Below are 64,346 nucleotides of genomic sequence, written 5' to 3'. Positions count from 1 at the left end.
GGATTTTAATTTTTGTATGGATTCCGCCATGGACAGTACGTCCCGTGCAAGGGGGACGAATGAGAGGACCCTGAAAATATTGAAACATCGCCTGAAACAACATCAAATGGTGGACGCTTGGCGGACACAACATGAGAAAACGAAGGACTTCTCTTTCTATTCCCCAGTGCACGGGACGTATTCCAGATTGGATTACATATTGGTGGACCATAGGCTGTTAGAGGACGTCGTAGAGACAGGGATAGGAATAGCCTCCCTCTCTGATCACTCTCCTGTGACAATGAAGTTGAGGATACCAGGGCTATACAGACAACCCTTTACTTGGCGATTAAATGAAAATCTTGTTCAGGACAACGATACCATCGAGATAATCCGGAAAGAATTAGAATTCTACTTCTCGACGAACGATACAGGGGATATCTCGGGTGCCTCCCTATGGGAAGGACATAAAGCATATATTAGGGGTATCCTCATCTCCATTGGCACAAATAAAAAAAAAGCTAAAATTCAGAGAAGGGAGTACCTGATTAAAGAAGTCCATAGATTAGAACAAGAGCACAAAAAACAAAAGGCCCAACAGCCGGAATTTCTTCACCTTTTGATTAATAAAAGGGAGGAACTTAAAGACCTTTTGGATCAGGAAGCAAGGAGGTCACTTGAAGGGAGAATTAGAGAGAGACACTATGGGAAAAATAAAACTGGCAAATACTTAGCGAGACAACTAAAAGGGAGGAGGGAGACCAATTTTATTGATAAAATCCAGGATAAGAACGGGAAGATGGTTCATACCACTAAGGAAATCGCGGAGGTATTTAGACAATACTACAGTGCCCTATATAATGTTGGCCAAAAAGGGAGGTGTGGTAAAGGGGATAAGGAAATTACTAAAGAATTTTTGCATGATACTAACTTACCCCAATTACATGAGAGTGAAAGAAACAGTATAGACAGACCTATTACTGAGGAGGAAATCTATAGAGCATTAAAGGAGACGGAATTGGGCAAAAGTCCCGGGCCTGACGGGTTCACGATTATTTACTATAAAAAATTTAAGGAAATTTTAGTCCCAAGATTATGTCACTATATGAACGGGCTCGGTACACAATACGACATGAACACTGAAGCTTTACGGGCCTCAATTACGGTAATTCCGAAGGAAGGGAAGGATCACTTACTTTGCTCAAGCTATAGGCCAATAGCATTATTGAATGCGGACACAAAATTATTCGCCAAAATACTGGCAGCCAGGCTGAAGAACAAGATGAGTGATCTAGTGCACCCAGATCAGGTCGGATTTATTCCCGAGAGAGAAGGAAGGGACAATGGGGTGAGGGCTTTACTCCTCCTCCAGGCCCTAAAAAACAGTGGGTCCCCAGCTCTATTCCTGTCTATAGATGCAGAAAAAGCATTTGACAGGGTAGACTGGGGACTTATGATAGAAACGTTAGAAGTTATGGGTATAGGCCCGAGAATGATCCAATGGATCCAGGTCCTCTATAACCACCCGCAGGCCTCTGTCAAAATTAATGGAGAATCCTCCTCTCAATTTCAAATGAGTAACGGCACCAGACAGGGGTGCCCACTGTCTCCACTCCTATTTGCATTATCTCTGGAGCCGTTATTGACCTTTATCCGAAAAAATCAGGATATAACGGGGATCAAGTTGGGAGGGGATGAACACAAATTAGCCGCTTATGCGGATGACGTGTTATTCTTCATTACTAAACCTAGGATCACGATTCCGAACTTGCTGAGGGTGTTGGAAAAATTCGGCAAAATATCGAATTTGAAAATAAACCTCAGCAAGTCCGAAGTTATGAATGTTAACATCAGTACCCAGGAAGAGGAGAACCTTCGGACAGAATTCCGTTTCCCATGGCGCAAGGAGATCAAATACTTGGGAATCTATCTGTCGAACACCATTAGGAAAATATTCACGAAGAATTATATCCCCTTACTCGATGAAATCAAAAGAGAAATAAAAAAAATTTCAACATGCTCCCTCTCTTGGTTAGGGCGTATCAATGCAGTTAAAATGATACTAATCCCGAAGATTATATACAAGTTTCAAATGCTTCCCATTCCGCTCTCTTTGGCTTATTTTAGATTAATGAAAAATTTAATTTCGAAGTATATTTGGCAACATAAAAAACCGAGAATTGCCATGGGGGTGTTATGCAGGGGAAAAAGGCAAGGGGGACTGTCTGTCCCGGATCTAAAAAGATACTACAATGCAGTGGTTCTGTCTCGAGTAGTTGAATGGGCGAAAGAGGCAAATAAAAAGAGGTGGGTGAGTGTAGAGAACACAATGTGTCAAGCACTTTTAGGTCGCACGATATGGAACCCTCCACAGTTCAGGTCCATTGGACCTCACGCTCACGAGATAACACGATTAGCTTTAAAGATTTGGGACCGAACACATTCACAAAACAAGTGGGGGTACAATTCACCCTTGATTTTTCTTAAAGATAATGATTTTTTCACACCGGGCAAACAGGAGGTGGGGGGTAACTGGATTAGGAAAGACACCGCACAATTAAAAGATATATTAGTCAATGGTAAAATAGCTTCATTCCAAGCACTTAGTTTGGACACAGACCTCATGAAAATGGACGGGTGGCGGTTCCTCCAACTTAGCCACTTCATTTCAAATTTACCTCAGCCAATCCGTAGTGAAGAGGAACTGAGACCCCTGGAGCGTCTATGTCTGAGAGAAAAATCAAAAAAAAATATAACGCTTTTATATAAGATTCTTTCGGAGGGGGACGAATTGGAGGACCCGCCATACTTCCAAAAGTGGGAATTAGAGCTGGGGTCACAATGTAGCACACAAACTCGTAATAAGATTTTTAAACTTATTCACTCGGGGATAGTAGATAATAAATTGATAGAAACGAACTACAAGTGCCTTGCAAGGTGGTATGCGACACCCGATAAAATGGCCAAAATGGGACTAGAGCAATCTGCGGATTGCTGGCGTGGGTGTAAAAAAACTGGGACTATGGCCCACATTTGGTGGGACTGCCCCATTATTAAAACTTACTGGAGAAAAATCTTAGAGATAATCAAAGTTGTAACAAAAAAGGAAATAAGAGAAGATCCGTGGATTGTTCTATTTCATGGGACAGACGAACCCATAAAGCAATATAAAACCTCATTAATTCCAATCCTGTTAGACACCGCCAAAAATTTAATCCCCAAAAAATGGAGAGAAAATGAGAGCCCTAAAATATCGGATTGGATTTTCCGTATAAATGAAATACAAAAAATTGAAAATTATAACGAAGGGGATGTTGACTTAATAGCAGAAGAGGGAGGCTCAAACAAATGGGCATCGTGGGAAGAATTTAAATTGTCCTGGAGATATGTGGAGGAAATTACACAATAAACTTCAGAAGAAAATATTACCCGGTTAGAAATAACGGTCACAAAGAGGTAACCCACTAGCGATTCTACAAGGTAAGGGCGGGGTGGGCAGGGGGGGGGGGGGGGTGTGAGGGGGAGAGTAGAGAGGTATTCTAAGTTTACAATGGAGTAGGTTTAAACTAATAATCTCTTTTTTCTTTGGTGTTGTATATATTGTATTTGTATGAATATGTTCCCTCTCCTTTTCATACATGTATCTATTTTGTTATGAAAAAAATTGGATATAAATAAAGAATAAAAAAAAAAAAAAAGAAAAGTAGCTTTTCCTCTCCTTATCTTCACCGCACAGACCCTTTAACTCCCGCCGTCCATCAGCTATTTGTTTACATGAGGCCAGGATATGCCTGTGTACAAATCCAAATAATTTTGCCGTATCCCCTCGTATAGACCAATCCTCACATGCAAGTTCACAGACAGATATAGGGCAAGAAGGCGGAGGGAGGGCAGAAGTAGGGAGAAAGGGGGGAGGGCCGACCTCCACTCAGGTCTGTATCTCCTGTGCTATTGTAGCTTTAATTACGTTAGCTCCAGCAAGTATGCAAGCCAGCTTAGTTGGCAGGGAGCTTTATTTAATAGTTTCTGCTGTTGGGGGAGCAACTATCTCTTTATTAACATATATCAGTTGCAGTCACCATCTGCCATGTCACCTCTACCTAAGGCTCTGGCTATCTGCTCCCTTCAATATTCAGGTTCCCCTGATGTTCCACACAATATCACCATGTCAGATCATATCAGGCAGCAGAACAGATATATATATACCTTCCCTGCTATTTTTGCCAATACAGCTCCTGTCGCTTTCATTTAATCGGCATCCATCCATCCATGAGGAATAAAAGAGATACAAGGGCATGCAAACAACAGCTATTATATCCACTTCTCAATGTAAGTTACCACCCCAGCATGGGGAAGAGCCTCCGCTGTGTTGCAAGTTCAGCTCCCCACTGGCGTTCCGGTCCGCTTTGCTCACAGCGGGGGGGGGGGGGGGGGGAGAGGAGGGTCTATGCCGGTCCACCGCTCCTTCCCCTCCGCTGGTATGTCCGATGTCCCGATCCACTTACTCACAGGAGGGGGGGAGGGGTCTGCGCCGGTCCACAGCTCCGCTCATACCTTCCCGGTCTAAGCCTGTCCGCTACGTTGCTCCGACCCGAATCTCATCCCTCTGGGGGCATTCGTTCGGCTCATGCAGGCGGACAGGTAGCGTAGGCGGGCCTCACCTCACATGCCGACGGCTCCTCCCATCCTCGTCATGCTTTCTGACAGTGTATGTGTGTACGTGAGTATTGTGTGTACCTGAGTATGGGGAGTACCTGAGTAGTAGGAGTACCTGAGTAGTAGGATTACCTGAGTAGTGGAGGTGCCGGAGTATTGGGAGTACCTGAGTATTGTGTGTACCTGTGAATTGTGAGTACCTGGGTAGTGTGAGTGCATGTGGGTCTGCGAGTGCACGTGGGTCTGCGAGTGCACGTGGGTCCTCGAGTGCACGTTGGTCAGAGGATGCACGTGGTTCTGCAAGTACCTGTGCATTGTCTTGTTGAGTACCTGTGTAGTGTATTGTTGAGTATCAGTATCAGGAAGCTAGTTGTTAGGTAATTTGGACAGGGTATAATCCCCACTCCTCATTAAATTGGTAGGTACGATGCCAGGCGGGTGTGGAGCTGCAACTTGGTGTAGGGGGAAGTGCCAGGGAGGTCGATCCAGGGCTGGAGCATCCCAATAAGTACACTCCATTGAGTGACATTGGTGAAACCAGTCAGGGACCAGCACTGCTGGAGCTGAGGGATTCTCCTAGCTGGCAGGGGAAGAACTCTTCCAGTGAGAGTGGGGGTAAGTGAATGGAAAGGAGGAGGATTTGGATTTTGTGGGAATTTCAGAGACCTGGTTCAACAGCTCTCATGATTGGCTGACAACCATTCAAGAGTATTCCCTTTATCGCAGGGATAGAGAGGGTAAAAAAGGGGGAGGGGTATGTCTATATATCAAGATATATGTCTATATATCAAGTGAATGTAAGAGATGGCATCACTAAAGGAGCTAGGGAGGAGGTGGAATCCTTATGGGTAGAGCTCCAAATGGATGAAGCTAAGGGGAAAATAATACTGGGAGTATGCTATAGGCCAGTGATGGCGAACCTATGGCACGCGTGCCACAGCTGGCACGCAGAGCCATCTCTGTGGGCACTCGAGAGGGGCCTGGTTCACGGTGGGGAGAACATGGCAGCAAACAGCGGCGAGGTGCAGGAAATTAACTGCACAAGTGAGTGGGTGGGTGGCTCCGCAGCCTCCGCGCGGAAGGCTACAGACCTGAGAGCACGCGAGGGAGAGAAGCAAGCAGCCGCGAGGTGCGGGAAACTGTCTGCATGAGTGAGTGGGCGGCCCCACATTCTCCGCGTGGTAGGCTACAGGCCTGACAGCACGCATGGGAGGGAGAGAAGAGCTTCACTGCTTCATTGTATGGCTGAAGAGGGGAGCAGCATCCCTGGCGCCTTCCGGAGCTTGGACTCCTCAAACCTCCTTCAACAGTGAGGCCCGGAGAACAGACTGACCATGGGCCCAGAAGACAAGGACAGGCGAGAGGCGCAGGCTGTGAGGGAGCCGCTGGATGGAACAGGGATGGAGACAGGTACCGGGCACAATTATACACTGAATACCTGCAGACAAAGACTGGGGCAGGGAGGCAGAGCAGGGATTGCAGATAAGGACAGAGCTAGAGGTCTCCCTTTCTCTCAGCTCTCCTCTTTTTCAGCCCCCGTGTCTCCCTCTTTCTGCTCCCCCTCTCTGTGCCCCCCTCTCTCTGTGTCCCCCCTCTCTCTGTGTCCCCTCTTTCTCTCTGTGTCCCCCCTCTCTCTCTTTCCCCCCTCTCCCTGTCCCCCCCCTCTCTCTCTGTCCTCCCCTCTCTCTCTGTGTCCTCCCCTCTCTCTCTCTGTCCCCCCCGCTCTCTCTCTCTCTCTCTGTGTCCCCCCTGTCTCTCTGTGCCCCCTCTCTCTCTCTCTGTCCCCTCTCTCTCTCTTTCTCTGTGCCCTCCCCTCTCTCTCTGTCCCCTCTCTCTCTTTGTGCCCTCCCCTTTATCTCTGTCCCATATCTCTCTCTCTCTGCCCCCCCTCTCTCTCTCAGCATCTCTCACACTCCTCCCCCTCTGTGTTCCCCCCATCTCTCTGTCCCCCCTCTCTCTCTGCCCCCCTGTGTGTCCCCTATCTTTATCTATCTGTCCCCCCCCTCACTCTGTCACCTCTCTCTCTCTCTGTCCCCTCTCTCTCTGTCACTGTGCCCTCCCTTTATCTGTCCCATATCTCTCTCTCTGTCCCATCTCTCTCTCTCTGTCCCATCTCTCTCTCTCTCTGTCCCATCGCTCTCAGCATCTCACACCCCTCCCCCTCTGTCCCCCCTCCCCCTCTCTGTGCCCCCATCTCTCTGTCCCCCCTCTCTCTCTGCCCCCCGTGTGTCCCCCCTCTCTGTGTGTGTCCCCTATCTCTATCTGTCCCCGCCCACTCTCTGTCACCTTTCTCTATGTGTCCTCTCTCTCTCTCACACCCCCCTTTCTCTCTCTCTCTCACAACCCCCCTCTCTCTTACACACACCCCCATCTCTCTCACACACCCCCTCTCTTTTGCTCAGCACCCCTTTCTCGCGAATTGCCGTGTTGGCACTTTACAACACAAAACCAACTTATTTATTTCAGTTTGGGCACTCAGACTCAAAGAGGTTCGCCATCACTGGTTTAGGCCAATGTGTTTTCTTCTACATATTTTTGGTAATAAAAATAGCAAAAAGCGGAATTTATTGGTTTGCGCAAAAGTTATAGCGTCTACGAAATAGGGGATAGATTTATGGCATTTTTATTATTATTTTCTTTTTACTAGTAATGGCGGTGACTTGTGATTTTTATAGAGACTACGACATTATGGCGGACACATCGGACATTTTTGACACATTTTTGGGTCGATTGAAAATTATACAGCAATCAGTGTTATAAAAGTGCACTAATTACTGTATAAATGTCACTGGCAGGGAAGGGGTTAACACTAGGGGTTAACTGTGTTCCCTATGTGTGTGTGTGTTCTAACTGTGGGGGATGGGACTGACTATAGGAGATGAGAGATCGTGTTTCCCAGCTCACAATCTCTCTCTCCTCAGCTCACAGAACAGGGATTTGTGTGTTTACACACACACACACACACACACACACACACACACACACACACACACTACCCTGTTTTGCTCATAGCCGGCAGTCATCGCGACTGGTCATGAGCATCGGCACCCCTAAACATTATACTTTTTTTTTCTAACATCCTAGAGAATAAAATGCCAGGCATTACAATACTTTCTGTCACACCGTATTTGCGCAGCGGTCTTACAAGCGCACTTTTATTTGAATAAATACACGTTTTTGAATTAAAAAATAAGACAACAGTAAAGTTAGCCCAATTTTTTTATTATATTGTGAAAGATAATGTTACACAGAGTAAATTGATACCCAACACGTCATGCTTCAAAATTTCGCCCGTTCGTGGAATGGCGACAAACTTTTACCCTTAAAAATCTCCATAGGTGACATTAAAAAAATTCTACGGTTGCATGTTTTGCGCTACAGAGAAGGTCTAGGGCAAGAATTATTGCTCTCGCTCTACCAATCGCGGTGATGAGTGAGTGAGTGAGTGGCTTGTATAGAGCTACCTATGTGAACTGAATCGCCTCAGGGCGCTTTCTTGCCACCAGAGTCCATCTGTGGCTTTGCGTGGTCCTTTACCCCGTAAGGTCCTGACACAAACACATACAACATATTACATGTCAACACATACCCATATTAAGGCCAATTTTTTTTTTTTTAGACAAGGTCTAATTAACCTACCAGCATGTCTTTGGATACCTCACATGTGTGGTTTGAACACTATTCATATGCGGGCGCTACTCACGTATGCTTTTGGTTCTGCATGCGAGCTCGGCAGGGCGGGGAGTGTTTAAATTTTTTTTCTTATTTAGTTAACTTTTTATTTTTACACTTTTTTTTTTTAAACTGTCACTTTTATTCCTATTACAAGATGTAAACATCCCTTGTAATAGAAAAAAAAAAAAGCATGACAGGACCGCTTAAATATGAGATCTGGGGTCAAAAAGACCTTACACTAAAATGCAATAAAAAAAAATTAAAATGCCCCTTTAAGAGCTATGGGTGGAAGTGACGTTATGACGTCGCTTCCGCCCTGCAGTGTCATGGAGATGGGTGGGGCCATCTTCCCCTCACTCGTCTCCATGTGTCAGCCCAAGGGACAGATGCGACAGAGGAGGTTAGCGGTGGGGGGGCCCCTCTCCCGCCATAAAAAAGCTAGCTGCTGCTATAACAATGAGATCTGTCCCCAAAGTAGGGACGGAAATCAGCGTGCGGTGGTCCGGAAGTGGTTAATAAATCACTGGGAGCGGATGGCTTGCACCCGAGGGTACTTCGGGAACTCAGTCAAGTAATTGCCAGACCATTGTTCCTAATTTTTACTGACAGTCTACTGACTGGAATGGTACCAGCGGATTGGAGAAAAGCCGATGTAGCACCAATATTTAAAAACGGCCCAAAATACACCCCTGGGAATTATAGACCAGTTAGCCTAACATCAATAGTATGCAAGCTCTTGGAGGGGATGATAAGGGACCATATACAAGATTTTAGAATGAAAATGGTATCATTAGCAGTAATCAGCATGGATTCATGAAGAATCGTTCTTGCCAAACCAATCTATTAACCTTCTATGAGGAAGTGAGTTGCCATCTAGATAAAGGAATGTCCGTAGGCGTGGTATATCTGGACTTTGCAAAAGCATTTGGCACAGTTCCCCATAAACATTTACCGTACAAAATAAAGTCCGCTGGAATGGACATTAGGGTGAGTACATGGATTGAAAACTGGCTACACGGCGAGTTCAGAGGGTGGCGATAAATGGGGAATACTCGGAATGGTCAGGGGTGAGTAGTGGGGTCCCACAGGGCTCTGTGCTGGGACCCATCCTATTTAATTTATTCATAAACGACCTGGAGGAGGGGGTAAACAGTTCAATCTCTGTATTTGCAGACGATACTAAGCTAAGCAGGGCAGTAACTTCTCCACAGGATGTGGAAACCTTGCAAGAAGATCTGAACAAATTAATGGGGATGGCAACTACATGGCAAATGAGGTTTAATGTAGAAAAATTTAAAATAATGCATTTGGGTGTCAAAAATATGAAGGCAATCTATACACTAGGGGGAGAACCTCTGGCAGAATCTAGGATGGAAAGGAACCTAGGGGTCCTAGTAGATGATAGGCTCAGCAATGGCATGCAATGACAAGCTGCTGCTAGTAAAGAAAACAGAATATTGGCATGCATGAAAAAAGGGATTAACTCCAGGGATAAAGCGATATTTCTCCCGCTCTACAAGACTCTGGTCCGGCCGCACCTAGAGTTTGCTGTCCAGTTCTGGGCACCAGTCCTCAGGAAGGATGTACTGGAAATGGAGCAGGTACAAAGAAGGGCAAAGCTAATAAAGGGTCTGGAGGATATTAGTTATGTGGAAAGGTTGCAAGCACTGAACTTGTTCTCTCTGGAGAAGACTCTTGAGAAGGGATATCATTTCAATTTACAAATACCGTACTGGTGACCACACAATAGGGATAAAACTTTTTTGCGGAAGGGAGTTTAACAAGACTCGTCACCACTCAATAAAATTAGAAGAAAAGAGGTTTAACCATAAACTACGCAGAGGGTTCTTTAGTGTAAGAGCAGCTAGGATTTGGAATTCCCTTCCACAGGCGGTGGTCTCAGCGGGGGGTATTGATAGTTTATAAAAACTATTAGATAAGCACCTCAATGACCACAACATACAGGGATACATAATGTAATACTGACCTATAATCACACATATGTTGGACTTGATGGACTTGTGTCTTTTTTTCAACCTCACCTACTATGTACAGTGCCTTGCGAAAGTATTCGGCCCCCTTGAACTTTTCAACCTTTTGCCACATTTCAGGCTTCAAACATAAAGATATAACATTTTTATTTTTTGTGAAGAATCACCCACAAGTGGGACACAATTGTGAAGTGGAACGTGAGGAGGAAGCACCTTAGCTGACTTTTTACAGAACACATCCCGGGTCTGATTAGATTCTTGGGTCTCGAGTCCTATGGACTATGCCCTGCAGCTGATCATCGGCAGGTAGCGGCACATCAGCCAGGTCCATGGCTGTGCAAACTGTCAGGTCACCTAAGACCAGGTGACAGATGCACCCCGTTGCGGTCAGGAGTGCACTGCTAAGGTAGTGGACCCTAAGGCTGACTGCTGCGGATGGAACTCGGGGTGGATCAGGAAGGCAGGTCCCCTGGAGCACCAACACAGATCCCACAGGGAGCTAGAGCATAAGATTTGCCAGGGTGCATAGTCTAAGAGCCAGCAGGTGTTCACCAGAGCCTCTAGTGGTGAGGATGGACTGGGCTGCAACTGGCTCCAGGTCACAGCCCCCAGGGTCTCCCAGCTCTTGCTTACAATAGGCTACAGGGGGATGGAGAGGAAGCAGCAGCCCAGGAAAACAAGGGATAAGGAGATAGCCAAATGTCGGGGCAACTAGCAGACAAAGATAACAGAGAACAGGCCAAAGGTCAAGGTCTCGAGCAAACAGGGATAGTCGAGAACACGACAAAAGGTCAGGGTCACAAGCAGACAGGGATAGTCAGGAACATGTCATGATCGGTAACAGAGACAAACGTAGAGCACACGGCAAGCAGGAAACAGGAAGCCAAACACACAATATGACCTGGAACCAGCCATCTGGAACCACCCAAATTTGGACAGAGTAGAGATAACTTGCTCCCTGTGTATCAACAGATGCTCCTTGTCCTGGGACAGTAACAGGAGGTCATCAAGATAGTGGTACAAGCGTATACCTTTTGTTCTGATGAGGGCCACCACACCCAGAAGAACTTTCAGCCCTAAAGGGAGGCAGAGGAACTGTAGATGTTCTTGCCCAACTCTGAATCAGAGGTATTTGTGGAATTCTTTCGCCACAGGCACATGAAAATAGTCATCTTTCAAATCGATTGAGATTAGCTAATCGCCTGGCTGCACTGCTTGTTGGATGGTAGACAAAATCTCCACTTTGAATCTTTCAGATATTATAAACTTGTTTAGGCAAGTTAAGTCTATCATCGGGCGCCATGAACCATTTTTCTTCTGCACAAGAAAGAGAGGGGAGTATACCCCTGAAACTCTTTGTCTTTTGGAACAGGCACTGCGGCTTCCTGTACTAGCAGTGAATCCATATAGGACAGTAACATCTGCTTCTTTTCTTATGAACATGGTAGCAGGGTGGAAATAAATCTGGGGGGAGGAGTACTGACAAAGGACCATGTGTGGCCTGTGGAGACCGTCCTCATGGTCTAATAATCCGAGATTGAAGCCTAGATGGGCCCAATCTCAAAATGACTTTTGAGACGAGTTGGCTCTCGTGCACTAGATGCCTGGCTCTTAGCAGATTTTTTTGAAGGAAGTCTGCCCTCTGCTCCAATTCCTTCTAAAATCCCAGCCAGGCCTGTAGGATCATGCTTCCCTTGTACACTCAGTACTGCGACTTCTGCGCTGGGGCTTCTTCTGACCAAACAATGCCTATCCTGGGGTTGGAAGCCAGATTTCCCACCCATGGCACAGGCTATAGCGCTATCCAGCCTGTTGTCAGCTTCCATTCCTGAACTGCTAAACCTTTGGCCAGTTCTTCTGAGACACCTCTGAGTACAAAGTCCACATTCTCTGTCCAGACTTCCATAGCCTTGGACATGGCTGTGAGGCCCAAGGCGGGTTTGCAAGCCATTCCAGCTAACCCATAAATTATTTTGAGATCTTGGTCTATTCTCCTCTCAAGCCCGTTCTTGAAAGATACAGCAAGGGAAGAATGACGTGTTTAGCCAGTTGCATTAGTGCTGCATCTATGAGGGGAGTGTTTTCCAGATGTTTCACTTCTGCCTTGAAGAGATATAATCTGGAAGTTTTGCTTGACATAGAAGTCTTCTTATATACCTTGCTCCACTTTTCATGAATAATATCCTTCAATTCAGAAAGGAGCAGAAGATTGAAGCGTTCTTTTCCCAGATGTTTAAAGAACTTCCTCTGCTTAGCCGGAAAAGAGTGGAAGGATCTTCCCAGTTGAGGACCTCTTTGAACGCCTTAATTAGTGGAGAAACCAGGGTGAAGTCAAAGGCACCAACAAATTCATCTCCCTCCAATTCGCTGTCTGAAGAGCCGAGGGAGGCATTATAATGCTGGAATGGTCCGGATCCTACTGGGCCTTGTCAGGAACCAGATAGAGTGGTGGACTGGCTACGCGTGCGGGTTGTACTCCATTCCTTTAGTGATTGCTGCACCACACACTTAACAAGAGACTCCATCTGTTGGTTCTCCATCTCTTTTTCCCCCACCGCCTGGGCATAACATGGATCACAGAGTGACTTGCATCCCCAGCAGGCTCTGCGATCAGAGTGGCTGTCATGGCGGTGGGTGTGGTGTCTGGAGGAGGAATGGGAACATCTCCTCTGCTGATGGGTCCTAGACGGAGAATCACATCTGGACCTAGATGAGGAAGGTTGATGTTGCGGCCTGGCAAGGTCCCTGTTGTCTTGGACAATAAACTGGTGATCTGACCTGGAAGGGCTAAAAAGGAGAAGGGCAGAAAACACTTCACATTATAGGATACAACCATCCAATCCACGTACCTAGAGCGTGAGGGCTGGCTGCACGGACTTGTCCATGGCACCCTGGCGGATGATAGGTGACGATCCTGCAATTTGTAGCAACACACAAACGTCCTGGGAGAAGGAGAGCAAATAGCATGTAGCTTGCCCATTAAGAGCCATCTCCACCCCCCCCCCCACCCTGCACCATAAACCCCCAGGCCGACTTACCTTAGCCTTGGAACCCTGGTGCATGGAGGATTTGTCGCAAGGTGCCCACAGTAATCCCCAGTGTGACAATGACACACAGGGACAGGGATTTAAATAACCCACTGTAATGATGGCACCGCCATTATCTGCACGACTGCCGAGACCCGGCCGTACTGCGCATGCACAAAGCCAAGCCTCGGTTTCGTCCGAGGATCGCGCAGAAGCAGAAGCATGCCGGAGCCGCGACCCAGAAGAGGGAGCCACATCCTGGAATACAGGTGCATTCCAGGCACCAAAGAGGATAGAGTTGGGAAGAGAGGGAAGGCACACAGGAAAAATGTACAAACACAAACTAGCTGCCATGGAGAAAGAAATCTTCAGACCTTCCAGCCGATCCGCGACTGGGCATAGAGAAGCCATCCCCACCACCAGACAGAGAGGACTGAAGCCACGCACCTACCCATGGCTGGGCCCTGGGCTATCTTGACACCATTAAAGGTATGCCCGGCATCAACCTCGATCGATTGGACTTCCATGAATGTAAGTGCACTGATTGTAGGTCCAAATGAGGATGAAAAAGGAAAGCAGTCTCTAGTGGTAAGCTAAAATTCATGTGAGTGGGGTCCTATAGCATTGGAGAGGAGGCGGGGTTAACCCACATGTCTGTCAGGAAATGAAATACTAATTTCAAACATCACTTTTCTGATGTAAGTAAGGGTGGTGTTGCTCTCAAATTCCAGGAAAATATGCACTTCTGCATTTTTTGGGTTGTTTTAGGGCATTTACACCACAATTCCTACATTCAGTGTGTTCATGCTACGCAATGCATTTTTAGTGTTTTTGGATTTTTTTTCTATTTTTTTAACAAATTGCATTCACAATTGCCATGCAATTACATGTTTTGAGGTGTGTACACATGCATTTGCAAGGTGTTCTCTAGTGAGAAAAAATTTAGCATGCTGAACATTTTTTTTTACATGCACATGAAAGCACTGCAATGGTGTAAATTAAGCTCATTGAAATACATAAATTTTTCTTGCATATGCATTTGTACTGCCATAATACTGCATTTAAAAATGCACCCGACTGCATCTGGTGTAAGATGTGGTTCATGGTAAGGCGTTTTGAGTTTTGCAGAAACGCACTACAGTCCATCTAACATGGTTTCTTACACGTTCACAGTGTTTTCTGCCTGTGCATTTTTTGGAAAGGGTCGGGGACTTTTTTTCCCACAGCAGGTAGAGTTCCATAGACGTCAATGGAAATGCAGCAGCAACGCATAAAAAATGCAGTGCTTGTGGTTTAAATGCGCTTTGTGATGGTTTTTGCTAGTTTCTTCTGCAAGACAATAGACACCCCCCAAATAACGCAAAATATATCAAAAACGCATTATGGCTTATGCGTTTTATTGTGCTTTATGCAGAAATGCACTACAGTCCATTTCCTATGGGACATTTTCACATCTATGCTTTTTGCAGCCACTGCATTTTTGTAAAGGGTCAGGGACATTTCTGAATGCAACACAGTGTATTTTTGGTTCAGTAGATTTCATTGGAGATGTTGCAGAAAAGCATGTAGTGCATTTTTGACAATATTGGCCAAACAACAAATTGGCCAACAAAAAGCATAACAAATGCAAATTGTATTAAAAAAAGATTAAAGCAGGTTAAAAAAAAGCATGTTCAAAAATGCAAAACACCCCACACAAAGCACTGTGAAAACGTTTGAAAAGCTAACTGCATTGGTGTGAACCGACCTAAAATGTGTGTGAAAAAACACTGTGTAAGGCACGGCTCGCAGCAGGGATCCAGTGCGTCCCAGTTTATTGTTTCAGGTCCATATTAGGTCTGAATTTCTGGCTGAATTCGAACCTGAAACAGAGCCAAAGACTTTTTCTGCAGTGCGCCCCGAAGATGTGTGAACCGACTCCATTGAGAGCCGATTTCACTCTCCTGTCATGCAAATTGGATGTGGTGAAACCTTGCATAAGTGTGAACCCAGCCTAAAAGCACTGCAGAAACACATCAAATGCAAAGTGCATTGGTGTAAACCAGGTCTAAAAATGCATCAAATATGTGTGTGAAAAAAACACACCTGGAAAACGCATCAACCACAAACTGCATATGTGGGATTCAGGCCTAAGGCCTCTGTCACACAGGGCGTACATGACCATGTTTTGACTGAGATCTGTGCATCCCTGTGCAGACAGTCACGTTGCTGTTGATATGGACACAGCGGCTGCACAGACACAGCTCCCAATGTAGCATAACAAGGAAGACGTGAACTTCCTAATATATCGTAGGGGGTGAAAATTATGTTCCATACCCTAAAAAGTGGGATCCTCATTGGATCAATGGCCACAGACAACTAGCTAGGAGTGAAATCTAGTAAGGTGAATTTCTACATAGAGCTAATGACTGGATATATTTTGCAGATTATGTACTCAACTGCACAAATAGCAAAGCAATGTAACACTGGTAAAAAAAAATTATATATACTTTTTTGTTTTTGCTATGTAAAGTTCAAAGTATGTTAAAATGAAAAAAACATGTAGCTTTACGTTTTTAAAACATTGAACTGAACATAAAGGTTTTCACTGACTCCAGACCTAAATGGGTTAAAGAACCTGTCAAGGATGTCTTGCTTTGTAGACATCCACACCTTATTGATATGTGTAGAAATAATTATATAAAATCATTTGCATGATTTCGGGGGTCACTATGTAGTACATGTATATTATTTACCGTGTTTATTGTCCGTATGTAACTTATTTACAAGTGATAGTTTATCTTTTTTTTTTTTTTTTATCAACATCAAGCTCTTCCCCTCCCCCATAAATTGTGAATCAGGTGGCTCCTCAGGTATAAGAGGATTCACTGAGCAGTAGAACTGATCTCTTTGGATGTGACAAGTTGAAAAAAAAGAAAATAAAAAAGAAAAATATTGATTAAAAAGAAAAAAAAAAAAAAAAGAAAAGGCTAAACAATACCTAGGATTACTAGCAGGCTAAAAAATGCAGTGTGCTCGAAATGTTCCTCCACCAAAACCATTTAAACAGAGAAAATCCTTTGGTAAATGGTGAATTATTTAGTAAAGAAATTATAGTTTTTTTACATCGTTTTTTTGATTCTTCTAACTTTTTTTTTTCTTTTTTTTTTTTTTTTTTAACAGAAATCCGAAAATCAGAAGTCATTGGAATAAGGGCCAAGTTTCCAAATAAAATCCCGGTAAAATGTGTTTTTTTTTTTTTTTGGCCTTGCTATATTTATGTATGGTGTACTTTTGTTTTCTTAACTGTTGTATAGTCTGTAATATTTCTTCTTGACCAGTCTATTTTTGAAAGGGTGTGTGGGTTTTTGTGTTTTTTTTTGCTAAAAAATCCTTCCATGCAGTATTAAAATAATAACCTTTTTCAGGTCATTGTGGAGAGGTACGCTAAAGAAAAATATCTGCCCTTCCTAGACAAAACGAAATTTCTAGTTCCAAGGGAAGTCCCCATGTCTCACTTTATAAACATTCTCAGGTAAGTGTCTGAATTCTGTATGCTTGTTTTTTATCATAGAAAAGTGTGCAATGAATGTACATTAAGAATGCCTAATCTCTGGCTGAATTCCTTTTGTTTTATGAATTTATGTATGGGTTTGTATCATTTAAACATTGTTTACATGGCTAAAGCATACAGGTGGGTTTGAAACAATCGGGAGGGAGATTTATTAGGTGAGACTAATTGGTGATTGGCACACATATTATAAACCAGGCTGCCTTTTTTTTTTTTTTTTTTTTTATTATTATTTTGAAAGGAATTGTATCTTATGGCATTAAAAAAAAAAAAAAAAAAAAAAATACTACTCTCCTAGCAGCCTTTCCTCTTGGCAACAAAGTTTTGGCAGAAAAAACACCAGACACTTGTAAGTGTCTAAAGCTTTTTGGTGCATTGCTGGGTGTCAAGAATTTGGGCGTTCATTTAATTGGCCAGAATACAAATTTATTCTGGCCATTGAAATGGATTAACGCTCAAGCGCTAGTCACGTGTTTAGCAGCATCAAGCATTTTTGTTCCTTTTTTTTTTTTTTCCTGATGAAACTCTGCTGCCCCTTTATGCACTGGCAATGCTTTTTTCTGCCTTTAGGCTTCATGTACACTGCTGCTGATAAACTGATGTTTGAGATAAGGTGACCAGTTTTTTAAAATAAAATTCAGGGACTTTTTTTTTTTTTTTTTTTTTTTATTGGCAAATGGTAAACTATTTGCTAAGCATATTTTCCTCAAATTATATATGCAGTGTATGATGTGTTTATGAAATGTTTGTGTGTATGTATGTATGTGTATATGTGTATATATATATATATATATATATATATATATATATATATATATATATATATATATATATATATATATATATATATGTGTATATGTGTGTGTGTGTGTGATGGATCAGAACACAATAGTCTAAGTTGGTGAAGTAAAATTAGAAATATATATACATAAAACTATTTTTCAGAAATAAAACTGATAATTGGCATGTGCGTATGTATTCACCCCCTATGAAGCCCATAAAAAGCTCTGGTGCAACCAATTACCTTCAGAAGTCACATAATTAGTGAACTGATGTCCACTTGTGTGCAATCTAAGTGTCACATGATCTGTCATTACATATACACCCCTTTTTTGAAAGGCCCCAGAGGCTGCAGCACCGAAGCAAGAGCCACCACTAACCAACAACTGCCATGAAGACCAAAGAACTCTCCAAACAAGTCAGGGACAATGTTGTTGAAGTACAAGTCAGGGTTAGGTTATAAAAAAAAAAAATCCAAATCTTTGATCCCTAGGAGCACCATCAAGTCTATCATAACCAAATGGAGAGAACATTGCACAGCAGCAAACCTGCCAAGAGGCAGCCGCACACCAAAATTTGCAGATCGGGCAAGGGGGGCATTAATCAGAGGCAGCAGAGATACCCAAGGTAACCCTGGAGGAGCTGCAGAGTTCCACAGCAGAGACTGGAGTATCTGTACATAGGATGACAATAAGCCGTACGCTCCATAGAGTTGGGCTTTATGGCAGAGTGGCCAGAAGAAAGCCATTACTTTCAGCAAAGAACAAAATGGCAGGTTTAGAGTTTGCAAAAAGGCATGTGGGAGACTCCCAAAATGTATGGAGGAAGGGGCTCTGGTCTGATGGAACTAACATTTTACTTTTTGGCCATCAAAGAAAACGCTATGTCTGGCGCAAACCCAACACATCACATCACCCAAAGAACACCATCCCATCAGCAGTCGGGACTGGGAAACTGGTCAGAGTTGAGGGAAATATGGATGGTGCTAAATAAAGGGATATTCTTGAGCAAAACTTGTACCACTCTGTGACTTGAGGCTAGGACGGAGGTTCATCTTCCAGCAGGACAATGACCCCAAACACTCTGCTAAAGCAACATTTGAGTGGTTTAAGGGGAAACATGTAAATGTGTTGGAATGGCCTAGTCAAAGCCAGACCTCAATAGAAAATCTGTGGTCAGACTTAAAGATTGTTGTTCACAAGTGCAAACCATCCAACTTGAAGGAGCTGGAGCAGTTTTGCAAGGAGGAATGGGCAAAAATCCCAGTACTAAGGTGTGGCAAGCTCAGAGACTTAACCAAAGTGACTTGGAGCTGTGATAGCCGCAAAAGGTGGCTCTACAAAGTATTGACTTTAGGGGGTGAATAGTTATACACATTGACTTTTTCTGTTATTTTGTCCTATTTGTTTGCTTCACAATAATGATATAAAAAATCTTCAAAGTTGTGGGCACGATCAGTAAATTAAATGATGCAAATGCTCAAACAATCCATGTTAATTCCAGGTTGTGAGACAACAAAACACAAAAAAATGCCAAGGGGGGTGAATACTTTTGCAGTGTGTGTGTATGTGATACTACTTAGACTTTATTGGGATCTGACTACCAAATGTTAAGACGATAAGATGGAGAAAAACCTTGGAGGGATGAGGTGGCAGCACATGCTGTATAAACGATGCCTATTTGTCAATGCACGGGCTGCCTGACAGAGGGGGCGAAGCTCCGTTTATCGGCCCTGATGTGTCAGAGCTAATTTTGACAGCTCAACTCGCTGTCACTGCGGGAGAAGCTCCTGGCTTGTTCACCAGTCCCTAGCTGTGCTGGATGGATATTGACACTGCTGCTTGTCCTACTAGGCCAGTGATGGCGAACCTTGGCACTCCAGATGTTTTGGAACCACATTTCCCATGATGCTCATGCACTCTGCAGTGTAGTTGAGCATCATGGGAAATGTAGTTCCAAAACATCTGGGGTGCCAAGGTTCGCCATCACTGTACTAGGCTGTCAGCAATAAGTATGGGCACCCCCCTGAATCTGGAAACGGATTCGGGTCAGACGTGGTCCGGGGACTGTCCCCGGAGCACAGGGACATCTAGTCACCCTAGTTCAGGAGCAGTTGGGTGTTTTTTTTGTTTTTTTTTTCAGCTGCCCCCAAACTCTCCTGTTATCTTATCAGTACATGTACACAAGGTCGTTTAGAAGCATTTTTGGAAAGCAAAAAAATGCGTTCAGGACGGTTGTTCAGAGGCATTTGAAATACCAAATTCCTGTAAATACATGTAAACGCGGTAACTCGCGTTTAGCCGCGTTTCATTTACAGGCGTTTTTTTAATGGAGATACATTTTTGACTGTATAGCGAGGTCCCAGGCCTCCTTTAGTCTAATGAAAACCTCCAGAGACAGCTGACATCCTTCTGTATAGAGCGGGTTACAAGGTATGGTGGGTGTAGTGCAAGATGGATTCATGGGCATCAGACACCTCTTGAATGCAGAGATTTATTTTCTCTTTAACAGAACTGTGGGAGAGGAGGGTTTAGGGCCAGGACACCCTTGGGTAGTTGCAATGTTAATTGGCAGACTCTGACTTCTGCAGGCAGACAACCATGCAGGGAAAGGCATCCAGCAAGACCCACATCTGCATGTGTAGGAGCGCTGTCTCCTATGGCAACAGTCTTAACAGTTACTAACACAAGTTGTAACAATCTCCTTCACTATTCCTGCATTTACCTCTTGTAGATTCTTAGCCCACTGCACTCTCTCTCACTAGACTTGCTGATTCACTGCCACTGAATCCCGTGAGCTCTTCCAATCTTCTTACACAGTATCTTCCTCAAGAGTCACACCCACTTCCCTGCTGGGTCCCTGGCTTGGTACTCCTCAGCTTGTCACCTGCTTAAGTTTCCCAATTGTTTACTGTCCCCGGTTGGGGAGAATACTGCTCCGGTACTTGCTTCAGCTACTCGCTGTGCTCCTTGGTAAAAAGGTGGTTGGTCGGACAGCTTCCCCTCTACTTCCGTCCATGACAGGTTCTCCAGCCGGCAAAACTGTCACTTCTGGTTGGGACTGCAAGCCGCAGTCCAAACCCTAAGCTGCTCTCTTGCTTCTGGATAGGCCCTCAGACAGCCTAGCAGCCAGATGTGCCCAGGATGGGCCCAAACTCTGGTCTAGCAGCCGGGGCAGCCAACACGTCTACCCAGACAGCTGTTCAGGTGGCACAGAACCCTGATCCCCTGACTCCACCCAAATATATAGGTTCTCCCAGCAGGCTAAGGGGCCCATGCTTTGCGCTGCACTGGAGAAAATTGTGCATGCATGACTTGGTCTGTTGTGGTGTTAAATGTAAATGTGTAATTTAATGTGTATGTGCTTAATGCACCACAATGAACCTAAATGGTACAAATGATCTTTAAAATCAAAATTCATATAGTTTTGAAATGTTTCGGGCTAGTTCCATTGTAGCCCATTTTTCAATTAGCTTTTCATTGTTCACCTAAGCAGCCATGGTCAGATGATCCTGCTGCCTCCTGAATGTCAGTTTTTTATTTTTTGGGCTCCCCCCCCCCCTTTTTTTTTTTTTTTTAGGTGGGTTGCTGGGGGACAGTAAAACCATGGTTTAACCATCTGTTTTTCATGTGGAAGAGGCCTTCTATAGTTCAATATTTTAGTCTTCTTTAAATGTATAAGTTGTGCTATAACACATTCCAGTCTCTATAGTTCAGTTATAATGTACTACTGTTTTTTTTTTTTTTTTTTTTTATTTACTTTATATAGGAACAGAATGAATTTGTCACCCACACAAGCCTTCTACATTCTAGTCAATGACAAGACCCTTGCTAGCATGTCCCGTACTATGACAGAATTGTACAGGGAAAATAAGGATGAAGATGGCTTTATGTATATGACCTATGCCTCCCAGGAAATGTTTGGTGAAGTATCCGCTGATGTGTAACTTGTGCCTGACATAGCAAGTACTGCCAACTTGTTAATAACCTGACAAGTGCATTTTCATAACGACAACCACTGATTTTATCTTTTTCAGAATTATTTTTAATGATTTTTCTTTAAATTACATTTTAATAGAAAAAATATAGTTTTCTTCTAACTGCAACTTTCAGTTGAATTCATGTAATAAAGACTAAATTGGTTATTCAGATTAAATTGGATTTTAAGACTTGTTATTAATAAAATATTTAAAATGAAATTTCAAGGGGTATGAATACTTATTTAAGGCACTGTATATAGGTGATTTTAAAGTTTGTTTTTGTTTTTCACTTTGCACGTTTTAAAATTTGAATATAGGTGCTTCTTTATGGCAGGATAGCCTGTTTTGGCCCTATGAACTTCTATTGGAGCACCTGAAAACCACACGCAACGTGTTTTTTGCAGATTCTCCTTTTTAAATTCAACGGTACCAATAGTAGCTCATGTACCTTTCAAGCTTCAAATGTTCTGCTATACAAGCACCTGAATGCTCAAATGTGAAGAGGAACAATTTGAAAAGCAATTGTTTTGGCGTTTCAAGCTACAAAACCAGGGCCATCTTTAATTGATTGGACACTGGGCAGAAATTTTCTTGGGGGGGGGGGTTTGAGCCACCCATGCAATTTCACTCTCCATCTGCTCTGAGACATACAGTAAACTGATAGTCTAGATGCTATTTGTTGTATCAGATCAGGCAGCAATTGGTTGCCAGCGGTTACAGCATATCATTTCTGCTTACTGACTGGTTGTTAGAGGTTATCGCACACATTACGGTTCGCTGATTAGTTGCAGCAAATTATTTCTGCTTGTTAATTGGTTGCTAGAGGTTACAGCACATCCTCTCCTCACTGCAGACGGGCATGATCTATATGAATGTAGCCTTTATTTACATATCAATACCGCTGGCCACAGCTATTTGCTTATGAATGGTGGTTATTTTACATGTAAACATAGGGTCTGCAGGTGATTCATCTGTACACAACAATAAGGCAGAGCTGGGCAGCTTTAGTACCAGCACTTCACACTGAGATATTGGGACGCAGCACCGGACTAAAACTTCAAAGGACAAGGGAATTTAAACTGGGATAGTTGGCAAGGAATGAGGCAGCTGCTTTGGGCCCCACAACAATCACAGGACCCAGGGCAGCTGCCCCTTTTGCCCTGCCTTAACCACTTCGCGCCTGCCCTATAGCCGAAAGGCGGCTACAGAGCAGACACTAACTGCTGGGAGGCCATCCCTGGACATCCTCCTGTTTACTTCCCTTCGGCGCGCCGCTGCGGGCGCGCATCGGAAGTTCTGTGCTGGCTGTGCTCCCCGGACACAGCCAGTCACAGATCGCTGTAAACGGCCAATCACAGCGGCCGTTTACAGCGCGATCGGCGTGCCCAATGAGAGATTATCTCATATGTAAACATATGAGATCATCTCATCGCCACTCTCCCTCACACAGACAGTGTGTGAGGCGGGAGAGATGAACCGCTGTGCGATCTCACAGCGGTTACTGAAAAAAAATAAAATAAAAAATAAAAGGAAAATAAAATGCCCACCTGTGCCACGTATTAGTGGCATGTGTCACGTGTCATCAGCGCCACGTATTAGTGGCATCTGTCATGTATCAGTGCCATCTGTGCCACGTATTAGTGGCATCTGTCATATGTATCAGTGCCATCTGTCGTCAGTGCCACGGCGGTGTCATGTGTCATTGTCCTGGTGCTCCAGGGCCTTCAAAAGTGTAATAGGTAGTCAACAAGTTAGATGTGTAATTTATGCTCCTAGAACACGTGACGGTGCTCCCTGCATGTTGGGCCTCTCTATGTGGTCAGGCTGTGGAACACGTGGTATCGTAATACTCAGGAGTAGCAGAATTTATTTTGGGGCATTATTTGTGGTATACACATGCCATGTGAGAGAAATAACCTATTACAGTAACAATTTTGTGGAAAAAATTAAAATAAAATAAAAAATCTTAATTTTGCAAAGAATTGTGGGAAAAAATGACATCAAAAAGCTCACCATGCCTCTTACTAAATACCTTGGAATGTCTACTTTCAAAAAAAGGGGTCATTTGGGGGGTATTTTTACTTTCCTGGCTTGTTCGGGTCACAAGAAATGAGAGAGACCACCAGTACATCAGATGTGATCAATTTTGTGCGATTCGTGGACTCTCTAACGTTCACAAAGACAAAATAACATCCACTCATTTGGGTTATTTTTACCAAAGATATGTAGCAGTATAAATTGTGGCCAAAATTTATGAAGAAAAATTAATAATTTGAAATATTTTATCACAGAAACAAAAATTAGTTTTTTTTCAAAATTTTCGGTCTTTTTTTCATGGCGCAAAAATAAAAAACAGAGGTGATCAAATACCACCAAAAGAAAGCTCTATTTGTGGGGAAAAAGACAAAAATTTCATTTGGGTACAGTGTTGCATGACTGAGTAATTGTCATTCAAAATGTGAGGGCACCGAAAGCTGAAAATTGGTCTGGGCAGGAGGGGTGTTTAAGTGCCCAGTAGGCAAGTGGTTAAAGATGGCCCTGTACAAAACCCTCAGGTGTGAATGGTGGCTAAGAGCAAATGCTGTGCACAAGGTAAAACTACCTCACTAACAATTTACCAACTGCTAAAACAAACACTCCATACTACATTTCCCTTGGCCTCAGAGATTCTGCCCGGACCATTTTGTAGCTAAAGGACCAGGCCCCGTTTTACGATTCTGCACTGCGTCACTTTAACTGACAATTGTGCGATGTGGCTCCCAAAGCAAATTGGCGTCCTTTTTTTAATTTTTTTTTCCCACAAATAGAGCTTTCTTTTGGTGGTATTTGATCACCTCTGCGGTTTTTATTTTTTGCGCTATAAAAAAAATAGAGCGACAATTTTGAAAAAAATGCAATATTTACTTTTTGCTATAATATCCCCAGAAAAGATATCAAATATTTTTTTCCTCAGGTTAGGCCGATATGTATTCTTCTACATATTTTTGGTAAAATCGCAATAAGCGATTGGTTTGCGCAAAAGTTATAGCAAAATAGGGGATAGTTTTATGGCATTTTTATTAATAATTTTTTTTTTTTTACTAGTAATGGCGGCGATCAGCAAATTTTATTGTGACTGCGACATTATGGTGGACACGTCGGACAATTTTGACACATTTTTGGGACCATTGGCATTAATACAGCGATCAGTGCGCATTGATTACTGTAAAAATGTCACTGGCAGTGAAGGGGTTAACACTAGGGGGCGGTGTAGGGGTTAAGTGTGACCTAATGTGTGTGTGTGTGTGTGTGTGTGTGTGTGTTTGTTTTTTTTTTTTTTTTTACTGTAGGGGGCTTGGCGTGTGACGTCACTGATCGTCTTTCCTTTTGACAGGGAACAGATGATCAGTGACAGGCTCACTAGGAAGCATGGGGAGAGGTTTGTTTACACTTATCTCTCCCCGTTCTTCAGCTCTGTGACCCAATCGCGGGACGCCGGTGGCGATCGGGTTCGCGGGTCCCACGGTCATGGAGCTCAGGACCGGGTTGTGAGTGTGCCGCGCGCGCGTACATGCTTGTGCCATTCTGCTGACGTATATGGGCGTGAGGCGGTCCTTAAGTGGTTAAACTAAAACTGAGCTATTGATATCCCCCGCCCACCCGCGCCCCCCTCCATGACTTTTACATCAAAATCAACAACTATCAGTCCCTCCCCTCACGCCAGGGTACTAGGTGTAATCCTAGACTCTGACTTGTCATTTCAGCCTCAAATCCAATTGTTGTCAAAAAGTTTGTAGAATTTGCCTTCGTAACATCTCTAAAATGGGCGTGTGTGTGTGTGTGTGTGTGTATATATATATTCACACCCACCCACCACCTTCCTTCCTTCGTCATCACTGACTGCAGGTATACATCATCTGTCCTGTATACAGCTATATACACAGTAACAGAACAGAGGATGTATATCTGCACTGATGGGGGAAGGTCACCATATACGGTCAGGAAGAAAGATGTGTGTATAAATGTGTTTGACTACTGGAAAGGAAGGATCATACCATCTCTCTCTCTGCTCCTCTAATTGCGTGATCACGCCCGGGCCTTGGCTGCTCTGGTGGGGAGAGAAGCGCGGATGTGACTGTATATGTGACTGACTGTACACCTGCCAGTGCTGATAAAATCATTAATAATCCATCCATCCATTATTAATCAATCCATGTCCAGCTGAGGCCCGCAGGTGGCACTGAGACCATCGGACGGTCAGGTGCTCCTACTTAACTGTCCAGTCCATCAGGCCCTGCTCTCCAAGTGGTGGGAAACTGATGGTTCCCTGGAAAGCCCCACCTACCATGCTCCAGACCCACCAATCAGAAAAAAGCAACAGGGTGGAATGACATGAATGAATCAATGTAGAGAGTGGGACTGGGAGTGTTCAGGATGCATTGCCTGCGTCCTGTTTACACTCCAAAGACCGCCCAATGAAGCTTTTTAGTGGCAATCACCTGATTGCAACAGTCAAGCTTCTAATGAACAGCTCAGTGCCTGGCGTATGGACTCTTTTAAAGGACGACTTTCTTTCATGTCCAGTTTTCAGCAACTGAGCGCCCCCTATTGACAGGCTGCCACTAATAAACATCCATCCAATCCATATATCACCCGCTATTCATCAGACTCCCAATAGCTCAGGTGCTGGTGATCTTTTCTCTGCATATAAAGCTCACACCATGGAGCCCACACAGAAAAACAAATACATAGTGTATTATTTTATGAAAATATGACAATACATAAAATAAGCAATCCACGTGGAAAGTTTATATAAAAAAAAAAAAATCAATAAACTCACTCCACTGATTCAGTTTGTGAACTCGGCAGCATTATATAGAATTTTTGAGCGCTGCTCTGTTACGTTTTATTCTCATCTATGCATGTAGCAACACACGTGAACTGTGTTGGTGTGATGTGGTGCAATTTATTCTGAATGGCACTTCGCCTTAATGGACATTGCAATAGAATATCTTGCAGGGTGCTGCTGTAACATGGTGCAAATGTTCACCAGCATGGTGCGTCGGAGTGCATTCCAAATGTATACAGTATGTTCTTGAATCAATGTGGTGTGAACAGGCCTGGCCTATTTTAACTACAGTATGGCATTCACAGTATTTTGAATGCCACCCTAACATACTAAGGCAACACATGGCTGCACACCATAGTATGCTACATCACAAATTTTGTAGCATTTTGGCAGCCCATTGATTTTATTGGGCTGCCGTAACACAACACACATTTATGAACCCCAAAAATATAAATGGCCCTTGTGTATAAGGCATTAGGTGCAATATATGAGATTTTGTTGAAAGAAAATGTCGTCAAAAAACAAAATGAAATGTATCCACAAGGAGGCACTCTATCATTACAGTTCAACAACAGAAAACGGGCCATAGATGAATATGCTGCAGTAAGCTATAGATAACCATCTAAATATTGATCATTGAAACTGATTGAGTGCACATACTCGGGGGGTAACTTGTACTCCGAGAATAATGGGAGCTGCCCTTGCTGGCCTCCTCCTGAAAATATTAGTTGCCTGGCCGTCACTAACTTTAATACTTTGCAACCCTGACCTGGAACAACTGTTCAAACAACAAAAGGTGGAGGGAAAGGTGAGAATAGTAGTTCCCTGGCTGCCATGTTGCTGCTTTAGCTTTACCATTAACTGGGCTGCTGACCCAGAACAAGTAAGGCAAGCTGATGTTTTTCTGACATTTATTTAAAACATTGCTCAGGTCTGTGATTAAAGAGTATCTGTCATACAGCCAGGGAACTAGCATTTTCAAAAGGAGGCCAGCAATGGAAGCCCCCATAACTGTTTCATGACAGATTCACTTGAAGTCTTAATTGCATGCATACTTGATGAAGGTCAGTGAACTAGAGGGTAGAGAGCTCATGAATTAAAAAACAAAACAAAACAACAAATCACAAAATGTTCTGCATAATGTGAAAGATGATGCTACGCCTTATAAATAGATACCTTACATGTCACGCTTTAAAATTGCCGTGAAATGGCTGCAAACTACGGTGCTTAAAATTCTCCTGGGTTCTCCAAGGTCTGGTGCTAGAAATATTGCTTTTGCTCTGACATTTGCAACAATAACTCACATATGTAGTGTGATCACCGTTTACATATGCGTGCAGGAGTTTGCATTTACACGTAAGCACAGTGGGACAGCGCGATTTAAAAAAATTATTTCATACGCTTTTTTTTTTTTTTTTACTTCATTAATGACAATATAGGCATTAATACAGAGTGGGTACAGAAAATAATCCCCCCCCCCCCCCAGCTGCATTTACTCAGTATAACTTATAACATCCAAGTGAAAGATATAACACCAACATGTCCGAAAAAGAAATGAAAACAGAATTCCCGAGTTGGAAAAATAATCACCCCCCTCCTAAACATGACTTGTAAACTCAATCAGGTGTAGCTAATCACCTTCTCAATGGTACACAAAGCCATTTGACTCTCAACTTTGATCAGCTGTGGTCATTTTGATTAGCTAAGCATGAAAATAGCTCTCCTGGAGCATTTCAGTCCCTGATAGTGCAACTCAAGCAAACAATCAACTGTGTGTGGCAAGGCACTGTCAAAAGATCTTCAGGATAAAATTGTGGACAGGCACGAGTCAGGAGATGGATACAAAACAAGTTCAATGCTTTATCAATGCCTAGAAGCACAGTGAAGTCTATTATTAAGAAGTTGAAGGCACAACACAGACCCTCCTTGGATCAGGATATCGCTCCAAACTGGATGAAGGAGCCAGGAGGAAACTGGTCTGAGAGGCTACCAAGAGGCCTACAGCATTTCTGAAGCAGTTACAGTAATTTATGACAAAGAGTGGTCATTGTGTGTATGTGACAACAATATCACAAATTCTCCACAAATGTGGCTTGTATGGGAGGGTTGCAACAAAAAAGCCACTTTTCAAGAAAGGCCACATGCAGTCATGACTGAGCTTTGCCAAAATGCACCTTGAAGACTCTGAGGTCACAAATATCGGCACTATATATGTAACACTGCTGTTGGTGCCAAATAAAGATTTGTAAGAAGTGTTTCCGGCATTTCTTGCTATTTTGATGTTCATGGGACATAACAAGCCTGAGCACTGATATTCAGCTCATTACTTTACAATTGTGCGGTAGAGTTGGGGGAGTCTTTGTCTACACATGAAAAAAAGGGTTATGGTCAGATGAGACTAAAATAAAATTATTTGGCCTCAGAACCAAACAATATATCTGGTGGAAATCCAACATAGCTCCCCATCCAAAGAACACAATTCCTACAGTAAAGCATAAAGGTGGTAATATCCTGTGGTGGTGTTTCACTGGAGCACTTGTCAGGATAGAAGGAAAAATGGATGGGGCAAAATACTGTCAAATTTTTTATGAAAATCTGCTGCCCTCTGCCAGAAAGTTGTCAATGGGAAGAAGGTTTACCTTCCAACAAGAAAACGACCCAAAGCACACAGCAAAAAAGACCATACAGCGATTGAAGGAGAAAAAGGTGAATGTTCTTGTGTGGCCTAGTCAGAGCCCAGACTTAAAACAATTTGAAAATCTGTGGAATGACTTGAAGACTGCAGTCCACAAACTGTCACCATCAAATTTAACTGAACTTGAGCAGTCCTGCAAAGAAGAGTGGGCAAATATTGCAAATTCTAGATGGGATCTGTCTCTCACTTTGCACAACGGACTAAAGGCTATAATTAAAACAAAAGGTGGTTCAACAAAATACTGGCATAAGGCGGGTGACCCTTTATACTACTCAGTGATTCTGTTTTTTTATTGTTTTTATTTTGTTTTTATTTAAAATGTTGGTGTTGATATCTTTCACTTGGATGTTATAAGTTGCATAAGAGTACATGCGGCTGGATAAATTGTGTCTGTCTTCATTGCAGGCTGCAAAGCAACTAAATGTAATTATTTTAAAGGGGGGTGATTTTTTTCCATACCCACTGTATCTCCAGATGAATGTTGCAGCAAAATTCAGTTGCAGGTGCCCCTGAGGATATGTCTGTCTTCGTTTCGGAGACCTGATGATGAGATCTTTGATGAGAAGACCCTCCAACTAACCTGGAATGCAATCCTAGCTATGCGGCACTGGTGATCCTGAAAATAACACAGTATATGTACTGCGGTGGCTCAACAAATAGCTAGTGGACTTTACCATCTACCTAAGCTACAATCACTTTATGGGTAATGTGCTTGGCACCTTCACTAGCGGTCCATACCCCACTTTCTGTGACTGGATTTGTGGCACAGAGTGCCTAGTAACCCAGCCTGGGGTCATGGTAGAGAGTGAGATGTAGAAGGCACCTTCGGGAAAAAGACAGCAAACATGGAGGATGGAGAGAGAGAGTGTTTCCTGCGTCCAGTAACAACGCTGGATCGGTCACTAGGAGGGAAGTGATGGTATTGCTCAATTGGTGGAGACTGTTAAAGGCTCTGTGGTACTGGTCCCAAGTGCTGCACATCTGGGGGAAGTGGTGTTCTCTAACAAGGAGTGTCTGAAGTGGCCAAATGTCAACATTGTGAAAAGTTCAGCTACTGAGTAGAGAGAGTTAACTGTGCAAGTGCTGCCCACTTCTGAGTTGGAGTACTGCCTGAATGTGAATTTCACATGAAAGTGTCTCCTTGCCTGTGATTCAAGCATTAGCGGGTCCTTCTACAGTCCAGAAAAGTCTGGTTAGAAGTGGACTTCAAGAAAGAATTGGGTCCAAAAAGCCATACCTTTTTGATGTGGAAACAAGGCTAAGCAACTCAACTATGCATGAAAACATAAGAACTGGGGTGTGGAAAAATGGCACCAGGTGCTCTGGACTGATAAGTCAAAATTTTTAATATTTGGCTGTAGCAGGAGACAGTATGTTTGTCGAAGCGACGGGGAGCGGTATAATAATGAGTGTCTGCAGGCAACAGTAAAGCATGGTGGAGGCTCTTTGCAAGTTTGGGGCTGCATTTCTGAAAATGGAGTTTGAGATTTGGTCAGGATCAATGGTGTCCTCAATGCTGAGAAATACAGGCAGATATTTATCCATCCTGTTATACCATCAGGGAGGCGTGTGATTTTCCCCCAGATTTATTCTGCAGCAGGACAATGACCCCAAACTTGCAGCCAATGTCATTAAGAAGCGTAAAGAAGAACAAAGAGTCCTGGAAGTGATGGTTTGGCCCCACAGAGCCCTGATATTAACATCATAGAGTCTGTCTGGGATTACACGAAGACACAGAAGAATATGAGGCAGCCTACATCCACAGAAGATCAGTGGTTAGTTCTCCAAGATGTTTGGAACAACCTACTGATTTCCTTCAAAAAGTGCAAGTGTACCTAGAATTGTACCTAGAATTAAAGTGATCACAAAAATGGTATAAAAGGCAATGAGGGAAGCAGGATGCTGGCCCACATTGCTTTTTATACCATTTTTGTGATCACTTTTTAACTTTCACCTGCTTTTCATTGTATGGCTATTTTTTAATAAACCAACGTGGTTGACCTACGCCATGTGGAGCTTTAGTCCTTTTTCTTTCACCATGCATGAGTATTGATGATTGTCCCCTGAGCACCCTGTCTGGGACTGGTTTGGAGCCTTTGGGAATCTACGCTCTGGAACTATCGCTCTGGAACTGCCATCCAATTCCATCAAGATTGATGGATTGTGCGTATATCTGTTCTGGTAAGAGTACCCATTTCTTCATCAGAATACATTTTATGATGTCATCTTAGCCTGCTGTGATCATAAGCTATTTGCCTCTGTTTGGGACTTAGAGCTATTCCTCTACCCAGTGGACTTTTTATATGTGGACACTGCCCATTTGATTTATGTTTGGCATTTGCACATCACTGTGTTATTATACTATATCATTTACCTAAGTTTTTTAGGTTATCCTTGATTTATTCACTTTGATACTTTCATTGTGTACACCTGTTTGGTTTCTTTAGCACTACACTTATTTTTCAACATTACTATTGGGACCAGGCCCCCTTCCAGGCAGTCAAAAAAAAAAAAAGTTAAAAAAAAAACAAACGAACATTTTTTTTAAAGCTGGCCCTTTTATAATAAAATAAAATAAAGGTCCTTAAGTGCACTGTATTTGGACGCCGGACACAGTGCACCTATGGGAAGCGCCACGTCTATGCAATCACGAGATTGCAGACGTGGCGCTCCATTTGCGGGCATTTAGCCCGCCTTGCGGCTCTTTCTGAAGCACTGAGTAGCTTCCGCCCATTCGTAGTATATATTACTATGGCCAGGCGGTTTGATTGACATCTGAGTTTGATGTCACCTCCTGTTTTCTCTCTCCAATTGCGCCCAGGGTTTGATGTGAGGCTGCTGTAACTTGGTGGGACACATGCTGCTGCAACTTGGTGACATGCTGCTGCAACTTGGTGGGACACATGCTGCTGCAATTTGGTGGTGACACATGCTGCTGCAATTGATGGTGACACATGCTCCTACAATTGATGGTGACACAGGCTACTGCATTTGGTGTGACACAGGCTGCATGTAAGGAGGGACTCCGCTGGGGGCGCCTGATGTAAGGACGGACTCTGCTGGGGACACCTGATGGCATCTAGTGGCAGGTGACGTGGCTAGTGACACACTCAGGGCTCCCACTGATTTTGCATTATGGTGAGCTGAATGATCTCATTTTATATTACAATGTTATAATAGAAATAATGACACCTTAACAACCATGGTGCCGGGATGATTGAAGTGCTAACACCAGGTGTTTGGAATATCTTTAGCTGCTGATTGTTAAACTTTCTAGAATACACATATTTCTATTGTTGTGTAGGATCTGGGCCCTCCATCCCTCTCTCCCTCCATCCCTCGTTCATCTCAGACACTAACCACACCACCTTAGAGCCTCTCCCACTATTTTGATTAAACCATGCCCATTTCACCAAGTGGCAGGGGTCAAAAAGGAAGGGCGGGGTCTGGCGCCCCACCATCCTAAAACTTCACCAGCCACCACTGATTGGGACTTTGTTTGTGTTTTAGCAGCTTTATTTTCATTGTTAGGGTTTAGCGTGGTATTTTCCCCATTTACACATACCGGTGATCCTGTGGCTAATTGCGTAAGTGACCCCATAGCTGAGGAAAAACAACAGTGTATAGCTTTTAAAATCCTGAGGGAGTACAGTATTAAGTGTGTGCAGTGCAGACCGAAGTTGAGGAGTCCTCAAGTTGTTCAGTTGCAGATTATCAGGGTATCCCGTGCTCCCTACCCCTATCAAAGTTGATCGTTCCAATAAAAACAATAAAAAGGACCCCTAGACCGTTTTCTGGGCCAGTGGCAGAATGAAGAAAATGCAGTGTGTATGGCTGTGTAATGGGGCAATGGGGTTTATTTACTAAAGGCAACTCCACTTTGTACAAGTGCAATGCAAGTGAACTTGGAAGTGCAGTCACTGTAGATCTGAGGGGGACATGCAAGGAAAATAAAAAGCATTTTTGCTTGTACATGATTGGATGATAAAATCAGCAGAGCTTCCCCTCATTTCAGATCTTTCCATCAGATCTAAAGCAACTATACTTCCAAGTGCACTTGTAGTGCAAAGTGGATTTGCCTTTAGTAAATCAACCCCAATGGGACCAAATTCACCAGTGGCACTTTAGGCTCAGTTCACACTACTGCTGTAAGGTGTTCGTCTTCTAGATTCCCCTGGATAGCCTAGGCTGGAGTGGCTCAATGGAGGTCCCAATCGCCGGCGGATAACCAAATACACATACTCGCTCGTGGGTACGTGGTAACTGATTACAGAGTTTAATGGAAAGTGGACCGTCTTTTATGTGGTAATTTACAAAGCCCTGCCCTGTAAGATTTTACACATACATCAACAATTTTCTTAAACTCATGACATTATGTAAGTCAAAGGTTAAATACAATCTTCTGATAGTTATTTTGCCTTTTCAGCATCTGCTGACTGACCATATTCTTGCGTAACCAGTCCTATCTATCCCTGTGCCTCTTACCACAGACAGATGTTTCCTGATATGTCAACATCTTGCATCTTAATTCTGAACCTATTGAAATGCACGCCTAAGCATATTATCTTAGACCTTTGACTTAGTACATCTTTTGGTAACCTCAATAGGTATTCCCTTATAATCCTCCCTTTGATCATTCTGTGATTTACATAATGATCATTCCTTTTCTAATTTAATAGCACAGGCTTCATACTCCGAACCCTCGTGCTCTTGGTTTTTATACCATACCGTTGGACCTTTAACAATGGAAGTGAGTTTCAGATCCTCCGGAGCGGCCGTGTTTCCCTTTTTACATAAACATTTGATTATCTTATAACAGGCATATAAAAATAGAATGAAGAGAATCACAGTGGCAATTGTCATGGCAGTATTTCGGAGCCAAGATATTAATCCCCCAAAACTAAAACTGCTCGAGAATGGATTCCAGTTTTTTCCTATATTTCTTGCCTCTTTCTGTAGTTTATTTACCTCTTCCCTGTGTTGGGCAATAACGTCATAGTAGTCTGGGACTTCGATGCTGGTATTATGAATCCAGGTACAGCACTCATAATCCTCAGTAGTCTCACAGAGGCCAGTAAGGGCTGCACTCATACTTTCTATAGCCAACTCATGTAGTTCTAGTTGCTTCCTAATTGCCCTAGTTTCTAGATTTAGTTTGGTTATATCATCAGAATTTTCCTCCAGAATCTCATCAATTATGCCAGTGTAATTATTTAATCTTTTCATTAGGTCAATTCCCCACCCTGTCCAGGAAGGGAACCATGCCCAGGCCATATCTTTTTCTAAAAACAATTCTCGTTTATTACGGTCTCTAAGGGGATATCTAGGATGCATGCTAGCTTCAAGGAGGTGACTTCCCTTGTTATCCCCTAATACCCCCATGATAGGAACCAGGGCTGCAAGGTAACACCACCCCTGGGGTTTGGTTGGGATCCAGGGGTGACAGAGTTTGCCGCAGCATATATATGTGGTATTTCCTAGAGCTAGGGGCCGTTTATGGAACACGTTCCTAAGAGTATCAGAAAGGCCAGAGAGCACCAGAATTGACATTAATTGGTGTATTGTAGACTTGGTACTGGAGCTAAGAAAGTCTAAAAAGGTGGCATTTAGGGTGGGATCTGAAGTATGGAAGAAAGAAGGACTGTTAAGCGATGTCATTGAAATGTTAAGTTTTGCTTGTTTGCAAACCTCGGCTCCATCTGTGGTGTTTCCCAGTTGGAAACACCAGTCTGGGAAGTGGCTTCTACCTATAATTTGGAAAGTGATGGTTTTATTTGGAAGGGTCCTAGTAACATTCGTTAGGACGATAGGGGGTGTTCCATTAAGGAGGGGGGTAAAATTCAAGGGGACTGCCATGAGAGGGATTCTAGCTGTACTGGGATGTAGCTTGCTGCAGATCCAGCATTTCTCAAAACCGGATTTTTGAGCATAGCTATATTTGAATTTTAGTAGTAACATCTTGTCAGTCAGTCCCTTAGGTGACTCATTAACGGGTATAATACTTCTAATATGTCTTTGGCCGGGGGTATTATTCATCTTAGGTGGTCCACATATCCCTTTTAATAGACCTAAGTCTTTTGGATGATATTTACAGTTGGCTATAAACCATGTGGGCAGGAATACAAGTAGTACCAGACTACCCCAGAGGCATACAGCCTTCCCTGACACTGAAGGTAAAAACATTTCTACAAGTTCTTATGCTTGTCCTTCTTCTTCGCTATCATGTAGGGTTTCAAGGGTTAATTGTCCAATGCCTTCCTGAATCTCTTGCAGTTCCGGTAGCTGTTCGGGTGGGTCGGGTTCTCCTTCAATAGGTGGGGGGTCGGGGGTTGTGGGAAGCGGTGGGCACTTTTTCAGCCTGCTGGCGTGGATCCAGGTGTTTCCTTGGTCAGTCAGGACCGCAGTTCTGGACACCTTTTCAACCTTCCAAGGTCCAGAGTAGATTGGTCCGATCCTCTTTTTGTGGGCCAGTTGCTTGACTAGCACTTGATCTCCTGGGATGAAGGGGTGTGTTGGCTCTGTGGAGATAGGAGAGAAGGTGACAGAAACTTGTTCATTCGTTTCATGAAGCATACTTACCAGGTTTTTCACGTACATTTCCTGTTGGGAATAAATGTCAATATCAGTGTCTTGGTCTAATGGGGGTAATTCTATGTTTGCGGGGACTCCCATCAAAATTTCAAAAGGTGAAAGTTTCGTTCTGGCGTGGGGTGCCGTCCTAATCTGGAATAGCACAGAAGGGAGGTGATCAAGCCATCCCTTCATTGTGCCCCCTGTGGCCTTTTTCAATTTATCCTTTATATTTCTATTCATTCTTTCCACTACCCCTGCACTTTGAGGGTGATAGGGGATGTGTAGTTTCCATTGCAGCCCTAACAATTTAGCCACAGCCTGGGTAACGGAAGAGCTGAATGCAGGTCCCCTATCTGACCAAATAGATGTTGGTATGCCAAACCTACAAATCCAGTTATTCAGCAAGCATTTTGCTGCTATATTGGCTGTCTCACCTGCACAGGGAGTGGCTTCAACCCAGCCTGAAAATTTATCTACGACAACGCACAGGAATTTTAGGTTCCCCTTTTGTTTTGGCATGTGTGTGAAGTCTACTTGTAAATCTGTAAGGGGACCTATTGGTGGGGGTAGATGACCATGTAGGCCATGCCGTTTGCCCTGCACATTGTTTTGAGCACAGGTAAGGCAACTTGTGGTCAGGAGTTTGACTTGTTTGTTCAAGGCGTTTGTGCAGAAAGATTTGGTGTACATAGTGGCTAAAGGGACGGCACTTATGTGTCCTGGACCATGAAGGTAGGAGAGAATTAGAATACTGCTTGCCTCAGGTATTCCCAATATCTTCCCCTCTTTTGACCACAGACCCTCTGGGTCTTTGGTCAAGCCAGCCTTCACCCAATACAAGACATCTTCCTCAGTGGCTAATGATTGCATTTGTGCCACTACAGATTTAAAGTTAGGACAGGTGAAATGATCCTTAAAGTACATGGACGTGGGGGTGGGCTCCTGGGTGGAGGACTGGGCTGCCTTTTTCGCTTCTCGGTCAGCTAAGGCATTTCCCTTGGAAAGTCTGCTATTATCTGAAGAATGTGCTTTTACTTTAATTATTGCCACCTCTTTTGGGAGCAAAATAGCCCGAAGAAGTGCCTGAATCTGGGTAGCATTGGAAATAGGTTTATTATCTGCTGTTTTAAAACCTCTTTTAGCCCATATTACTCCGAAGTCATGCACCACCCCAAATGCATATCTACTGTCTGTGTAAATGTTCACCTTCTTATCTGTAAATAAAATGCAGGCCCTGGTGAGGGCTTCTAGTTCAGCCACCTGAGCCGAAGAGGGGGGCAGTGGTTTGGCTTCTAATACCTTGTTTGGCAACTGGACTATTGCATATCCTGTTTGGAAGGTGGAATCGGAGGGACGGGAGCAACTACCGTCCACAAAAACATCGTCTGCATTGGTAATCGGTACGTCGGTGAGGTCTGGTCTTGGTGATGTGATAGACTCCACTCGTGTTATACAGTCATGAAACTGGTCTGGGTCTCGTGGTAGGCGTAACATGGAGTGCAAGAGACGGACGGCAGGGTTGTTGGCGGGAACATATTTGAGAGACAGATTGTCTGTGTTCATGAGGGAAATCTCATATCCACTGAGTCTTTGTGAGGTCATGTGTTGGGTGTTCATGTTCTGTATGAGGTGGGTGACAGAATGTGTGGTGTAAAGCGTCATCGGGTGTCCCAAGACCATCTTGTTGGCATCTTGTACGGCCATAGCACAGGCGGCTAAATTCTGAAGGCATGATGGCATGCCTTGAACCTGAAGGGGGAGTTTTTTAGATAGGTAGGAGACAGGGCGGTAGCCTGTTCCATGCTGTTGTGTCAAAACCGCGGCAAAAGAGGTCCCCGAGACTACACAGTATAGTTGAAAAGCTTTACCATAGTCTACCAACCCCAGGGCGGGTGCACATGACAAACTGTTCAATAGGGCCTGGAAGGCTTTAAGCCGTTCCTCTGTCCAATCAACCTGCCTAGGTGCTGTTGAGGCGGTGGCCTCTCTTAGTATGCCATCATAATGAGAACAGTCGGGGATCCACTGGCGGCAATACACCACAGCGCCCAAGAATGAGAGCAGGGCTGCCTTGTCTTTTGGGGGGCTCAGAGCTTGTAGGGCTGCGGCGCGTTTGGGGGAGACCATCCTTGTCCCCCTTTTTAGTATGCACCCCAAGTATTCCACTTGTGGCATACACCACTGTATCTTCTTTCTGGATGCTAAATGCCCGATTTGGGCTAGATGGTTCAACAGAGATGTGGAATCGACCGCACAATCTTCAGCAGTGCGACTGCACAAGAGCAAGTCGTCCACATACTGTATTAGCACCGACCCTCGCTCAGGCGTCCAAGATTTGACAGTCTCATTGAGTACCATAGAGAAGGCAGCAGGACTATCAACATACCCCTGAGGCAGGCGTGTCCAGGTTAACTGACCCGTCAACTGGCCCTCCGTCCAGGAGAAGGCAAACATAGGCTGGGCCTCTTCCGCAATGGGAATGCTAAAGAAGGCATTTGCTAAATCAATCACTGTGTAGCATAGAGAATGTGCCGGTATACATGAGAAGATAAAAGTGATGTCTGAGACTAGGGGTGGAAGTGGAATCACTTGTTTGTTAACTGCCCTTAGGTCTTGTACAAGTCTCCACTCCCCACTGGCCTTTTTTACGGGGTAAATGGGCGTGTTCCAGGGACTGATGATTGGTTTCAGGATACCTTTTGATATGTAATCATTAATTTGAGGGGAGATGCCTTTGACTTTCTCTGGGGGTAGGGGATACTGTTTTTGATATTGTATCACCGCATCTGATCGCATTTGGGGTGCATATGGTGTGCAATTAATAAAGCCCACACTACCTTTGTTTTCTGCCCAAATTGTGTGATGGTCAAGGGAGGAAGGTATCATTAGAAAGAAACTCCTGTGTGCATGTCTTTTTGGGCTGTGTAAGTCACAAAGAGGGGAACTCGCAGTGAGGGAGCCGTCTTTGTCAAACTTAATGGTAATGTTCAACTGGGATAGTAAATCTTTGCCCATTAGGGACACTGGACAGGAAGTCAGGACAGCGAAACTCTGCATACATAGCTCTAGTCCATCCGGGGTAGAGACTGGTAAAGGCGGGGTGACGGAATGAGTGACCGATGTCCCATTTATTCCAATAGAGTGTCCCTCAGTACACAGTGGTGTGTCATACCTCTCATCATTTAATGAGCTAAAAGTGGCACCTGAATCAAGCAGGAAACACACTATGTGGTTGTCTACGCGTAATATAACTTGTGGTGGACTCTTCCATGATAGGTTGTGGCACACCAGACTGAGGGAAGGGACATACTCTAGGCATCCCTATTGGGGGTGTGTTTGTCGGGTAGACGGCCACTGCATGGGGATTCGAGGGGGAGGTCTGTTAGAGGTTGGGGTGTAGGGTGGCTGTGCAAGCGCATGGTTTTGAGATGGTGTTTGGGGAGGTGGCGGGTATTGGGGGTACCTTGTAATGTGAGGGGGGGGGGCGATTGGCAGCGTTGTACCCCCTTCCCCTGCCCCTTGGATAGCTCACCCTCTGTCTATATGGGCACTGTGATTTCCAATGTCCCTGTTCCCCACAATTGAAACATCCTTGGTCAGGTGGGTAGGGCTGCATGGTCATGAGGTGCGGTGGTGAGGATGAGGTTTCAGGTGTGACTAGGGTTTGTGTTTGTGTCAAGGAGGGGAAAATTCCCCCTTTTTGTTCAAAGACCCCTGAAGTCTCTCTGGACCTAGCGTCCTTCATGAATTCATCTGGTGCTTGCTCCGCCCATTTGGGGTTTGTGAATTTGAGCAATTGCGTCACTTTGGGATCGCCTCCCGACATGATGGTAGTAGTAAATAATTGTGGTGTGGCCCTATCTACAGCTTTCCATAGGGAGTATACTCTGGTACAGTAATCATAGAATTTCTCTTTAGGTTCCTGCTTGGCTAGGATCAGTTCTTGGAGTGCAGATGATCCTTTGTATAATTTGGACCAATGACCTCCCATGCCTTTCCAAAAGGATATCCAATCCTTATCAGTCTGGATATGGGTTGTCCATAGGTTGTCTACAGGGGCTTCTTCTGGGCTGTCTGGGTCTACAATGCTAAGAATACTTTTTATGTCATCTTTGTCAAGCCCTGTGCCTGCACTATATTTTGCCAGAAAGGTACCTGCATCTCGTGGATACTTCTTGGGATTGGGACATAGTTCTTTTATTTTGGAGAGTGTACCCAAAGGTAATGGTATATGCACCTCGGTGTTCCCCATGGTCATCAAAGGTGCTTTGAATGAAGCCCCTACTACTTCTTCCTCAGTTTCCTCTTCTATGGATGATGTCCCTTTTTTACTAATTGGACCTGACTCCTCAGTTTTGGGAATAGGTGTCTCTTTTGTATGGCTTCTTGTAGTGGTGGGGGGCAGCGATATAATCCTATCCTGCACTTCTTTTAACATTTCCTCCTTCTTCCCTAATTGCCTTCTTAACTTTTCTAGTTCCTTTTGTAAGTCCTCCATCCTATGTTCCTCTCTCTCTTTTCCCTCCTGGAATTCCTTCTCCCTTTTTCCAAGTCTTTCTGATACATTTCTAACACTATTTTCCTATCCACTTCTGCCTTTTCTGCCTCATCGAGGGCTATTTCTTTTTGTTTTAGTTCTTCCATAAGTGTTTCTAACTCAGTTCTCCTTTTCCCTATTCTCTCTTCTTCCTCCTTTTTCTTCTCTTCAAACTCTTTTATCTTTGCCTCTAATTCCTGCTTTTCGGGACTACCCACCTCTTCTTGTCCTGTAACTTCTTCCTGTCTCCCCTCTTCCTCTCTGCCCCTACTTACTTGTTCCCATTGGGCCACTAGTTGTGGTGTTGCTGTGGTGTGTGCTATGGCGGCTAGGACTACAGGATCCAGTGAAGGATATAGTTGAAGGTATGGACCTGGCGTCCCATCCTCGTTTTTTACCATAACATAAGGTGGGGGTGGACATTGAGGCGGGGGAGGGGGAGGTGAAGGGGGTGCAGTGGCTTCAGCCATAGCACTGGGTCCTATATTTGGAGTAAGCTTTGTAGTTTTATTAATATGCTTCTTTTTATATTTGTGTAGACATTTATCCCATGCATGGTAACAATCTTTTATATATTGAATATTTTCCCACTTCCCTGGAGGGTACGAATTTTTGTGGATTTGGCATATTTTACTTACTTCCTGCCAGTCTTCCTCAGTACAGGGACCATATGGCCCTGGGTCATGTATCCCCAATTGCTGACACCTTTCTCGGACTTGTGTCCAAAATGGTTCTACCTGGGGGCCAGGGATCATATTACTGACAAATTCATAGGGTGATGGGGTGGCCATGGTTTGGGTTGCTGCAGAATTCCCCATCTAGTAGTCTGGGCAGTGTGTCTAGTGGCAGGACACAGGTGATAACACCCGGTTTGTCCAACAATCCGGTCTCTGGTCTGGGAGTAGGATCCCTGATCTTTTTTGGGGCAGATGGACTTATATAAAACTATGAAGATTTACCCTTAATATATGATGAAGGGTAAATCTTTCCTGGTGGCGGGATATACCCCTCTTACACCAAGTCTGCAAGAGAAGCCTGTAGGTCTAGTGGTCAAAAGAATCTACCTTTCATAAATGCTAAGAAAAAAATAAATAAACCTAGCGTGCAGTGTGAACAGGCGGGTGCTACCTTACTACAATCTGGTTCTTAATACTCTGTATTCATTTAACAACATTTGGGTTTATTCAAACAGATATCCACTCTATATAATTATATCTTATACAACGTTAATACTCTATATACTTACGCTTGCACCTAAAGAGAAACAGACATATTGTTATGGTTTCCTATGGTGTGACTTTGCCAGAGGACTTCCTGCCAATTTTCTGGCGACTTGAGTATTACTTTGATGTGACTTTAGAAGCGACTTTCGGGAATGCCTGTGTAATCTTCCTTTAATGTTGGATCCAAATTGCATCAATATAGATTAGGATCCGACTTGAAGGCGACTTCCATTAGTCTATAGGCACAAATTGGATAGAAGTTGCCTTGAAGTAGTACAGGAATCTTTTCTAAAGTCAGAGAGACTTCAGTAGTGCTAATTAAGACAGCTCTCTTTGACTAACATGGGATTTCACATGTCATGCGACTTGGGGTCTCGAAAGTCGGATCCTAGGTCACGGCAGTGTAAACCGAGTCTTGAGGGCTGCTCTATAAATTGAAAAGCTACAATATAAAAAAAATTTTTGTTTTTTGGTTTAAACCATATTGACCCTAAACTCCAGCCTTACCTTCAGCCTTGCTAAGTGGTATAGGCTTCTCTCCTGCAATAAAACTGATTACTCTTATTTCACTGCACTCTGTGAGCTTCTTACAGTGTACATTAAAAGCTGCAGCAAGTCAGATAGAGTCTGTCTCATTTCCTAGATGGTGGATGTCCAACATCACCTAGCCCTTTCCTCACCAGCCTTACTGTCCCGGACCTACCACTGTCATTAATTTTATTTCAGTTCTTTCATTCATGGAGGCTCAGGATCACATGTGGACATTACCTAGGGTGGTCTGTATGCAAAGTCCCACTCATCCAGACACCTACCCATAGAGGCATTTTTATTTTTGCATAATTCCTTAGAATGGCTATCTCACTGCTTAAATCTTAAGCCTCTGAGGGCTTTTTAGAGGAATACTGAAGCAAGGTGCTGTGATGATGTCAGGGACATAACTACAGCCCTTTGGCTACCCTCTACAGCTGGATAAGGAGGGGTGGCGGAGGTGGCATATACAGGATCCAATGCCATTTTCCTCCTACAGCCACTGAAAGCCTGCTTCTCCTACTCTCCCTCCCGCAAGCATTCAGTGGCTGCAGGAGGAAAATGCCACTGACCCTTTATATGCCACCCACACCACCACCCAGCTATCCACTTTAATTGCTTCCCGCTGCTTCCGGCCCCTTTGTGCCCCAACCCTCCTCCGATCTTTCTGGCTGCTGCAAGGAATGTGTCAGGATGGAGAGTTGGGAAGGTGCAGGTAAATATGTCATTTACCGGCCCCTTTCTTGTACGAATGGACACAGTGAGTGATTGGTACTGTGTTTACTATGCTTCCATTTGTGAATGAACGGGGAGCTCTGTAAAGAGCTATTTCTGTCCATTAATTCTGTGCAGCTGAGGCTGCAGAGATGGAGAGATGGTGACTGAGGGTTGTGTCCTCAATCTCCCTTCTCTGTCTCAGCCCTCGTTCACATTGGAGGCAGGTTTGAAATCATGCAAGTTCAGCTGAACTCATGCAATTTCAATCCCGCATTTCATTGCTAAATCAGGAGTGATTTGAAAGACATCTGTGCAAGTTCTTGCACAGATTTCTATTGAAATCACCTCTGAAATCACCAGGAACTGCTTGTGGGTATCCGTGCGGCACTGCAAATTCGTCATCGCACCGTTTCGGACTATGTCGTTCCTGGCAATAGGATCCGATTTGGTATGGGATTTGACATGTCAAATTGCATCTCAAATTGGACAGATGTGAATGGGGGCTCAAAGATGAACCATCAAAGATCTGTTTAGACCCCTTCACCAAAGCCCCTCCTGCTTGTGGGTATCCGTGCGGCACTGCAAATTCGTCATCGCACCGTTTCGGACTATGTCGTTCCTGGCAATAGGATCCGATTTGGTATGGGATTTGACATGTCAAATTGCATCTCAAATTGGACAGATGTGAATGGGGGCTCAAAGATGAACCATCAAAGATCTGTTTAGACCCCTTCACCAAAGCCCCTCCTAAAAAAAAAAAAAAAAAAAAAAAAAACAATAATCATGTAAAAAAAAAAGTTCAAATAAATACAATAAGTACAATATAAGTAATATAAACATAAAAAGTAAAACATAATGAAAAATAAAATAACAAAAATAAAAAGCTGACACAAGTAGCGGAACTACCAGGGTCCCAATCGTCACACTTGAAACTTGGCCCTGGCATGCCGCTACTGTGGGGGGCCCCAAGACTGCAGAACATGTGAAAGGGTCCTGCAACAGGAGTAAGGGCCTTTGGGTCAATAGGAGGGGCCCTGAGCTCAGAAGGAGGGCAGGGGTCAGGAGGGCTCTTCATGGTTTCTTGCGTCAGGGCTCTGAAGGTTCTAGTGACGCCTCTGGATGATGCCACGATCTGCCTGCATTGCATAGAAAAGCACAGCGACCCAGTGATGGCATTACCAAAAAAAGGCATGTAAAGAAAATGGAAAATATTTATTTATGTTGTCAATTTTTTATTGTCATGTTGATGAGGCAAGGGAAAATATAAGCAGATTAAACTTCAGCTTTAAATGTTTTGAAGTCATATTCCTGAAAGAAGAATTTGATTAGTTTCAATATTCTGCATCTGTGCCTTATTAAATAAGCCTAAAACTTTTTTATTTATTTTTTTGAGCCAGAACATATTTTTGGATTTGAACCATTAATAAAATGTAACATTAGGCATTGCAGGCATTGTGAAGCAGAGATATCCATTATATAAAACAATTCCTGCATGACAGTCTCTCCATTCCTTCTGTGCTGATTCAATTTTTCCATATAACATCTCGCTGCCTCCCCGTCTGCTGAATTCTATTAATAGAGATACAGAGATTTCTAAATGAGTAAACACAGAGAGAAACAAATCCTGATTTCAAAGTGGTTTCATCAAACATTAAAGAGGACCTATTGTAAAATATTAGCCATTTGTGTCCCAGAGCATTTTCCCACATTTACCCCTTATAAACGTCACAGCATACCATTTTATTTTGTTTCAGGGATGTGTCAGGTTCTGTACTTTATAACCTTTAGGCTCGGTTCACGCTGGAACTGGCTGAGGATCGCACAGGGTCGCTATGCATCCCTGTTTTCTGTTTCAGGGACAAATCAGGGCCAAATCTATGCCTGAATTTGGCCCTGAAATGGAGCCAAAGACGTACAGGGGTTCTGTGCAGTGCGCTCCGCAGCCACAACGGAGATATGTGAACTGGCTCCATAGGGAGCCAGTCATATTCACCTGCTATGCGAATTGAATGCGGCCTCACAAATGACTTCCCTGTAAGCTTCCCCAACCTAACTTGTATGTAATATGCACAGCCTCAGATTCATAGCCCAAAATCAAATCGACAAAATGGTTAACAATGAGACTCAAATGGTTAACAACATTTATGCTAACAGTCTTGCTTGGGTGGAAAAGTACGTAACAACAGAAGAACCAAAATACTTACCTTTGGTGAAAATTATGCTTGAGGTTCTCTCTAGTGCTAGTAACGTGACTAAGGCCTGCCATAGATGGTTTGAATCTCACCTGGTTAAGCAGGAATCGTCCCAGATTCGAACCATGTATGGGCAGGCTGAATGTACCAAGTTGATTGATTAATCAACTTGGGTACAACCAGCCTGTCGGATTTTACATGCAATTTTCACTTGCAGCTGTTATAGCCGCTAGCAATAATCACTGGCTACCCTCAACCTCCCGCCAGGAGAAAGAAATTCACTCCGTGTATGGACTGCTTAAATTGTTAGATACGTGATTTCTACTGAATAATAGGATCAGTTAATTCTCACTTCTACCCAGAAATTATATGACTGAGTACTTATGCTTTTAGGCTTGATTCACATCTATGCATGTTCCTTTTGAGCGTTTCTGCAGTCCTTGCCTCTTTCTTCGATACAGGTTTTTACCGTGATTTCCGTCTTTTTTTAACATTGTATATAGCTGGTAGCCCCCAAGTCCTTAACAACCGATGAGTCATCAGCTGTTGCCCCGCTGAATGCAAAAAAAAATAAAATGCCGGCTAAAAATAAAATATTGAAAACAAACAGCGTGTGCCCCCCCCCCCCCCAGTTTATACCAGGCCCTTGGGTCTAGTATGGTTTCGGAGGGGATGCCAATTTTATTTTAAAAATGGTGTGGGCCCTCCCCCAAAATCCATACCAGACCCTTATAGGAGCATGCAGCCCGGTAGGTCAGGAAAGGGAGGGGACGAGCGCCCCCCTTCTGAACCATACCAGGCCGCATGCCCTCAACATGGGGGGGTGGGTGCTTTGGGGGCAGGGGGTGCTCTGCATTCCCCCACCCCAAAGCACCTTGCCCCCATGTTGATGGGGACACGGGCCTCTTCCCGATAACCCTTGCCTGGTGGTTGTCGGGGTCTTATCGGAATGATCAGAATCTGGAAGCCCCCTTTAACGCCCCCAGGTCCCGGCCTCCCCCCCATGTGAATGAGTATGGGGTACATTGTAACCTTACCCATTCACCAAAAAAAGTAGTGTAGTGTGAAAAAATACAGTAGACTGTTTTTGTCAAGTCTTTTATAAAAAATATCTTCTTCTTCCCAGCTTCTTCCTCCATCTTCTCCTGCATCATTATTTAAGAAATGCCTGACATCGACACAAACAGATCAGCAGGACGCAGCATCGGAGGAGGGTCGTCGGTGAGAGCGGTGGCAGAGGAAGAACACCACCGGACAAAGAAGGCAGAAGAAAGAAGAAGAGTGGGAGAAGATGGAGGAAGAAACGTGGAAGAAGATATTTTTAATAAAAGACTTGTCAAAAACTGTCTACTGTATTTTTTCACACTACACTACTTTTTTGTGGTGAATGGATACGGGTACAATGTACCCCATACTCATTCATAGGGGGAGGCCGGGATCTCTGGGCCCCCTTGTTAAAGGGGGCTTCCAGATTCAGATAATTCTGATAAGACCCCCACAACCCCTGGGCAAGGGATGTCGGGAAGAGGTTCTTGTCCCCATCAACATAGGGGCAAGGTGCTTTGGGATGGGGAGCGCAGAGGCCCCTTGCCCCAAAGCACCCACCTCCCTATGTGGAGGGCATGTGGCCTGGTATGGTTCAGGAGGGGGCCACTCGCTTGTCCCCTCCCTTTCCTGACCTGCCAGGCTGCATGCTCCGATAAGGATCTGGTAAAGGTTTGGGGGGGGGACCCCACGGCATTATTTTTTTTTAACATATTGGTGTGGGGGGGGGGGGGGGGTCCCCTCCAAATCCATACTAGACCCAAGGGCCTGGTATAGACCTGGGGGGGTACTTGCATTTCGGGTGCGGGTCCTTTGAAGTATATTACATGCAAAACGCTGCTTTATGCGGGAAAAAAGTCTGTGACCCTTTCCAAAAATGCATTGATGTGAACATGTTCCATAGGAACCAATGTTGAAAAAATTTCCCTGCATTTCTGCAAAATTTTTAGAGGTGTAAGAGATAACACTGAGGGGAGCTTGAATTTTCAAAAGAATAGGCAAACATTTTAGCCCTTACATTATATTTTATTTATACATCCCATCGAGAAATGTAAAACCCAATTGCAAAAAATCTGAAAATTCCTTTATGCAGTGGGTATATTCCTGATTACCGCATGTGTAGATCTAAGGGAGAGTAAAAGTATTTTACTTACTTGATTCTCTTCTCTCCCAGAAGATGGCACTTCTATGCCCCTATGCACCAGCGGGGGATTGTGCCTCTGTGCTGTTACATCCAATGCAAGAACTATGGACCATGCATTTGTATTCATAATGTCAGGACCTTAGACCAATGGAGCATGGGAGAAGAAGCTGCCGGAGCAAGTACATTTTTTCTTTGCCTACTGGACCTAAACAAGCAGCCAACCCTTTCAGTGCAGGGGCAGCTCCCACTTCAGGGAGGAACGTTCATGTTTTTTGTGGATGGCCTTTATGTTTGGACCTGATCTGGCTTTAAAATTATTAATAATATTATTTAAAAGGTAACATTGCTCAAGTGCATGGTCTTTGAGGTGCTCAAAGCGGTGGTCCGCCCAAAAAAAGCCATATACATATACTGCAGCTGCTGGCTTTTAATAATAGGACACTTACCTGTCCTGGAGTCCAGCAATTCCGGCACCGCAGCTGATGTTTCAATTAGCTGTTGGGTGCTCCCTTTGCCATTGCGGGTAAGGGAACCCGGCAATGTAGCCTTATGGCTTCACGCCGGGAACCCTACTGTGCATGTGCGAGGCTCCGTGCCTCTCTCCTACTGTCAAGTCCTACACCCTCTACTGTCCATTGAAGTTTTGGCATTTAATAGTGAAATTACAGGATATGGCTTATTGCCAAAAAAGGAAAGGGATTTTTTTTTTACCTTTTTAAATCTCTGTGTACAACGTGGGTCTAGGATCTATAGGGATTGAACTGAAGACAATATTGGGACCTATGTTTTATTAGGAGCACTTAAAACAGACTTTCTCACCTTTTTTTAAAAATGGAAGAACCCTTCAAGGCTTTCTTCTTCCGATGTTGACCCGGCGCTGTCTTCCGCTGTACTGGCTTGTGTCCCAGGGCATGCTGGGGCTGTGACGTCATAAAGGGGCGGGGCCACCGTGTGACATCATCCGGTGACCACGCCCCATACCTATATAAGTCGCATAAGCCAGTACAGAGGAAGACAGCACCGGGTTAACATCGGAAGAAGAAAGAAGGGAGATGAGAGAAGGACAGAGGGAGTAGGAGACCAGGCTCCTCTGCTAGTAAAAGAGCTGCAAGAAGACAGCGGAGGAGCCCGGGAGAAGAGGCCAGAGAGCGGGAGAAGAGGCCAGACACCGGGAGAAGAGGCTGAACAGAGCAGAGAAGTTGTCAGAAGAGCCCCCCGACGTCGGAAGAAGACCCCCGGAGCTGTTTAATAAAGGACTTTTAAAACTTGTGTTGTGCTTTTTATTGAAATTTTTTCCCCAGGTGAATGGGTAGGGGTACGATGTACCCCTTACTCATTCACATAGGGTGAGGGGCTGGGATCTGGGGGCCCCCTTATTAAAGGGGACTCCCGGATTCCAATAAGCCCCCCGCCCGCAGACCCCGACAACCAACAGCCAGGGTTGTTGGGAAGAGGCCCTTGTCCTAATAAACATAGGGACAAGGTGCTTTGGGGTGGGCGTCCCCCTTCCCCAAAGCACCAACCCCCCCATGTTGAGGGCACGCTGCCCGGTATGGTCCAAGGGGGGGGGGCGCTTGCTCGTCCCCACCCCCTTCCTGGCCGGCCAGGCTTCGTGCTCGGATAAGGGTCTGGTATGGATCTGGGGGGGACCCCCATGCCGTTTTTTCAGTGTAGGGGGTTCCCCTTAAAATCCATACCAGACCTAAGGGCCTGGTATGCTCCCGGAGGGGGAACCCAGGCCGTTTTATTTTTTTTAAATGGAGTTCCTCCTTGAGAGCTCATTCTCTGATTGGCCACGGCAAAAGTTGCCTTGCCTGGGGCGACTTAAAGTCACGTTGTAAGTCGCCCCAAGTCGTGTTGACAAGTCGTGTCCAAGTTGCCTCCAAAAGTCGCGTTGGAAGTCGTATTGCCCCTGTGTGAACTGGCTGCACCTGTCTGGGCAGACAGTTTACAATATTGGAAATGATAGATGCCATTTGGCCCTTTTATTAGCCTGGTTACCAAAGAAAAACTGATTGAAAGCAATCAGCACCTGTGGGTTCTTTAGATGGAAAAGCCCACTGAAAGGGTGAGGCTGCCAGCAATATAGACTCGCCTTACATGGAAAATAGAATTATAAAACACACATGACCATTAATAATGATCATTTATTCAGTGTTTTTTTTTTATTATTATTAGGTTTGTTATGATATTTTTTATAATTTTATATGGTTGGTCTCAACCAATATGTTATCAGTGTTTCTGTCCACTAGATGGCACTATGAGTTTTATCCTATTATGGGTTCTATTGGCAGTGTCACATAAAGCAAAACGGAAAATTTATATCAAATTCTTACCGTAATTTTCCTTTCCTGATGGACTCCATGGCAGCCTACGTATGGGTTAACCCCGCCTCTCCTACCTCATAGGACCCCACTCCCATAAATCTTTGCTTCTAGTCAGAGACCACGTTCCGTAACTTAGCCTACTCCAGCAAATGGGAGGGAACTCCTGATGCCATGGAGTCCATCAGGAAAGGAAAATTACGGTAAGTATTTGATATAAATTTTCAGTTTTCCTGACAGACTCCATGGCAGCCTACGTATGGGAAATGACTAGCCATACACACCTGGGTGGGCAATTGCTGGTTAAAGAAAAGAAGGTTTAATTGGCACCGTCAACAGATAAGACATTCAAACCAAAATTAACCGAAGACAAGGAAGCCGGTTCTACACAATAGTGTGTCATAAAAGTATTAATCGACGACCATGAGGCCGCTTTACAGATCACTTCCGGGGAAACATGACGGGAAGCTGCCCATGATGTAGAAACGCTCCTGGTAGAATGAGCAGTAACCGCTTCTGGGGGAGCCAGACCCTTAGCCTTATACGCCCTTTGGATGGCTTGGACAATCCAAGATGCTATAGTTCTTGAAGAAGCACGTAAACCTCTATTCTTCCCATAAAAGTAGATGAATAAGTGGTCAGAATTCCGGAAAGGAGCTGTGGCTTCTAGGTATTGCTTTAATACTTCTCCAACATCTAGAGGATGAATATTGGAGTCTTCATCTGCCTGGAAAATTGGAAGGACAATTTCTTTATTTTCGTGAAAAACGGTTGTTACTTTCGGATTTGAACCTAACATAGGAATCAGGACTGCCCGATCTGGGAAAAAGGTGAGAAATGGCTCCTTGCAGCCTAGGGAACTAATCTCAGAGACCCTTTTGGCCGATATTATGGCCACGAGAAAAGCAGTCTTAGGGTCCGTTCACACAGGGGCAACTCCGATCCGACTTCAGGTCGCCCCTAGTCGCCTCAGGTCGGACAACATTTAAAAAGCAATGTAAGTGAATGAGAGCCGTCTTAATGCACACTACTGAAGTCGCTCCGACTTCAGAAAAGGTTCCTGTACTACTTCTATCCGACTTGTAGGCGACCGGTACCCATTGATTTCAATGGAGATCGCCTCCAAGTCGGATCTCCGTCTATACGGAGGCGACTCTGACAGAATTATCAGCTCTCAAGAGGGCACTCCACGCCAAATTTATGAATAAAAATTTGGCGTGGGTTCCCCCTCCGAGAGCATACCAGGCCCTTAGGTCTGGTATGAATATTAAGGGGAACCCCCTACACCAAAAAAAAAACGGCGTGGGGGTCCCCCCCAGATCCATACCAGACCCTTATCCGAGCACGCTACCCGGCCGGCCAGGAAAGGGGGTGGGGACGAGCGGGCGGCCCCCCCCTCCTGAGCCATACCAGGCTGCGTGCCCTCAACATGGGGGGGTGCCTTGGGGGGGGGGGCGTGCAGCCCCCCCACCCCAAAGCACCTTGTCCCCATGTTGATGAGGACAAGGGCCTCTTCCCGACAACCCTGGCCGTTGGTTGTCGGGGTCTGCGGGCGGGGGGCTTATCGGAATCCGCGAGCCCCCTTTAATAAGGGGGCCCCCGGATACCGGCCCCCCACCCTATGTGAATGAGTATGGGGTACAATGTACCCCTACCCATTCACCTGTGAAATAAAGTACAAAAAAACACAACACAGGCTTAAAATATTTTATTGCACAGCTCCGGGGGTCTTCCGTCTTCGGGGGTCTTCTCGCCGGACTCCTCCGCTATCTTCTTGTAGCTCTTTTGCTAGCGGAGGAGTCCGGCTTTCTTCCTCGCCGCCGGCCTCTTCTTCCGACTTCGGGGGTCTTGTCCCCCTCTTCGGTTCTTCTGCCGGGCCACCGCGCCTTCTTATAGCTCTTTTACAAGCGGTGGCCCGGTCTTCTGTCGCCGCCGCCGCCGCCTTCCGTTCTTCTTCTTCTTCTTCTCCAGGAGATGTTGACTCGACGCTCTTTCCGGCCACAATGCCAGGGCCGCGCTGCGTGGCCACTTATATAGGGACAAGGGGCGGTGTCACATGGCTTTATGTCACATGGGTTGGTCACATGGGTTGATGTCACATGGGGACTATGACATCGTAAGGGGGCGGGGTCACCATGTGACACCAACCCATGTGACATAAAGCCATGTGACACCGCCCCTTGTCCCTATATAAGTGGCCGCGCAGCGCGGCCCTGGCATTGTGGCCGGAGAGAGCGTCGAGTCAACATCTCCTGGAGAAGAAGAAGAAGAAGAAGAAGAAGAAGAACGGAAGGCGGCGGCGGCGGCGACAGAAGACCGGGCCACCGCCTGTAAAAGAGCTATAAGAAGGCGCGGTGGCCCGGCAGAAGAACCGAAGAGGGGGACAAGACCCCCGAAGTTGGAAGAAGAGGCCGGCAGCGAGGAAGAAAGCCGGACTCCTCCGCTAGCAAAAGAGCTACAAGAAGATAACGGAGGAGTCCGGCGAGAAGACCCCCGAAGACGGAAGACCCCCGGAGCTGTGCAATAAAATATTTTAACCCTGTGTTGTGTTTTTTTTGTACTTTATTTCACAGGTGAATGGGTAGGGGTACATTGTACCCCATACTCATTCACATAGGGTGGGGGGCCGGTATCCGGGGGCCCCCTTATTAAAGGGGGCTCGCGGATTCCGATAAGCCCCCCGCCCGCAGACCCCGACAACCAACGGCCAGGGTTGTCGGGAAGAGGCCCTTGTCCTCATCAACATGGGGACAAGGTGCTTTGGGGTGGGGGGGCCGCACGCCCCCCCTCCCCCAAGGCACCCCCCCATGTTGAGGGCACGCAGCCTGGTACGGCTCAGGAGGGGGGGGCGCCCGCTCGTCCCCACCCCCTTTCCTGGCTGGCCGGGTAGCGTGCTCGGATAAGGGTCTGGTATGGATCTGGGGGGACCCCCACGCCGTTTTTTTTTCGGCGTAGGGGGTTCCCCTTAATATTCATACCAGACCTAAGGGCCTGGTATGCTCTCGGAGGGGGAACCCACGCCAAATTTTTATTCATAAATTTGGCGTGGAGTGCCCTCTTGAGAGCTCATTCTCTGATTGGCCGCGGCAAAAGTCACCTGGCCTGGGGCGACTTGTAAGTCGCGTTGAAGTCATCACAAGTCGTGTTGAAGTCGTCCCAAGTCGCGCTGTGATCTCAACTCAAGTGGTGTCCAAGTTGCCTGACTCAAGTCGCCTACAAGTCGTGTTGCCCCTGTGTGAACGGACCCTTAAGAGAGAGATCCTTAATAGATGCTTGTCCCATATGCATTTCTGAGAAAAAATCCAAAACAAAAGGAAGATCCCATTTTGGAAACCTTGGCTTTCTCTGAGGTCTGAGTCTTCTTGCCCCTTTGAAGAACTGCCTAGTAAGAGGATGCTTGGCCCATGAGATACCTGAAAATGCAGAGATCGCAGAGACCTGAACCCGCAAGGAACTTACAGATAGGGACAAGTCTAGACCCTTTTGTAGAAAACCAATAACATTCCGTATCTTCGGATCTCTACATAAGCCGTTGGATGTAGACACATAGTCCGCAAATTTTGCCCAAATCCTCTGATAAACTTTGTTGGTACCTGGTCTTCTGTCATTTAGTAGAGTAGAAATGGCTGTGTCAGGACAGCCTAATGCCTCCAGCCTTTCCCTTTCAAAAACCAAGCCATGAGATGGGCAAGGGTGATAGGTTGTTCCCTGTGACAAGAGGTCCGGCCTGAGAGGGAGCGGAACTGGATCCTGGTAGCTGAGTTGTAATAAGAGAGGGAACCATGGTCTGTTGGGCCAGTATGGAACAACCGCTACTACTTCGACTTCTTCCCATCTGAGCCTGGACAGAAATCGGAGAATGACTAGAACCGGGGGAAAGGCATAAGCCTTGTGGAACCTCCACTGGTCCGTCAGTGCATCCACTCCGAAGGCCTGAGGACAACGACACCTCGTGTAATACTTCTCCAGCTTGAAGTTGCACGGGGAGGCAAACAGGTCCACCTCTGGTAGAACTCCCAGAGACAGAACCCAGTTGAACACCTCGATGTGGAGAGACCACTCGTTGTTGTCCAGGGAAAACCTTGATAGAAAGTCCGCTTGGACATTTTGAATTTCCAGAAGATAGACTGCCATTAGATTCAACAGATTTGACTGGGCCCAAGCCATGATTGGCCTTACTTCCCTCAGCAAGGAAAGACTGCGGGTGCCCCCTTGTCTTTTGATGTAAGAAACAGCCGTCGTATTGTCCATCCTTAGGCCGCGTACACACGGGCGGATTGTCTGCCCAACTAAGTTCGTCAGACAATCCGACAGACAGTCCGTTCAACTTTTGAATGAACGGACTTGACCACACACGATGAACAGACAGTCCGCTGAAAGCTTGCGCGATGACGTATACAGCACGTACGACGGGACTAGAATTACAACGTCCAATACACTGCAATGCAACCTTCGGCCGTGTAAATCCTTTCTGAGCATGCGCCATACTTAGTCCGTCCAACTTGCCTACACACGAGCGGACTGTCCGCTGAAACCAAGTTTGGACGGACAAAACCAAGTTTGGACGGACAAAATTACGGAAATTCCGAAAGACTTAGTCCGTCAGACTGACCGCTGAAAAAGTCAGCTGAAGCCCACACACGAGCGGATTGTCCGCTGAAACACGGTTCAGCGGACTAAGTTGGGCAGACAATCCGCCCGTGTGTACGCGGCCTTAGAAGGACTGAGGATCCTGATGTCAGGTGGAGAAAAGCCTGTAAAGCACAGAAGGCGGCCCGGAGTTCCAGCACATTTGAGACTACCTTCTGGGATGGGAAGTCCCACATGCCTTGGGCTACTTCCGACAAGCATAGAGCACCCCAACCTCTGCTGCTGGCATCCGTTGTCCCCGTTACCCAGGAGACTGGGGCTATTGAATGGCAATTCAGAAGGTTCTTCTGCTGAAACCACCAAGGAAGACTCTCCCTCATTGAAGGGGTTATCCGAACCAGATGATCTCGGGAGTTCAGATCCCACTGTTGGAGAAAGCCCTTCTGAAAGGGTCGCATTTTCCATTGCGCCCATTTCACCATTGGAGCTGTGGCCACCATGGTACCTATTATCATCAGACACTGTGAGGCCCTGAGAAGGGGAGATGACATTGCAAGATAGATTCTGTCGCGAATCACCGGAATCTTCTCTAGAGGTAAGGAGATTGTACTCTTTACTGTGTTGAATCGGGCTCCAAGAAACGTTAAGGACTGAGTTGGGATTAGATGACTTTTCTCCTTGTTCAATAGCCACCCGAATTCCGTCAGGGTAGAAATGACCTGATCTCGATGTGACAAGAGATGGTCTCTGTTTTGAGAGAGTAAGAGCAGATCGTCCAAGTAATGGTGCAATCGAATCCCTTTGACCCGGATTAGAGCCACGATAGCCAGTAAGAGCTTGGAAAACACTCGAGGCGATGTTGTAAGCCCGAATGGGAGACATGTAAACTGAAGGTGTGTTTGACCCACTGCAAAGCGGAGATACTTCTGAAACTCCCTTGCGATAGGAACATAAAAGTAAGCGTCTTTCAGGTCTATGGAAATAAGCCAATCGCCTGGTTGGATCGTCTGGCGTATTGTTAGCAATGTCTCCATCTTGAACCTTTCTTTCTTTATAAATGTGTTCAGGTGTGTCAGATCGATGACCGGCCTCCAGGAACCACTCTTTTTGAGGACCATGAAAAGGGGGGAGTAAATCCCTTTGAACCTTTCCTCGGTTGGAACCCGAATGGCGGCTCCTTGGGCCAACAGGGATTCTGTATACGACAGGAGAATTTGTCTCTTTTCTTCTGAGTGTGGCAGAACTTTTGGAATAAACCGGTGTATGGGCGGGCTGCTGAAGACCCAGGAATGGCCCGCTGACACTGTTTTGATTGTCCAATAGTCTTTGACTAAGGCTGCCCAGACGTGCTGGAAAAGGAGTAACCGGGCCCCAACCCGCTCCGCCTGGACAGGCTCTATATCAAAAAGACTTGGAAGGCTCCCGTCCCCCAGATGTAGCTGACTTTGAGGACTTCTGGCCAGAGGGCTGATTTCTCCTCCAATTTTTTCTAAATTCGCGACCAGGCCTGTAGCGACGGGCATCTCTAGTGCGTTCTGGATCTGACCTATATTGAGATCTCCTCTGACCCAGGAGACGGCGATCCTGGGGTAAGAACCCCGACTTACCACCTGTAGCGTGTGTAATGACAGAATCCAATTTGTTCCCAAAAAGGGAAGATCCCTCAAAGGGAATTCTGCACCATGCCTGTTTGGAGGCAGGATCAGCAACCCAGGGGCGAAGCCACAGGGCACGTTGTGCCGTAACAGAAGAAAGCATAACACGTGCTACAAGGCGAATAATATCAAGGGACGCCTCCCCCAGGAAAACCGAAGCGAGTCTCAGTTCATGTATTGGTGATCTCCTGACCAACTCTTCGGACATACTGCTCAGGGTTGCACCAATTTCATCCGTCCAGGCCTCCATAGCTTTTGATAACACTGCCAGGGCTAAGGCTGGTTTACAAGCCATACCTGCTGTTATATAAATACGTTTCAAGTCCGTATCAATCTTTCTTTCTAGGCCATCCCTGAAGGACACAGTATCTTCCAGAGGAAGTGTAACATGTCTCACTAGCCTCATCAAGGCTGCATCAATGAGACGGGCCGACTCTAGATGTTTCACCTCATTGCTCTTAAATGGGTACATTTTTGAAATTTTTGAAATCAAGGAGTTTTTCCTCTCAACTTTACTCCATTCGTCCATGATAATTTTGCCAAGTTCACCCAAGAAGGGGAAGTTTGGGCGCTCCATTTTGAGATGTTTAAAGTATTTCCTCTGTTTAAAGGGAGCTTCTACAGGATCTTCCCATCTCAATGTCTCCTTGACCGCCCTGACCAACTGCGGAACTAAGGAAAAGTCAAAACCGGCACCAGGTTCCAAACCTTCAGTCTCACTGTCAGAAGAACCAGAAAATGAGGGACTATGACGAGAGGGACCAGGAACCTCTGTATCCGAAATATCAGTGGCCAGAGCCGTACCGGAGGGAGGGATAAACAGTTGATCAGAATCTGCTTTATTCAGTGATTCCTGAACTACTCTCCTGACCAGAGCTTCCACTTGCTGGTCCCCAGCTCCTCTTTCCTTCATGGCTCTTCCATAACATAGCTCGCAGAGGAATTTACCTTCTGGGACCTGAGCATTACATCCCCAGCAGGCTCTTCTCTCTGAGCGCCTGGCATGGCGGTGAGAATGGCGACCAGACTCAGACTTAGACCTTTCTTTACGGTGTCTGGATGGTGACCTAATATGTCTAGAACTTGACGTGGAATGGTGATGTTGTGAATCTTTATGTGCCGATAACTGAGGTTCAGACCTGGAAGGGCTGGAAAGAAAAAACATGCAAAACAAAGTCATCCTGATCCTAACCCAAGCAATACAGGCAGAATGAAAAGAAAAAGATTCATTCCTACCTGCGGCATAAGGGTTGGCCACTGGGGGGCGGCGATACGTCCATAGCAGCAGACTCAAACAGCTAGGTAGTAAAAAAACAAATACAGTGCTTGCAGAGTATAATAAAACAGGGTAGACCCAACTGACCAAGAGAAAAAAGGGAGACATACCTTGAGAAAACAGAGAGCAGACACCGGGATCACAGCCTGAGCTCAAAAGCATCCCAATCAAATAGCTGTCTCTGACAGCTATTTGAATCTGCCGCCGAGTGATGACGTCATCGCGCCCACAGCATACTTGCGCCGAGACTGACGCCGCCGTACAACGCCCACGCGCATGCGCGGCCGCCGCCATCTTGCCCCGACCGCGCCTGCGCAAACCAAGCTTCGATCTCAATCGAGACTCGGCAGCTGCGCAGATCAAAGCAGGAAGCAGCGAGATGGAACGCAGGAGCGTCCCAGCGCCATAACCAGGAAGACCACAGACAGAAAAACGGTACAAACACACAAAAACTGCTGCCATAGATAAAATGTGTATACATTACCAGTCCCGCACAACACCTGATCCGACCTGGTACTGGGAGCTTGAAGTACTCATAGTGCACCCGGGGCATCATAAATGGGGGGGCCTCCCGCTAATAGCAAGGATGTTTGGCCAAATTGCCGCTTGCCAGCCAATGGCTGGTTAGTAAGCTCTTCATGGCATCGCATCAAATCGCCCATGCCCACCCTGCTAATAGCTGGGGAATTGGGCTCCAGAAAGAACCGCCATCCTGAAATTCGTGCACAAACCAGCTGGCCTGGATCCAACTTCATAAGGTAAAACCTTGGTCCTAGAAGGAGGACAAAAAAGGAACGTGGTCTCTGACTAGAAGCAAAGATTTATGGGAGTGGGGTCCTATGAGGTAGGAGAGGCGGGGTTAACCCATACGTAGGCTGCCATGGAGTCTGTCAGGAAATATTTTTTTAGCTAACTTTCCCCCAGTACCAGCACAATTCGTTTTGGGCTGGTTATTCTGCAATTTGGCCACTTTAATGCAATCGGATTGACTGCATTTCTTTGTTGATATGCAGTCTCTGTCAGGAAGTTGTTGTAACACCTAATTTCCTCCAGGTGGAACACAGCTGCGTAATTCCCTGTTTCTGGAACGCTGGTAATTGCTTATTAATGTCTGGCACCTAGTATATATATATGGCGACTCTCGTATACTTGACCACGCCTCTGATGACATCTGCTCACGGAGAAACTCGATGGGAGGAGTCGGGTCACGTGACGTTGCCAAGCTCGACAGTCGGCCATTATACTGCATGGAAAAATTAATCGTTTTATAGGATTTACATGCGCTTTTTACTGTGATGTTTATGAGTATTCTGGCTTTTGCTGTGCTCAAAATAAATTCAATTGTCAGTAATACTGCGCAATGAAGTTTTTTGCCTATTTTCATGATGTCCTAATGCAATGAGAGTTTGTCTGGGAGGATCCTATTGATGATCTTTTCATGTGTGGAGATATCCAAGTGGATGACTCCTAAACATGTTTGACTGCTTTTGATTAAATAGTCTATTAGTTGGGGTAAGAGTCAGTGTGAACCTTTCCCTCTTGATGACGGATCCTTACTAGCACTTTCCTTGAGTGAACTTATTACACCCATTGGCAGGGCCGGACTTACCATTAGGCTTGACTGGGCTCAAGCCCATGGGCCCCGCCTGTTTGCATTTCAAATACGTATCTTCTTTACGTTTTAAAAACACTAGGCATCCACGCTATAGCCGAAAGACGGCTGCAGCGCGGACTCCAATTGCCGGGAGGACGTCCCTGGATGTCCTCATGTTTACTTCCCCAATGTGCGCCGCAGTGGGTGTGCATCAGGGAAGTTCTGTGTTCGTCGTGTCCCTTGGACACAGCCAATCACAGATCGTGCTAAATGGCCAATCACAGTGGCCATTTAGCACTCGATTGCAGTGTCCAATGGGAGATGATCTCACATGTAAACATATGAGATCATCTCTCATCACCGGCTCTCACTCCTCACAGAGACAGACAGCGTACGATGAGGGAGAGCGAACGGCTGCAGCGTCAAGGTAAAAAAAAAAGGGGGAAAATATAGTGCCATCTTTCCCCAGTGCCACCTGTCAGTGCCATCTGTCCCCAGTGCCACGTATAAGTGCATCTGTCATCAGTATCACGTGTCATCCGTGCCACCTATTAGTGTCATCTGTCAGTGTCATGTATTAGTGACATCTGTCAGTGTCATGTATTAGTGCCATCTGTCATCAGTGCCACGTATTAGTGTCATCTGTCATCAGTGTCACGTATTAGTGCCATCTGTCATCAGTGCCATATATTAGTGCCACGTGTCAGTGCCACATATCAGTGCCATCTGTCATCAGTGTTGTGTCATCAATGCCACGTATTAGTGCCATCTGTCATCAGTGCCACATCAGTGTCACATGTCATCAGTGCCACGTATTAGTGCCATCTGTCATCAGTGCCACGTCAGTGTCATATGTCATTGTCCTGGTGCTCCAGGGCCTTCAAAAGTGTAATAGGTAGTCAAGAACTCAGATGTGTAATTTATGCTCCTAGAACACGTGACGGTGCTCCCTGCATGTTGAGCCTCTCTAAGACCCCTTTCACACCAGGGCGTTTTGCAGGCGCTATAGCGTTAGAAATCCGCCCTAAAAATGCTGCACCATTGTCTGTAGTGTGAAAGCCCGAGGGCTTTCACACTACAGTGGTGTGCTGGCAGGATGTCAGGGAAAAGTCCTGTCAGCAGCTTCTTTGGAGCGGTGTGTTTACTGCTCCTCCACCGCTGCTCCCCATTGAAAGCAATTGCTATTGCGGCGTATTGCCAACGGTTTTAACCCTTTTTTGGCCGCTAGCGGGGGTAAAAGCGCCCCGCTAGCGGCCGAAATGCGCCGCAAATCCGGCGGTAAAACGCTGCTAAAAATAGAGCCATTTTACCGCCCACGCTATGGGTGGTGTGGTGTGAAAGGGGTCTAAGTGGCCAGGCTGTGAAAAAGTCCCACACATGTGCTATCGTAATACTCAGGAGGAGTAGCAGAATGTATTTTGTGGTGTCATTTGTGGTATACACATGCCATGTGAGAGAAATAACCTATTACAATGACAATTATTGAGATTAATTTAACATTTTTAATAGACTTCAGCAATTAATATAAATTATGTAATTTTGTTTAGTTATTTGTTCAGAATCATGATCTCTATTTTTATTCTAAGTTTATCCTGAATTGTGTAGCTCTAATGCATAGCTTGTGTATGTATCATTTTGTTCTATTTAAAGTAATGTATAGAAAGTAGAGCCCGAAAGTGACTCAAGCCTGGGGGCCCCCACCACCCTAAGTCCTGCCCTGCCCTGCCCATTGGACTGTCTATATGGAGATATTTCATCTATTTACATTGGGACTTTTTATCAGTTTTTAGCGCTGCATTTGTGTTGTATGCCATTTAGATTATCCTTTTTACCTGGAGATTTGTGCCAGCTTCTTTAAATTTTCACTAATACTGATATTATTCTATTAATTATTAATACTAATATTATTTAGCATGGGTATTTGTGCTTTTATTTTTTACACATATCACACGGTGAATAAAGAGATGACACAGTAACAGATACATGATTTGACCATTTCCATTTATAGAAGGCAATGATATTTATACAGCATTGGTTTACAGTAATGTTGTCTCCAATTTACTGGATACCTTGAATATCACAGCAGCAAAGACCTCAGCAGACTTCAAGTGTAAAAATGTAATGAAAGGAAAGTGGAGGCCACCAATCAGATTCCAGCTATGTGGATTACAACATTAAAACAAACACGGGTTTGGCTGCTATTTATGTCACCTTCACATTTCATTATCCCAGATTTTTAAACAAGGTCCAAAAATATATCACTCATTGTATCGAATAAATAGCAGAAGGCTGGGGATCTTACGTGATGGCTTTTCACATGGACATCAAAAATACACATTGTATTAACTTACATGTGATTGGATGGAGGTTACAGGTGATGTTGCATCAGTGGAACAGATAAGAAAAAAATGATGGTGGCCAGTATTACTATAGCTGCTTGCTTACAATATAAGGTGTCCTACACAACTTATATTGTATGGTAGTGTTTGTGGAACCAACATTTTGAAGCACAGAGCAACAGGGAATTTAGTCTAAACTATAAAATGCAGCAGGAACACAGGTAAAAAGATCAGTTTTATAACTGCACTTGATCATTTTGTTATTATTACAGGTATTTATATAGCACCATCAACTATACAAAGCCCTTTACATATCTTATATTATACATTCACATCAGTCCCTGCTCTCATGGAGCTTACAATCTAAGGTCCCTAACTCACATTCATACACACACATACTATTTTAAACAGAAGCCAATAAATCTACCAGCATGTCTTTGGAGCAGTGTTTCTCAACTCCAGTCCTCAAGGCGCCCCAACAGGTCATGTTTTCAGGATTTACATTATTTTGCACAGGTGATTTGATCTGTTTCACTTCCTTAGTAATTACCACAGCCGTTGCATCTCAGGGAAATCCTGAAAACATGACCTGTTGGGGCGCCTTGAGGGCCGGAGTTAAGAAACACTGCTTTGGAGTGTGGGAAGAAACCCATGCAGGTACAGGGAGAACATACAAACTCTGGGCAGGTAATGTCATGGTTGTGATTCAAACCAAAGACCCTACTGCTTCTAGGGCCAAAGAGCTAACCACATAGCCACTGTGCTACCATGTTAATAATAAATACAGTGAGTTTCATGTCTGTGGTCCTTCAGAAGGTCATTGATATCTTTGTATAGTCTCTGATCCATTAAAACTGAATACAAGGCAAACAGCTGGATACATAGTTGCAATATACTGTATTTAAGTGAGCTGTTCTTGTTAAAAAAATATATAGTATCCGTTCAGCCCCTCTTGTGATGAAGAAAAGGTAGAAGCGAGGTTCTGGACACAAATCTTCAGATGATAAAAAAGACTTGGGTCTTGACGGATTAGGTTCTGTCGTTCTCCACAAAATGGGGGGCCTCTTGGAAAACAGGGATTGGTCATCCAGATAGAGAAATCCACATGTAATTGAGCCAATAAGAGCACCAAACATCTTTGAAAGTCCAAAGTCTTTTAATAATTCAGCCAATGAGAGCAAGAAAATAAAAAAGCAGCCAATACGTTTTGGAGATCAGAAAATCCCCCTTTATCAGGACTATAGATAAGAATACAAAAATGACATAACACTTATAAATACAATTGATAAACAAGAAATAGTTTTTTCCTGTTTTCACTTTTATTAGCTTTTTCATATTTGTTATTTTAATATGTTCATTCTCATCTACAGCTCTAATGAAGGGGAGTTTTCTGTCTACAATATTTATCGCTTTCTTGCTGTCATGGGGTGATTTATTAAAGATTAAGTAAACCCTGATGGGTTTACTTCCTCTTTGTCTCCCTGCAAAGGTAAAGCATAATGGGCTACTATGCATCGCCTGAGCAGCGATGACGTCACTCCCTCGCATGCGCACGGGAGCCGCCACTAACGACATATCGCCGTTAGCAGCGGCATGGTCAGTGCGCCTGCGCCGTAGACAGCGGTGCCTGTCTTTTTGTAAATATCTTCTAAACCGTGTAGGTTTAGGAGATATTTCTTGGACTTACAGGTAAGCCTTAATCTAGGCTCACCTGTAGGTCAAAGTGGCTTGTATAGGTTTACAACCACTTTAAAGATTTTTAAAACAAAACAAGAAGTACCACTTTTCTGCCTCCTCTTCAATTTTTGGCATAATTATACTCAAAGGTCCCAGAAGGCTGTGGGACCATTCATAAAGTGCAGCATGGTTCGCAAGGAGTCACAGCCAGCTTCCCAAACTAAAGACGCCAGCGCCAGGGACCTGAAGACTGGTGAAGAACTGGCCCAGATGAGGATGGTGGTGAATCCCTGGACAGGTAGGTGTTCTTCTAGTAAAACTCAGCAGCTACAGTATTTGTAGATGCTAACTTTTAATTTTTCTTTTCAAACTGAAGAACCACTTTAAGCTAAAAGCAGACCTTTGCTCACTTTTACTTCTTTATTTTATCTTACCCCCCCCCCCCCCCTTCAGCAAATCACAAAAATACATTTCTGATTATCTTTTGCCCTTGGCCTCCAGGAATACCCATTTTACACATCCCAAGAAGCTTCAGGGCTATGTAGAACACCCTGTGCACAGTAGAGCATCATCTGGCGGGCAGCTGTGATGTAGGTCCTGTAAAAGTCAGGCAGCCTCCTGATTATGTCAGAGAAGAAGATGGCAGCTTTTGATGGATCAACCTAGCAGACAATGTAAGAGGGGGTTAAGATCATACATAACCTTGGAGGATGCGGCGAAGTTCCACTTTCGGCTAAAAAATGCTGCGTTTAATCCTAAGTTTTGAAAACAAAACATAAGACATTACCATTGCAGCATTTTCCTGCGCACCTACATAACTGCACACTTATAAAGAAATACTAATGGGGCTTTTAGAATTGCCACTTGGTCTATGACCCATCCTAGCCTGATATTGAACAATGAAGAAGGAGCAGCACACTCATGAGATCATGTATGATGTCTTCCTTCCTGGAAGCATGTTTGCAGCGCTAGATTCACAGTAATAGGCCAAGTAATAGAGTCCTGTTTGGATTAGAGAGCTGACCCTCACTCTCCCAGTCCTAATGGACGTGAATACAAGTTTTATGCTGGTCATGCATACATTTAATAGTTTTTGAATGAATAAATTGATTATTTTATGCATTTGTCTGGAATTCCATTTTAAAGGGGACTACCAGCTGACAAATTAACATTTACAAGGTTCTGTTATGATCTGTTAATTTAATGTACAACAAATAAGTTAATTGATTGGTCATTAGAAAGAACAGGTAGTTCTAAGCTTAGCGTTTGAAGAGTTTTCCAATGGTAAATGTTAACAAACAGTTGCTCTATAATTTAGCTCCAATAAAGGGGTCTCTAAGTTATTTTGTTGTCTGTTCTGATTTGTATTTTTGGTATGCTTCCAATATTTCTGTAATAATGGCAGGATCCTCCAAGGTAGTTATATCTCCAAGATCCTCAGTGTAGCCTGTGGCGATTTTCCTCAGTACTCGGCGCATGATTTTCCCTGAGCGAGTTTTGGGAAGGCGTTTCACCATCTAAAAAACAAAGATGACATTACAACTCTATAGTATTGTTGCTTAGGTAAAAGTAAGTGTCTTCAAATATTTTATTGAGGTTGAACAATTTTAATATCATTTTACATTTACCATGTAGTCAAAAGAAGTGCACTTTAGCAAGGCTCAAAGTATCTAAAATAAGCCAATGGTTAATAGTAAAGAACATTTAAAAAGATTAGTATTAACAGTAACAGTAGGGGGCCGTGCCTTGCCGTGTTGATCAAGGCCGTATAAGT

The 64,346-nt window shown here is 44.7% G+C and overlaps 2 protein-coding genes across 2 annotated transcripts in view; one reads left to right on the top strand and one right to left on the bottom strand.

The window, feature by feature from the left end:
• Nucleotides 1-16,265: 16,265 nt before the first annotated feature.
• Nucleotides 16,266-21,812, top strand: MAP1LC3C (microtubule associated protein 1 light chain 3 gamma). The gene is made up of 4 exons (XM_077490284.1): nt 16,266-16,389; nt 16,490-16,545; nt 16,735-16,841; nt 21,426-21,812. Exons 1-4 carry the CDS (start codon nt 16,332-16,334, stop codon nt 21,601-21,603), a joined length of 399 nt encoding a protein of 132 aa, XP_077346410.1. The 5' UTR covers nt 16,266-16,331; the 3' UTR covers nt 21,604-21,812.
• Nucleotides 21,813-60,540: 38,728 nt separating this feature from the next.
• ACSS1 (acyl-CoA synthetase short chain family member 1) overlaps nt 60,541-64,346 on the bottom strand; it is a 200,218-nt gene continuing 196,412 nt past the window's right edge. The window contains exon 14 of the mRNA XM_077486195.1: nt 60,541-64,089. Within this exon, the coding sequence (XP_077342321.1) occupies nt 63,913-64,089 (177 nt within the window). The 3' untranslated portion in view covers nt 60,541-63,912. The remainder of the gene's footprint in view (nt 64,090-64,346) is intronic.

Source organism: Lithobates pipiens, unplaced genomic scaffold (genome assembly GCF_037356315.1).
Source record: "Lithobates pipiens isolate NorthernLeopardFrog02 unplaced genomic scaffold, aLitPip1_a1.2 Scaffold_18, whole genome shotgun sequence".
Classification (NCBI taxonomy): domain Eukaryota; kingdom Metazoa; phylum Chordata; class Amphibia; order Anura; family Ranidae; genus Lithobates; species Lithobates pipiens.
The sequence above is the reverse complement of the archived record's forward strand: the minus strand, read 5'-3'. Positions and strand labels throughout refer to the sequence as shown.

Bases quoted from the DNA above. Each gene is read 5' to 3' on its own strand.
- MAP1LC3C (XM_077490284.1), top strand. From the start codon at position 16,332: ATGCAGTGTGCTCGAAATGTTCCTCCACCAAAACCATTTAAACAGAGA. The intron at 16,390-16,489 runs GTAAATGGTGAA...TTTTTTTAACAG, and splicing joins TAAACAGAGAAAATCCTTTG to AAATCCGAAAATCAGAAGTC. The intron at 16,842-21,425 runs GTAAGTGTCTGA...TACTTTATATAG, and splicing joins CACTTTATAAACATTCTCAG to GAACAGAATGAATTTGTCAC.